Source organism: Lichenostomus cassidix, chromosome Z, assembly GCF_008360975.1.
Source record: "Lichenostomus cassidix isolate B80296 chromosome Z, HeHo_3.0, whole genome shotgun sequence".
NCBI classification, from domain to species: Eukaryota; Metazoa; Chordata; class Aves; order Passeriformes; family Meliphagidae; genus Lichenostomus; species Lichenostomus cassidix.
The window spans coordinates 34,479,508-34,551,596 of record NC_139511.1 but is presented as its reverse complement, the minus strand read 5'-3'; the positions used below and the strand labels follow the sequence as shown (position 1 = coordinate 34,551,596).

The 72,089-nt window shown below is 37.4% G+C and overlaps 1 protein-coding gene across 1 annotated transcript; it reads right to left on the bottom strand.

Annotated features, from left to right (window-relative positions):
• Positions 1-21,818: 21,818 nt before the first annotated feature.
• Positions 21,819-52,167, bottom strand: SLC71A2 (solute carrier family 71 member 2). Its single transcript, XM_085043419.1, has 12 exons — positions 51,902-52,167; positions 40,202-40,297; positions 37,020-37,082; positions 34,635-34,762; positions 33,647-33,761; positions 32,366-32,584; positions 31,145-31,258; positions 30,526-30,597; positions 27,850-27,962; positions 26,856-26,953; positions 24,933-25,090; positions 21,819-23,410 (listed from the first exon to the last, which is right to left on the bottom strand). The coding sequence occupies exons 1-12, from the start codon at positions 52,091-52,093 to the stop codon at positions 23,210-23,212; spliced, it is 1,569 nt and encodes a 522-aa protein (XP_084899545.1). The 5' UTR covers positions 52,094-52,167; the 3' UTR covers positions 21,819-23,209.
• Between the last annotated feature and the right edge of the window lie 19,922 nt (positions 52,168-72,089).

Sequence of the window (72,089 nt, the reverse complement as noted above, 5' to 3'; positions counted from 1 at the left end):
TTTGGAAGCCAGGAGAGGGAGCTTTAGCAGATGTCAAACAGCTAAAAGCAGACATGAGGAGCAAATGTGTGATTATACTGGAATTTACACTATGAATACAAGTGATAACCAAGTCCAAGAACACCTAAATGTCCCGAAAATGAAGAAAATTTTTCAAGGCACTATGAAAGGTATTGTCATAAAAGGCCAGAAAAGGTTCTTCATTCATTAGGGGTCCCTATACTTTTGTATTTTCCAATGAAACTGTGAAGTCCTGTTGACCAATATTTTTGTCAGAAAAGACACAAAAAATTAGTGCGTGGAAAATATTCTCCTATTTTTTTCTTTCTAATGGGAGATAAGTGCTGCCTGCTTTCCTTAAGTTCTTCCTTAGCTGCCAGAACTAGAACTCATGGAAAATATTCATACACACGTTACAGATAAGAAATCAGGCTCTGCCAACAAAGTCAATAGCTGCTTGGCCAGGTCTCTCCAGAGAGCTAAGGGATCATGATCTATCCTTTACATATACCTGGTTGCCACTGTGGCCCTAGAAGGCAGAGGTGGGGTAGATATTCTTGGAGAAACTGGACACTTACAATCAGTGAGGAAAGTATTTTATCTTGCAGATGCCAGTTGCTCCAGACGGATCAAGCTAGATCAAGCCCAAAAATTCAAGGTTTTTCTTAATCACTTCCAAAACTAGGTCCAACTCCTTTCCAAAGTCATGGGCCTCTAGAAAGAGCACGCTAGTCAAAAGTCACTTTTGGCTCCAATCTTTAGAAAGACAGGATTCTCATCTTCTGGAAAACAGGAAAGAAAAAAAAAAGGAACTCTCTGTCTAGATTTGTGTGTGTTCTCAGGAAAGTACCATTGAATTCACTCAAAGCAGAAAGGAAAACATAACAGTTTTGTTGTTTCTCTCAGCTACAGTAAAAGCGTATTCCTGTAGAAATCAGACACAAAATAATCAATTCAAAAAACCATTACAGTCTGGAAAATACTTGATAGTTTGGTGAGACATTTATTCACAGGTGTATTGTTATCTTGTTCAAGAATAAAACAGGCAGCAAAGAAGTACAGTTTGAAAAGCTTGCAAATTATTCATGTGCAGTGCATTGGTCACTTTGGAAGACAGTATGTTTGGGCCTGGAAAAGTCTCAAATTAAAAATCTCATCCCAATGTCATTCTTATTGTCAGTCAAATTATCCTTCTTTACGTGCAGACAGCAAGAATTATTTTCTCTGCTTTGTGTAATTGCGCAGTGAAGTTAATACCATAAAAAAACACCTTGTAGAAAAACATCTAACTTGAAAAACAGATGGAAAAATATTTATATGCCTTGTATTTGTAGTTTCTCTCAGCAGCTGACTGTTTCATGATTTTATGATAACATAGTTCTAGAAAATAATAACAATGATAAATGCAGTTATTATTATTAGCAGCACAAGAAAATTTCGATTCACTTTATTATTTTTTCAGTTAACTTGTCTCACATTATTTCAAGGATCCCAGGCTGAGCAGAAAAGTACAAAGAATAACTCAGTCTCCTAATCTCTGATGATGCTCAGGATGAACAAAGCAAACCTTAATGTAAATAAAAAGAGCTATTTTGCAGTTTCTGTGATCCTAAAGATTGACAAAAATATCTCACAAATATCATTAAAATACAACCAGAAAAACTACCCTGTGTGTTATTGATTCACAAGTACAACAAAAAATCATTCTTCAATAGAGGGAAGAAAAGGATGTTTTTCCTGTCTGAAAGAGAAAATTACAAGGGACAAAGGGTCAGGTTATTATCTATATTTTTTTCTAAAATTCACATCAATACTATCAAATTCATTTCTGATTTCACTGAAATCTCAGGAGGGATGAATGTGGTGACCATGACAGTTGTAAAAGCTACCTTCCAACAGAAATGTCAAAAAAATAGTGCACTACAGATAAAGAATTAATTTTCCCTCTAACTACCAAAAATATCTAAGACAAGATCAAAAGCAAAACAAGTATTACTTTTGGATTGCAAAATCAGAGAATTATTTATAGCTATAATAAAAGCCAAAATGCATCAATACTTACAAAGCCATGAAAAATTTTATTTCAAGATTAATTCCACCTTGCTCTCATTTTACTGCATCTCATGCATTGGAAGGAACAATATAAAACTTTCATCTGGAACAGATAAAGATGTATGCTGAAAGGCAGGAGTCCTAAAATGTTCATACCTTCACTTGAGTTAATGACTCTGCAAGTTTAGGAGTTCAATAAAATATTGTTTTCATGAAATTTGCTCTTAAGTAAATAATTAGGCACATAGGTGTGATCTCTGGCATTTGATTTCAACTGTGAATGCATGCCTGAATTTTCTCAGGCACAGTAAAGAGACAGCTTTCAGAAACAAGCCATGAAGTGTACTAGGTATTTTGTGAGCACCAATTTCATATTTTCCAGGGTTTCACAATAACAAATTTAACTGGGATTATGAAAAGTGCAGAATATCTCCTCAGCTGCTCCCAAATTAATCAGTGCTGTCAGCACCACTGACTTCCACAAAAAGAATATTAATTTAAAACAAATGCTTCTGGAAATTCGATTTCCCCAATAATCCTTAACTAACTACAGGAAATCCTTGGCAGAGCAATAGTGCAATCAAAATACAAGACAAACCAAAAAATAAATATCTATTTTACCAGTAACAACAATGACCTGTTTTCAGGCATAAATTAATTTACTTTTGATCATTTCAATATATATAAATACAGCAAATATATATAAATACAGGAAATATAGGTCCAAGCAACTAATAAATTTTAAATAAGCAAAGCTCTTCCAGGCCTTCAAAAAATTTTGCTGACAAAGTCAGCATTTCCAGAGGGAGAAAAAGGGGTTTTTTCCCTCCTTTTCAATGTATAATTGCATATTTACCCTACCTATATGAAAAAATTTTGAGACCTCCTCCCAATATTTGTTCTTTCACAATTTTACCTCAGGACTGTCAGGAAGCCCAGGTCCTCAGATATGGTTTGTCACGGAAAAGCTATGAATATACTAATGTTTTATTAACTTTGGGTTTGTGTTATACAAGGATATCAGCCCCTAAAATAGGATGCCTTTGCCACAGAATCCAACCCAGGAACCAGACTTCAATCAATGCAAAGGGTCTTATGAATTCAGCAATTTTCTACCCTTGAGGGCGGTCAGAGAAGAAAAACTCCTTCTCTTAGAAGCTGCTGTTGTCTCTCAGATAGGAGCCATCAGTCAAGCCAAAAAGTTACCTAAGGTAGAATACATTGCCTGGTACTTCTATTGTTCCCCCACACTCCAGGTGGACACAGCTTCAAAAGAAGCTTTTCCTGCACAGTGCAGGTCTGTACTCATTCCTTCATCATAACTCAGACATAATGACAGCAAAGGTGCTGAAAATCCTGACCCTTACATTTAATAATGAAATAGGTTCTCCTGGACTCATATAGTGTGCACTCCACACTCTCAATCTGCTGACACAGACTTTTTAATTAAGCTGTGCTGAAAAGATTACACAGCTCAGTAAAATACATCCTGTCCACACACAGCCCAGATGATAGGCTCACCTCTTTATCCTGTATATTACACTATGTGGAAATGTATTTTTTAAAGTGCAATCAATACCAGTCCCTTAAAATTTAGATCTAATAGAGAGTATTATAGCAAAAAAAATCAGAAGATAATGGCATATTAAATCTTATCTCAGAACAGTCGAGTAGTGGTTTTATTCATGAGAAATTTTAGACTAGAAGGGCAGAAGGAACTACTGACAAGCTACTGCTAAGCTCCTACCTTCTATACCACAGCACAGGCCATGAACCTAAGGGCTTGCTTTAATTAAAGAAATAAAAAAACCCTAAACCTCAAACAAATTGAACAGAAAATACACTGTACCACTCATTATGTTGTTCCAGGACTTTATTGCCATTGGTGACAATCTTCATTTTAAATCTGAATACATCTGTTTTCAACTTCCAGATCTTGGGTCTTCTTTTATAACTTCAATCTCTGCTGCTCACATATTTCTTAGATGACATCTGTCCCTTCTCAGATACCTGTAAAACAGAATTCCTTCTCTTCCCCTTTTACCAGCCAAATATTTTCTGGAGTCTCTTAACTTAGAGCAAAGTCCTCCCTCTCTTGACTCTTCTCTGAATTTTTTCAGACTTAGCAACTTCTACCTTGAATTTGGACAGTTAAAAATGATCCATGATTCTGAGAAAAGCTGCTCTAGAGCCAAACACAAAAGTAACCTATCTTTTGTTTTTCTTTTTTCTTATGTACTCTACAGTTTAGATCAAATAATTAGGGAAATACAATAAAAGTTGTCAGTACTAATAACATGCAGAATCGGGATAAAGTGTACTTCATGAGCAGTATTAAAATGATGGTTTACATTTTAACTGATAACTTGTTGATTTTCAAGTACCACATATAACAGTGAAAAAATAATTGGCCAAGAAAAAAAAATTAAAATTATTACAGTACTTTGGACGCCTGGTTTTTTGTGGGTTTGTGTTTTTTGAGGGGTTTTTTTTGAGCTTTTTAAGGTTTTTTGTGAAGTTACTCTTACTAAGAAAAGAATGAATCAGCTATTCTCAAAACATCTCTATTATTAACATGGTAACATTCACAATCTTTATAAGATTGTCTGATGTTTTGTAATAGTAATGAAGAAAAACCTGCCATACTGCATGCCTGTGTGCTCAGCTGTGAGAAACAAAACAATCCTTAGAAATGTAAAAGGATTGTAGAAAGTATTGTGTAATCTGAGATGTTGAACAGACTGAAAATATATAAAATAGTAATGCAGTAGTCATATCTGAAGACATAATTTAAAAATTCCAATAATTTATTAGCTGGTAAGTTTTCTGCCTCAAACCAAGAAAATTACATTTTCTAATTCTCCTATTTGCATGTTCAAAACAGAGAGAACAAGAAGAAAATTCTTATTTCTTTACCAGGTACAACAAACAGTTTAACTGCAGAGGAGATGCAAAGGAAGCTTTTTAAATAAGACTTATGTTACTAAAATCTACTCAGAAACTGATCAGGTGCAGTCAAGCAGAATATGGAAATGACATGACCATGTGAGCCAATTATATTTCACAAAAATGACAACCACTAACATAATTTTGTACCTTGGAACCGGTTTGCTTATATAACCTCTGCCTACTCTTGGGGCCTGTATTTCAATAAAACAAATGTGCAAATGGCATGGTTCCTGTTAGAAAAGAGTCTTCCATCAAGTTAAAAACTGCACAACACTCTAAAATCCAGATAGCTAGCATTCAACATCATTTTTGCATCTGTCTAAATTCTTGTTGCAGTAAACAAGATAAAAAGGTTCAGAAATGAGCAGCCTTTCTAGTTTTTATTCCATTTGCTGGCTTTTCCAGGACAATTTCTACAATGAAAATCATCATCATCATCAATAATAATAAATAATAACAGTAACAGTTAAAAAAACCCTGACTGAATTCAGAAATATCATAGAAATCAAACTATACTATAATGTGGGCTTCTTCGAGAACAGCATCAGTAGAGGACATCGTCTCTCTTCAATTTTGATTTTTTATTTAAAAGATCCCTATTGCCACTCTCTCATTGTTTTTTTCAAGAAATCCAGACAAACACTCACAGAAGAGTGGAGAAATACCATTGGTGTCAAAATGGTACTAGATATTTTTTATTAATAAATGCAAGAGCATTCAACATTTAATCACCATGTGATTTAATTTTGAATGCTCTTGCACTTATTAATAAAAACCCATCTTGTTTTGCCTGGTGGCTCAGCTCTTCACCAAATTTTAGCAAATCATCTTTGCTGAGCTACTTCTGGCAAACTCTTCCTTCTTTCAGCAACCTATCAAAACAAAATATTTTAAAAACCTCCTTGATTAGTTCCACGGCCACCATTTCAGAGAAGGTGCTGCATTAGGGAGATGGCAGAGGAGACAAAATATAAATCTAACATACTAATTTAGCATTAGTAATCTTTTTGCTGCTGCAGTGACCTGAAGAGAAACAAAATAGAAGGTATTGGGTATCAAAGGATGACTAGATTTGCCATTTTCTGATGATATAAAACTCTAGCTTGTAATAGCAATTTTTGCCCAGCACACTACTTTAAGAATGTAATTTAGCAATATGTTGTTTAGGCTGGATCTGTTTTGTGGTCTGTTCCATGAGATCAGACTGTTTTAACTTCAAAAAACCTGGAGTATGTGTCTCAGTTTTACGTGTTGATACAGTTTGAGATCATTAGCATAGATTTTTTAGACATAGTCAGAAAAAAACAAATCCCAGCATCTAGAAATGGATAAGATTTTTACCTCAGGTATTCTGGTGTCAGAAAACACTTTGCAATTGCTATAAATTAAGGCCATTTTTAATTTTTAAAAATATAGTTATATTTTATTTAAAAGTAAGCTTTCCTATCACTTCATTAAAAAGCTTCCCCCCTTAAGGAATGCTTATGTAGGCAGCAAAGGGTACTTTTCAAGATGGGATTTGAGCTCCATCTTGATCCATTTGTTTCTCAGAGAGCACCACCTGAAGATTTATCCAGCACAGAAAGACATCTACTGACTTAACAGTTTCCTGAAGTAAACACTTCATTAACCTTTCTAAAAGGAACAGTTTCTCCCAAGAGAGAAGGCATGCTTCAGATAAAAGATAAAAGAATAGAGAAACTCCATGATTGAAAGAGTTTTCATATTAAAGACTGTTTGGCACGCATCAATAGCATGAAAACCCAAGAAATAGAGAAGTAATTAAATACTACAATCTCAGCCTTCTTGCTAGCATCCCAATTGTAGCCAAATTCCACTAGGCCAATTGCTGACTGGAAGCCACTTTTTATTTTCAGATAAAAGCTTGCTATGTCTAATCTACAGCTGTGCTTTTCACATATCCATTCCCTCTAAAGGTAGCAATTTTCTCAAAGCAGGGGAATAGTCATGTAGAAGAGTCCTTTAGTAGCTGACTTCAATCACTGTGGCCCAGATTTCCCCCTGTATTTACAGGGTGCTGGGCCACCACCTTGGAGCAGCAAAGGATTGCTCTCTATGGAATGACTGGCTGTCTATGCTAAACTTATTCCATGCTGAAGCTGACTTCAAGACATTCTCCTTCTGCGCATCTTCCTTCTAAATGCCACTGCTTAAATTATTGTTTCTTTTCCTTGTAACAGTTTCATCTTCACCAGGGCCCTGTTCTTTACTTATTTCTGAAGTTACCAGATGATGGCATTTTCTAGATTAAGAAAAGAGAACACAAGGTTTGAATGTACATAAGACTATTTTCTAACTGAACAAATGTCAGACACCACACTTCCAAAAGTCTTACAGATATAAGAATCTCAAAACTCTTCACGTCATAACAGTACACAAAACCATTTCAGTCATGAGTATGATTTCTTTTCCATAGTCCTTTCAGAACTGAAAGCAGGGGTTTATGCCACCTCTCTGTTCCCAGTCTGGCCTTTTCCAGAATAAAATATATGACTTTACATACAAAACACTGAGAGCTTTTTTTAAAAACTCATTTGTCTAAGTGTTTAATTCACTTACATTTTTTTTCATATTAGGAAATAATAGGTTCTGACCACTGAGTTTCATACATGTGTGAGTCTCCACCTATGTGTAAGTAAGAGATCTGGTAGCAATAAAAGTGCAACACTGGATAATGGCAGTTGGGGTATCTGGTGCATGAGAATAAAAATGTAGTCAACCTGTTCTGCCGTTAGTAGCCATCCTCAGTACCCTGAATTTTGGAGTAGCTTTCATTGTCTGTCTGCCTTGATTAATCGTTGAAGGAGACATTAAATTATGCCTTAGGAAACAAAGGATAGTGGATAGGCAGGAAATAATATGGTTTTAAGACAGGTGAATGTGAGGGAAAGACACTTGAAGTGCATGCAATGAAGGACACCTGCGCTGGAGTTTCAAAGAGCTGATAGCACAGTCCAGGCTATTTGCAGATGATTATATAAGCTTCATTTTCAACACTCTGGATGGTCTGAGGTAAGTAAAAGACATTTAAAATCAAAATTAAAACTAAAAACACAGAAGTGGGGAAACAAAAGAAATCCTATAAGCAAAGGTTATTTCTTTAGAAACTATTTCTGTCCACTGCCCTTCCTATTTTCTTGCTAATCTGCACTGGAGCCTGAGTGGTGAAATATTCAGAAGTGCCTAGCCCCACTGAAATCCAATTTCTTTTTCTATTTTTAAAATTAAAGGTCTTGAGTCAAACCATGATGTATTATGCAATGAATCTGCTACAGGAAGAGCTGTATAACATTGCCAGCTAGTGGTCACTTGACTTCAGAACACAATAACTCACTTCTAGCACAGTTTAAATATTTTTGAAATGTAATAAAAGCTTTTATAGTTGTAGCTTAAGAAGATGACAAATAAATTGCAAACATATTTCAGTACCTTAGCTATCAGAACATAAAAATCTTCATGAAGGTAACATTTAGTTCATGAATATGCTAGTCCTTCATTTATGTTTAGTTTTCCCAGTGAAAAGTACATGAAAATTTTAAGTTCATACCTGATGAACTGATCAGAACTGATTCCAACGTTGCAGGTAATTAGGTTATAGCTTCATTAATTTGACTATGTCATCTCTGAGCCATATCTTCTAACACCTGGATAATGATTTTTTTTACAATTGTTGCTGCTAAAGACTATTTTATTCATTAGAAGTGAGCTCTCACAAGGCACAGACATCAGCAAAATGAGCATGGAATAGATAAAAAAGAGGAAAAGAAAATTCAGGCACCTGCATTTATAGTAAGGCCTGCATTTATAATTACAATGTTAATGATGCATCTTTCTGAATTCTCTCAGCAATCTGAGGTCTAGCTTCAAACAAGCTGTTTTGTGAAGATATAAGGGACATGAACAAGTAATGCAAAATACACAGTGAGAGAGAAAAGGAAGAGAGAAAGATCTTAACATAAATGTCATGTCCTGCAAAATCATATACACTTAACTGTTTCTATAGATAGCTTCACTAGCTATACTACCTTTGCAAAAATTAAATGAGTTGACATTTGTGTGTCAGCATGTAAAGGTCAAAGAGCAGAACACACTTTCTGGAAGCAGACATTTCCTTCAGACTAACATAAGAAAAAATGGAAGTTTTAGGAAATTATAGAAGAAATTAGGGGCAAGCCTATGACGGTGCAAACAGTTATCACCAAAGAGTTCTCATTAAGTAATTTTTGGTCTTAATATGTTAAAGGTTATATCTATGCCATAACTTGCAGGTAGTTTTAGAATTGCACTTTTCACACTTGGATAAGAATTGGGAGCAACCATCACCTTGTAACAAACTCATGTTAGTTCATCCTGCCCTGCAGACAGATCAATTGTGTGGATTTCATTTCTGAGCTGGCTGTGGTTATGGGGCCCACACTGCTCAGAATGAGAACACACCATGCTCATACTGGCAGTGTACACCTGCAGGATCAATCTGATTTTGCCTATAAAGGAAAGGGCAAGCATATCCTAGAATCAATCTGTTTAACACCCTTCCAGCCTCAGGACATCATTCTGCAAAGATTAACACGCTCATTTAATTTTACTCTTGACTTCAGCAGGAATACTCACAGATAAATACAAGCATAGTAGGCATCTTTGCAAACGATTCTGAGAACCAGGATAATTCTGAGGTGTGACCTGAGATACTGAGTCTGAGGGCCAAATCCACAGCTGTCTGGAAAATTGCTCTGCCATTAAAATTATATGAGGACTATGCCTAGAGGAACAGGTCTGTCAACAGAGGCAGAGAGGCCTTACTCAGAATCCTTTAAAATGTCCATTAACTATGATGGAAGACTTAATTTAGAAGATGTCTTTAAAAAAGGGGAGAGAAGGCAGATTTCACCTTTTAGTCTGAAAGAGGGGTTAAAAAAGGCAAAAGAAAATTTGTTCCCTTCAGGGTGAATCCACACCAGCTACTTAGTTCACAGCAGTTTTGTAGCCCTTCCCTTAACTGATGCTACTGAACAGTTTGCTTTCACAGGATGGTTTTCCTGTACCCTGGACAAATGTGTTGGGCACTGCAATAGGTCTCTCTTTCACAAGAAATTCCAGTAAGCCTTTAAACATTTCATCTTTAGGTACCTACAGATGACCTGTGTTTTGGAGACTTTTGGCATACGGGATCAAGCTAGATCTAATTCAGAGTAAATTCCCTGAACAACCAGCCTAAACAAAAACAGAAGTCCAGAATCAGCTTCCAAATACCAATCCCTTTCTGTGGTGCCATATGATCGACTATTACAGATATAAAAATAGGCGCTGAGTAAACAAAGCCAAGCTTCTGTTACTGTTAGTCATCATTGACAGAATGTAGGTCTTCAAACACACAGATAGCTTTTGCTAATAAACTATTGCAGCCTCAGTAGTGCCAGGTACTGTGCATCCCAAGTTTCTGACGGCACAAGCAGACTTCCCATCAAGCATTAGAGTTAGTAACTCCAGATGAGATGTTGTCATCCCCACAAGTGTCCAGGGATGGCTTAAGTTTTCGAGCCATCATACTACAGTGCAGAGCTCATTCAAGTTCTCACATTCTCCTTGAATACTTGCAAAAGTATCCAGTTGCTGGGAAATTACTATTTTTACATTACATTTTCAGACTCCTGTATCAGTAACTGACAAATGTCATCGTCCTCCAGGCAAAGGATGCTCTGCAGCTCCAGCTTCCCCTGAGTCAGACTTGGCAGCTTTGGTCTTGCTATGATCTAGCTCTATGCCTCAAGTTTTCTTCCCCCTATTCCAGTTAGAGGGAGTTTATGTTTTTCTTTTCTTGCTAAATATATGTTGGCAACACTTTTCCAACTAACTTGAGAGTTACTAACTTGTGCAGCTACAGGCAGCTTGTGTAGGAGCACTTTCAGGCTGACAGTCTCACAATTCCAATGCTGTCTATGACTGCAAGAGCACATTAGTCACCTTTTGGATCACTCTGTGCTGTGCCAACACTAGCCTATTTTTATAATGTTTTATATAATCCCCTCCACAGCCTTCAACTCTCTACAGCACAACAAGTTTGAACTGCCAAAGGCTCATTGATCTTGACTTCCAATTTTCATTCTCTGTCCCACATAAAGCATTACCTGACCATGTACTCATTCTCCTCCTTCCAGCAATAAGTACAATCAACACACATACATATACTTTTTTTTGTTATATACTTAGAATTTTTCTTGACGTAGGTTTCACTTCTGTATAGAAAGAAGCATTCCTAAATTTTCTGTAATGCAGCTGCACAGCTAGATCATCTGCCTGAGACAAAGACACTAAAACCAAACCATTTCAGAACAAGCATTGCCACCAAAGAAATTGTCTACTGACTGCCTTCCTTCTTAGTAGCACCACTTGCCTTTGTCCACACAAAGCAAAGTGCTCTCCAGCCACCACCCACTCTACTAAAATACCATCTGTCATGGCAAGGCTTTTAACTTACTCTTGTATTTATGGGAAGTTAGTGTAGCAAAATTCAGTGCAAGATGTGACAAAAGAGGGAGGTGATTTCATTTAACAAAATTATCTCCAATACACTGTGCATGCAGTTGCATTCTACAAAGTACCAAAGTATGATTTCCCTTTTTCTTTTACAGACTAAAGGATGAACAGATGGAGCACAGTCCTGCCCAGAAGGACTTGGAGGTGCTGGTGGAAGAGAGGCTGGACATGACCCAGCCATGTGCACTTCCAGCCCAGAAAGCCAAACGTGTCCTGGGCTGCATCCAAAGCAGCATGGGCAGCAGGGAAGGGAGGGGATTCTGCCCCTCTGCTCTGCTCTGGTGAGACCCATCTGGAACACTGCATCCAGCTCTGGGATTCCTGCACAGCAAGGACATGGACCTGCTGGGAGAAAGGTTCAGAGGAGGCCACAATGATCATCAGAGGGAAGGAGTACCTCTTCTATGAGGATAGGCTGAGAAAATTGGGATTGTTCAGCCTGGAAAATAGAAGGCTTTGGAGTGACCCAGATGCAGCCTTTCAGCACCTGAAGGGAACATACAAAAAAGATGGAAAGGGACTATTTGCAAGGTCATGCAGTGACAGGGAAAGGGGCTATGACTTCAAACTGAAAGAGAGTAGGTTTCAATCAGAAACTAGGAAAAAATTGTTTACTGTGGGGGTGGTGAGACACTAGAACAGATTGTTCACAGAAATTGTGGATGCCCCATCCTTGTAGTGTTCAAGGCAGGGTTGGTTGAAGCTCTGACCAACCTGGTCCAGTGAAATGTGTCCCTGCCCATGGCAGGCAGGTTGGAACTAGATGATCTTTAATGTCCCTTCCAACTCATTCTATGATTCTACAGTTCTATGACAACTAAGCAGTCTGGCCAGAATCACTTGGGCACCCCATGAAGGACAAATACTGCTGCCTATGCAACTCTCGCATATCTTGATTTTTTTTGGATTGACTACTGCACACTGACTGGGGCATGTGCTGAACATAATCCTTTAATGTGGACAGTGCTAGAGCAAAATGCCCAAGACTTGTGGTTCTTTTCATTGTCTCTGTGAATATTTTATGGCTCCAGATCTCTCACTTTGGCCGCATTAATATTTCAAGTTTTTCCTTCTTGCTACCTGCACTGGGTTTGTATGGCCTGGTTTTTAGTAGCAGGTAGGCCACAGAGGTGGCTTCTGTCAGAAGCTGATGGAATGTCCAGCAGAGCCAATACGTGGTGGCTCCAAAAATGGATGTGCCACTGGCCAAGGCTGGGCCAATTAGAAATTGTGGTAGTGCCTCTGTGATAATAGATTTAAGAAGAAATCAAAAGTGGTGAAGCAGTTTTAATTCCAGCCAGAAAAGAGCAGACTCAGAACATATGAGAGGAACAAGTCTGCAGACACCAAGGTTGGTGGAGAAGGAGGGGGAGGAGGTACTCCAGGCACCAGAGCTGAAATTACCCTGCAGCCCCTGGTGCAGCCCATGGTGAGGCAGCTGTGCCCTGCAGCCCATGGAGATCCATGGGGATGCCGAGATCTGCCTGGAGGAGCCCCACACAGGAGCAGGTGGATGCCTATAGAAGCTATGACCCTGTGAGAGATCCGTGGAGAAAGGGGCCCTGCTCCCATGCTGGAAGAGCCTGTCCTTGGAGGACTGCAGCCCTTGGAAGATTCACCCACACTGCAGCAGTTTGGGGAGCACTGTCAGCCCATGGGATGGACTTACATGGCAGCAGTTCACAGAGAGCTGCTGCTCATGAGCTGGAGCCACATCAGAGAAGTTCATGGAGAACTGTCCCCATGGGAGGGACCCCACAGTGCAGCAGGGGAATGACCCCTCTCCCTGAGCAGTGGGAGAAGCCATGGGTAATGGACTGACTGTAACCCCCATTACCCATGTCCTTGTGCCACTGGGGGAGGAGGTAGATCTGGGGAGGAGAGAGCGTTGGAGGGAATGTAGTTTTTAAGGTTTTATTTTACTTCTCATTATCCTTCTCTGATTTCATTAGTAATAAATTCAATTCATATCTCTAATTAGGGCCTGTTTTGCCCTTGATGGTATTTGATGAGTGATGTCTCCTGACTCTTATCTCAACTCACAAGCCATTCGTTAAATTTTCTCTCCTGTCCAGCTGCAGAGAGGAGTGAGCAGCTTTCGTGGGTGTCTGGCATCCAGCCAGCATCAACCCATGACACTATCAAGTCAAATGAGCGAAAAAACTATATAGGGCATTCTCTAGCATTTAAGACATACCATACCTTTGCTTGGCTGCTTCCAGGGCTTTAACACATTCTTCTGTTAACATTTCAGTCACACCAGTCTTAATATTTTTTGGTACAAACCTCTATACATTAATTATCATAGTTCGTTTCCATTTGTTTTTCAATAATTTAGCCATCTAACCTCACAGAGGCATAACTCCTCCTGTGTCTGACTACATTCAATTGCAAGTTTATTTAACACAAGAGCTGACTCTCTCCAAAGGTATCCTGCTGCTTTCCACCTTTAACTATAAAACAGGAGTGTGCTCTACTTTCCATCACCTGTTTCAGCAAACACATCTCTACTGCACAGAGCGTGACTATTTTTGGAAAATTATTAAAATAAATTCTTTTTCAGCTTAATGAAAGCCAGGTTAATCTGAACTCAAACAGAAGACAACTGTTCAAGCTTACTAAAATTTTTGCAAGGTTTGAACAACAGAGACTGTACAGGATTATGCATGAATAGGTGAGGATTTTTAGTCTATCCACAGAATTCATTAATGAAACTGATCTCGGATTTCACAACTGACACTTTCAAAGTGACAACAAGGACTTTTCACTTCCTCTATCTGTCTGTGCTGGGGGTTGTCTTATGTAGCATTAGAACCACAGTTTGCTTCCAGCTGGTAAAGCTCTTTGTGGTCCTGCAAGTTTAAGGGTGATGCCAGATATAATTCTATCAGATAGTTCAGTAGCTTTTTGACATAACACAGGTTTTGTATTTTCTAAAAGTGCTGACAAGATCTCAGACTAACATCCAAGAAATGTGTGAGATGTTTTACCCAGGCATTTGAAGCTTAGTGCCTTAAGGCACTTTCTAACTCAAAAACCACTCTGGGGTTTATGGATGGATGTACTGCTTCCCCAGCTAAGATTTTCTTCTATCATTAATTTCTCTTAGGATTAAAGCTGTACTACCTTTTTACAAAGACACCTGTACCTTACAGTACTTTTGAGACCATGATGGGAAAGCTATCACTGTGAAAAAAAACGTCACAATTTTCTGATATTTTTTACTACTAACAGCAGGCTTTCTGGACATCTGAAACTAGCAGTGGCAGACACTTTCAGTCCCTCCTGCCAATGGGATTAATCATCAGAACCTTAGGCAGTAAAGAAACAACATAGTCAAATCTTAAATGATCAGCACATACACAGCTCTAAATAAGACTGCTGTGTCACCCTTTCCGTAGACTTTTAGGTCTTTTTTTAAGCAGAACAAAAACCACACAAGAAAGCATCAAACTAGCATTCCTCTGATAACAAGCACCTGAATACTCCAATTAAACCATGGGCATTTGCTGCTGAGTACTGTCCTGTACCAGCTGCTACAAACCTCCTCAAAAGTCGCATGGGCAGAAAATAATTGTCATCTGAGGGGGAAAATAATACTGGAGCATGAATATATACAAGACATTTTTTGCAGGGCTATAGTTAGGGAAGTGTATCCTATTGGAATCAGTTGCAAAATAGACTTGCAAACTGAGACTTGTGGCAGTTGGAGTCTTCCAACTTTAAATAACAAGTTTTCTGAACGCTCTAAGTTTTCCTCTGTTTCCTGTAAGTTTGTGGCACACGGGATATGACAGGAAAATGGATACCTGAGATGGGGTTGAATTCTTTGAAGGCCAAGTTTCTCAGTTTTCAGAAATCAAGTTTGTTGTGCAGATTTTCTTATGGCTTTTGATTCACAGGTTTAAATTAAAAAATCTAGGTATATTTCAGATATAACCTTGGCCAAAATAATTGATCAATGCCATGTCAAAAAGACTTCATTTCAAAGCTAGGTCTTACTGCAAGGAAAACATTTTTTATCAAAACGATGTTAACAAAACTTTCTGCAAGCAGTACTAATCTTTCAATGTAGTTTTATCCAGATAAAGCTTGCTTATCAGGTTTGAAGATTCAGTTGGTGAAGAAAATCATGCCATCTTCTTTCCTTCTCTTTCTTCAGTAATACCACACAGTCTCAAATAGCATTTAATATATGCATTTTTAACACACTTACCCTCTTTACATTCTGCTCAAGGTAGGTCAGCATTTCTGGTAATTGTGTTAGAAATAGAATAACATAAGCTGAAACTCTTAGGTCGAGTCTGGAGTCTTTACAATTAGAGAGAAATACCTATTTTAAAAGAAAATTTTAAAAATTTATGTCAAAAGGTACCCATGGAATCTTTACCATTCCATTTTTATTGTTCTTTCTCCAAATATAACTACGTTCAACACTTAATAAAACCAAATAAATTCAAATATACTTACCATGGGCTCCTTCCACAAACTTAGACATAAGCTTTTACTTTTGTGTATTTCATAATAAAGTAAAAGACCAACACCTCAACCAATTGCTTGAGGCAACTGTGCAGAACTTTTTAATATTATTGCGACATGGTAGCTTGACAGATTTTTTCCCCCAGAGATGGAAGAAATAGGGCAAATGAGTTGTTTTTACTACCTTCAGTTATTACCTGGAGTCGTGAGTTGTTTTTCCTTTTGACAGACGCTGTAATGTCAAGGTGGCACCAGCCCACTCTTGGCGAGGCTCTGTCCTAGGAAAGTGTTTTGCTCATAATAGGCTGCCTGACAGTCTGACCTTTATCACATTTTTCTTTCCTGTCACCTTCAGGAAGGGCAGCTGTGGTGCTGTCGATGTATTTCATACACAGACAAATAATTTGAGAATTATTCTGAAACACTAAAAATTAAGTTCGTCTCTTGATCTTGCAACACCTTCTGGTTTTTGCAATTTGTACTAAAAATAAAAAAATAAAAAAACCTGAATTTGTTTTTGATTACTTGGTTTCAGGATCATTAAGAGTTTCTAGCACTCTCTATTTCCCAAGGTGCTTTCCCAAACATGCCTTCATGTTTGAAAAATGAAAGCTAACTCATTGGTAGGGGAAGCTTACTTCTTGAGGCAAAATGGAAATCTATTGTCCAAGAAGATTAAATCCTTAACTATTCAGTTAAAGTCACAAATTATCATCTCTGCAAACAGCTTTTTCCTCTAAGGACTGCACAGAGGCATGCAACCTCTTTCTGAGGTCAAAATGTGTGCCTGACAAGGAAATGCAGAATGCAATTGGTTTTAGGTGGCATAGTTTAGTGAATATTTGTATTTCTCTCTTTCAGTGTTAACAAAAATATAAAATGTACACCTTTTGAAGGTATCTTTAAATATTGTATTTAAAATATGCTACTATTCTACTTAAATACATGTTTCAAACTTTCTGGAACCACTAGCTGCATTGAATTAAAACTCCCAATGCATTTAACTATGAGCACAAAGCATATGGACTAGGTAGCTGGGCAAGCCTACAGAGTGTTTCAGCTATTTATAAGCCAGTTACAGATGATGCCAATGATGAAAAAATATGTATTATTCATTATGCAGACATAAAGAAGACAGCAAGGAAAAAACTGCTTTTGGCCTTTAAGCAATGTGATGGATGTTTAGACCTGTTTTTTTCAGTGCTTAACACTTCAGTTTGCTACTAGAACAACTTTGTCATGTTTTGGGTTTTTTTCCCCTTCACTGCTTTTCAGAGGATGTTTGAATCACTGCACTGAGAAAAGGCATCAAGTTGTCAAAAATGATATCTGCATATCATAAAGCAGACACCTCCACATGCGATTAAGTTTCTCTAACAAAAGAACTCACCAGAACTTTCAGAAAATACTGTAGTATTTTGCTGGAAAAGTGTAAAATATGCTTTAAAATACTCTTCATCAAAACTGGGAGGAGATGAAGGGGAAAAAAATAGTTGCCTGTAAAAGAAAAACTGCCTATAGAACAGATTTTCTGGACAAAACAATACAGTCACAGCAAAGTTTTCAAGATCAATATTTTCCACATGTAGAAAAGCCATTTGTCATGGCTGATGATGCTTGCCTGTTGTTTATCACCAGTTCTTATTGCATCATCATTTAATAAGGTCCTGCTGAGCAGATTTTTGCCTACATTCAGACGAGCAGAGCTAGCAGCACGGTTTTCTTTACAGCCTGTTTCTTACAGAAATATATTGATACATAAGCATTAAGGCACATATCAGACATCAATTAAGGGACAAGCAATTTTCTGAAATCCGTAAGTTTAAATTCTCATTGGGGTAAGCAATCAGAAGTGGACAGCATGCCATTAAACAGAGGACTAGAAGTCATGCTTAATTTCCTCAATCATATAAACAAGAGGCCATTCTGCTTATCTACTCATCCTGGTTGACAAACTTTTTCAATTTGACCAGGAAGTGTCTCAGCTTAGCCAACTGAGCTTGGAAGATCCTGTAAGTGAAAGCTTTTGGACCACTACAGAAAGGTATGACCAGAATTTTTTAACAACTTTTTAAATCAAATTGTCTTCTTGTTAGGAGACATACTGATACCAGTATATACAAGATTGCTTAGCATGCTTGTTAAAACAATCTAAGTCATAGGTTTATTTATCACAGGTTTTATTATAATGTCCTAGTATATTATAATCAAAGTACAGTAGCATCATATTTTCATGATAAATGCATGTAAACAGCAGACCAAAATCTCTGAGGACAGAGGAAAAAGAAACAATTTTCCCAAGTATGGTTTTTCAAATCTTTGTACTGTTATCCCTTATGTCTTTCCCTGCTTTTTCTGGGGGGCAAGACTGTGTTTGATTTCTTCTGATAAAACAAAATTAAAAAAAAAAAACCAAAACCAAGAAAGGTTAATTGCATCAGAACAACTAGACCTGTTTCTCTGGATCAGAAGCAGACACAAATGAAGCACAACACAAATGAAGACCAGCAGCTGCCCCAAAGAAACATGCCCATTGCCACCCTGAGGAAGTGAGGCACTGTCTTACTCTTACTGCATGTTCTTACACTACAACGTGCTCTGGAACAATGATCTCCTACCTGGAGGTTGAGGAACGCAGGAGGTACACAGTGCAAGGAAGTATTATTATTTTTTATCTAAAAATATTAAGAATTAAAAATTTATTCCTACTTATCTTGGCACTGCACTCTCCTGTGGTCTGTAGGCCAGATGGTCACACTTAACACAAACAGTACACAAGGTGTCTTTGAGGAAGATCAGTTGCTTCACAATGCAGAAGGGGGTTGACAGAGACACCCTCACTCATTTTTTCATTTTCAGTGTATTGACATACTGAAATTTACATGTGCCTAGTTAAATGGATCTACGGATTATATTACCTATTTGCAACTAAACTAACCCTCACAAAATGAGCCAGTATCTCAAAAAGATTCTGGAAGAACACACCTGCAGATTGAAGGTAACACAAATAATACAAACACAGACAAGAAAGTTGCAGAGCCGATACTTCTGCTCCTAGTGCAAGTCCTTCAACCACTTTGCATGGTAGTATCACTGACAATGTAGTCAGATTTGACAAAATGTTGGTCAAAAAAAATTGAAAATGATCACGGTATTTGAAATACAAATTTACAAGTATTATGGCTAATAATGAACCTATGTTTGAGTGCATATTGTACCTTTAGGTATTAGTTAACAATAGTATGGAGAATTAACAGGGCATTTATAAACTAGCCATCCAGGACATGAAGAACAATCTTAGGAAAATTTTTAAGCAATGTTTAAAGTCCTGTGATATTCAATCCAGTACTTCACAAAGTTTCACAGAAAAACATTGCTGAAAGTTTGAAGAAACAAATATTAAAACAAGTTATGGGTGATGGGATGTTTGAAACTACAAGTGTGCCTAACCTGTCTGTTTATGGTATTTGCTAGATTTTTACATGACAGAGTACATAAAGAGCAACTTTTTTGTCAATCACTAGTAAAAAGCTCTCATGGAAAAGGTAGCTGCTCAACAGTATACAGTTTATTAAAAATGCTGTTTTATGAAAAAACTGTACAAGTGTAACCACTGATCAAATGGCTGCTTTGAATAGAATAAAAAAGGGATCTCAGGACAAGGTTACAGCAAAAGTAAAATTCATTCACTGGATCTCTCATGGGCAAGCTAGTGCAGCAAATAAACTGGACACAAAAGTACACGAAGTCCTACATTGTCATCAATGTGCCTAGTTTTATAAAACCAAGACCTTCCAATTTTAGAATCTTTACAATACTTTGGAAACAGACGGGGAGTTATCATCAAAGTCTTTTGTACTACAGCAGTTCACTGGTTATCCCATGGCAAAGTGCTCAAAAGAGCTGTCAAACTTTGATTTTTCTTTCACAGAAGGAAAAGCAATTGTTTTATATGTCCTGACCTTTTCTGCGATGAAAAGGGCCTGCCAGTAGTATGCTAATATTTTTGAAAAATGAAATAATTTAATGTGTCTCTTCACAATAAAGACATTGTTTCAACAATGAGCAAGAAAACGTTTTAAAATAAAGTTATTGTAGGAGGGAGCATTTTGAAAACATTTCCATCATCCTGCAATCTTATTGCAAAACAAAGGGTAAAAGTGTTACTCCTAAAAACCTCTAATATCTGTACACTTGTACTAGGAAGTAACTTTTTAACACCTTTTAAAAAAATCTTCCAAGGGAAGGGTTTTCAATCCTCTTGGTAACAACACAAAAATTCAAGACCTTTCAATTAGTTTGCAAGTCCAAACAAACTACTTCAGGGAAAATGGAAATTTACTAGCTGAATATTAATACACCTTTGCATGGTGGACAGGACTGAAAAATGAGCATCATGATTTAGCAAGCATAACCAGTAACACTCCATCTGAATCAATATCTTTGTGAGGTATCTTTTTCAGTAATGACAGATATTAAAAATATATATTAAATAGATATTAAAGATTAAAATCAAGATAAATTTAACTTAGAACCAAATCTTTGAATCTCTGTACCACAGTGCTGAATCAAAATTTCTAAAAATAATGAGGCATCAGGTATTTCTGAGCATCACCTATTAATTTTCTCCTGGCAACAGAAAAATACTTTGTACCACTAATAAAATATTTGAAAATTGTTTGTCTAATCTAGAGCTCACCTTTTTACATTTTTATCATGTACTTAATTAGCACAGCAGTACATATACATAATTTTATACAGTAAGGGTGCATGCTTAAAGTTGGGGTTTTTTTTTTGCATTCAGCTCTGGACTCCCCAGCACAGGAAACCATAGAACTGTTGGAGTGAGGAGGCCACAAAGATGATTGGAGGACTGAAGCACCTCTCCTGCAAAGCTGAGATAGTTGGGGTTGCTCAGCCAGGAGAAAAGAAGGCTCTGGGGTGAGCTCTTCATTATATAAAAAAGGCTTGTAGGGAAGGAGGAGGCATTTCACCAGCACATGTAGTGACAGCACAAAAGGTAACAGTTTTAAAATGAATAGGGTTAAGTTTAGATTGGACATAGCGAAGAAAATGTCTGCAATAAGGGTGGTGAGGCACTGTAGCAGGTTGCCCAGAGAAGCTGTGGATACTCCATTCCTGAAGTCCTGGAAGTGTTCAAGATTGGACAGGGTGGCTCTGAGCAACCTGCTCTAGTGAAAGATGTCCCTGTCCCATGATCATTAAAGGTCCCTTCCAACCATTCTGTGATTCTGAGATTCTACTTTAAAAATCTGATCCATTGCTGTAATACTATTAGCAGTACTAAATTTCACAATTGCTACTTTTAACACTAACATATGTATTTAGTTCCATATATCAATTTTAAGACATTCTACCCTGGGATCACACAAAACCTACTCAACTGCAGTCTGGCCTGCAGCATAAAAGAATACCCAGCATAAAAGCCCAGGCTTGAATTCCAAGAAATTCAAAGAAAAAAACCCACCTACGCCTTGTCAGAAAAAGCATCTTAATTCTGTAGTACTGTTCAGATCAGAAACTAATCTCGGGGGTTTTTTGTGCTTGCATTTTCCACTTCTCTATCCCAGTGGACACCATGTCAGACACCAAAGGAATTTCTAAGCAAAGCAGACTTTTCACCATGCTTGATGACACAGACACAACACAACAGAACAGGAATTCAGGTACTGTTATCCAGCACTAGGATTAAGCCACTTCCGTTCTGAAGCAGCGAAGGCAAAACAGTGAACTTGGAAGAACACACACTTACTCATGAAACCTAGAAAGCTTAATATTTATATTTATTATGCATTAGGAAGCTTATTAACTTAAAAACCAGACTGCATAGTACAAAAGGTTTCTTATCTGTGTTCAATGTGGAACAAGTTTCAAAATATATATTTTTAAAATTTGTTCAGTCAATACACAATCCTTTTAAAAAACTGTATAACTGTCTGTACCCTCATTACATTTATAAATACATGATTTACACAGCATTCCATCTGGAAAAATTAGAACTCCTTACAAATATCTACATATATTGCATACATATAAAACATTCATAGGAGTACCTCAAAGTTGGGTTTAATAGTCCATTTACATTGCAGCAAAATACATATAAATCTGTGTATTCTTCATAAAATGTCTCTAAAAATTAGCACATTTGTAATCATTCATAACTTCTTTGAATCTTCTAGAAAGAAAATTTGATATGAATATACCCATGATTTTTAGCAGGTAAGACAGTGATATGAAGGCTAAATATGATTAATAACTGAACACTAAGAAGCAGTTAAGGCAGGGATGAAAGGAATTAACAGGAAAAACCAGTTTATATGGCAGATAAAGTGACAAAATGCAGTACATACATATATTTCATGATGTAAACTACTCTGCCACACACTCAGAAGTCAGAAGTGTCTGTATTTCTGACACTACTCATCTTAAAATTAATTTTTTTTTATAAGCAAAACATTAATGAGACATAGCTCTCATCTGACCTGATGCCATCTGGATTTCATTCAACTGCACAAAACTGATTATTCCAGAATGTGGGTTTAGGGTTTCTGTATGACCTTCACTTATGGATAACTACTGTCATGTGTGATCACACACACTCAAAATTCTGCCATCTCAGTTTAATTACTGCTTTCTGGTAAATACTGGACTTCTTGTTAGTAAATAGTATTTGAATATTTCATTGGTAACCATTATTTCAGTTACCTGAACTATGCAGAGATCAGTGCCTCCCATACCACGAAGACTACATGTGGCATATATGCAGACAAAAGGCGTAAGAAATGCAAAACAACCTATAATAGTAATGGCTGAAATTGTTCTGGCTCAAACCTATTTATTTTGCATTATCTTGTAATATTGGGAACTGAACATTCAAACTTTAAAAAAAATTGTCTGTACATTCAGCTGTCTATCCGATATTGGAATTTGACACAGCATTTGCAGTCCAGTATTGGGTAGAATCACACCAACTTGTGACCTGCTGTCCTAAAACACCACTCCTGCAAGTATATCAACCTCAAGTATAATACAAGTGACCTTCTGTCACAGCTGCCTTCCTCTCAAAGGCAAGATACTCTGTACCTCCCACCAAGCTTCCAGAGCCACAATTCAGTGCATGAATTTGTTCCATAGTCCCCTCAGAATTTAGCCTTCATACACTGCTATCGCGCAGCAATGGTTCAATGTCCTCTTCATTACTGTGGTCTGGGTTGTTACTCAGACTACTGCTGATGCTGTTGCTGTGTTTTTTGGTGCTGCTGGCTTTGCTTTCAGGAATACATAAGGCGACTAGAAAAGCCAGAAGAACAATGCACGCTCCAACCAGGAAAGGTGGACCAGGAACAATCGTTCTCTAGAGGAAAACAAGCATAATAAAGAATTCATGAAGTTTCAGACATTGACTTTTGCATTATGAACTACAGCACTAAGGCAGGAGATCATGAGAGATATTTATGATGGTTATACAATTTTTGCCAACAGGTTCATATGTGCACTGCAAAGTGAATTTTCTCAATCTACAATCCCCATGAATTCTGTACCTGATCTCCACACTGATCTAAAAACCAGAAACATAAAATTGTCAATTGACAATAGGATTGCCTAGCAAATGAAACAGATGTTGACTGATGCTTTTTTGTTTGTATTTTTTTTTTTGCTTTAGGGAACATGCCTGTTAAATCAACAAGACTCCTCTGAAGAGTAATAGAATAAGGTTTCAACATCCAGAAGTACAAATGCTCAATAAATCCCAGTTTCACTTTTCCATGGCTGAGACACCCTAGAATAAAGTCAGCCGAATAAACAAGCATCCCAAACAACAATATATGAGTGAGCAAAGTAACAGCAGACTATGTAGTACATACCATTCTCATTGCAGAGACACGTTGTTGATAACTTAGTATTTGGAGTTATTCTCTCTTCCTTCTAAGCAGTTTATTTTAAAATTTAAAAACACAATTTACCCACATTTCATAGCGCCAATAAAAAACCAACACCAGAAAAGTTTTAGGATCAATTTTAAATCAGCCATATTTGATGACAAACCTCTACAAAAGAAAAATGTCAGGAAACCAGCTTTTAAAGAAAATTTTAACAACTTTTCTGTATCTGTGTAAACTAAAATTAGAAAAAAAAAAATCAGAAGATGAAAATTGTCAGTCCAGTGTTTTTATTATCAAATTAAATGCAGGAAGCAGGAAAGTAGCTGACATTAAGTATAAAGTAACAGGATATTTCCCTTGCCTCAATTCTTGTTACAATCAGAGGCTTAAATTTTCAGCTGATGGTCTGTACATATAAAGCATATAAACAGATTAAAAATGTATCTTAGTGATAAATCTTCAAGAGGTGCTACACACACAAGTACTTAAAGAAGTAATGAACTTCCACAAACTAACACATCCAATTTTAGTATAACAGCTAATTCATCTGAGCAGCTATTATTTATGAGTATTACACTACTGTGGTTTCACTGAAGGGAGTAAAAATCTTTCAAAAGCTGTCCTTGCTCATGGCATTGCCAAGTGTTATTATTATTCTCCAACACTGCCTATGACTGCACTGTTTACTGTAAGGGCTTCCTGGGGATAATTATAGCGATGCAACCTCACTCAAACTTTAGTTCCAGTAAATTTACATCAAAAGAAGTTACCTGGTACTGTTACAATACTGAAACCAATGCTGCTACTAGCGCAAATCTAAATATTTACTATCACATTTAAATTATGAGCTATCTTAATAATTTAAGAGAACTGAAAAGTAAGAATTATGTAGTTAAACAATAAGATATAAAGATTTTATATCAGCCAAAAAGAAGATGATTTCTGGCCTTACAAGTTCTACACTGCAAACTGCACACCAAATTTTGAACTTACCTCACCACTGGGATTTTGATTGGCTTTTTTTTCGGAAGTGTTATCAGGTAGCAATTCATTGAGTTCCACATGGAAGAGAAAGAAAATAAAGCCGTACAGTGCTGGTCCCAGGCCATTGCACAGCCCTCTTACTCCGGTTATTATTCCTTGGACAACACCTAATGAGAAAAAAAAAAACCAATAAGAGTAGGATTTTTTCTTTTTGAGCAAGAAAGAAATGCTTGGAAACCAAGAGTTCTGAGTGTACTCTAACAACAATCCCAAAATAGATAATTTCACAATTATTTTTACATTCCAAGATGTAAGAAATACATTGAAGACCAATGTGTCAGATTAACATAATCCTCTGCATTGTCACAGTTCTGTCACTATACCTGCAGATTGCTGGAATCATTATGTTTGTGAATATGACACATGAAATTTATGTGCAGTTTTAATGTTTTATATTAAGAGTTCTTTCAGTCTCACCCAAAGTCTACAATGAAGATAGCAAACACAGCAGACCTTAAGTGTGGTACCCATTTAATTTATTTTCAAGTGAAATTTAGAGTAATGTATCTAAGCGTTAAGGACTGTGATTGGGAAAATAGGCACAAACTGTGACCAGGATTTATTTAAATACCAAGTAACTTGCTCAGGGCAGCAAATTAAGTGTACAGCAGTAAATTCACAATACTTGACTGTCTGCAGTTTTACACTGGATTCTTCTAAAAGCTCCATTAATCAAAGCACTATAGGTATATTTCTGTTTCAATTTCATTAAGTGATTATGACAAACAGTGCAAAAAGTTTTGATGAATTAACTCTACATATTGAGTCTAAAAAATACTATTTTACAATATTAATAGTCTGTTTCCTTCTTAAGGCAGTAACCTGTAAAATGGGAGGAAAGAAAACCCGCAAAAAGATAGCTGTCCAAGTTTTTACATCATAGGTTGATGACATGAAAGTTTAAAATCTTTGTGCCACTAGGTGGCAAAATCTCAGTCTTGAAACCCTCAGCTATTAACACCAGTTTCCTCTACGTAAAATCAAAGTCCAGTGGCTTCTGTCACCTTAACGAAGCTATTCATTTTCTGATAGAAAACAAGTCTTTAAAAATCTTTTAAATGCTGTCTCTTAAAAAAATGGGGGAGAGGGGAATAATTTAAAAAACCCATGCAAAATATTGTCTTTTGCACCTTTCAAACTCAACAGAAATCTACCTCCTGGAACACCACCTCCCTTGTACTTCTCAGATTAACTGCACTTCCCTAACTTCATGTGATACAATGCCAAAGTATTACTGATACTTACAGTTTACATGTATAGCATTTTTTAAAAGAGAACACTGAATTCTGTACTTATATACCAGTGTTTTAATTTGTGGTGACTTCTCATTTCACTTTAAAGGAGGTGTAATTTCTGACTTTATATTGCTCTTCACATCAAAACCAGTAGATTTGCTGTCTTCTCAGATCAACTGGTTACTTTGGCTTCCTTTTCTATTCCTTGAAAATCTGAAGTATTGTATCAAATAGGGCCAATTTTTCTACAAAAAATAAAGCTTCTTGTACACATTTATTTCCACCTGGTAAAATGTGCAATTAAAAAGGTAGTATTGTTACATTGATCCTCACTGTCTACTTAAGAGAATATTGCATATAATAAAAGAGGGCAAAAAGCAAGTTTTTGTTGCTTTTATAGTACTTTTACAGACATAAGAAAATAAGTAGCTCATCAGAAATTATGTATTTTACAGCACAAATATGATGAATTTGTGCAGTTTCTTGCTCCTCTACATAGACTGGCAGACTTAGACAGTACAGATACTGCCAAGTGAAAACTCACCAAGGTAACTTGAAAAATGCACTTAGATAACGCTTCTACTTTCTAAACAACAAAGCAGTCTGATGTATAAACAGCAATTCATCCAATACTCACCTTGCTGATCTGCCTCTGCATTTCGTGAAACCAGAGCACTAATTGCTGGGAATGTAATGCTTGACATTGCTGCAACAGCTCCTGCTGCCCACATCATCCTGTGTTAAATACATAATTCAAATTAAAAATGAGACTGCTCTTACAATTATTCCCCACCCTCCCAAAAGGGCTGCAAGGGCACCCTTATTTAACACATAATGTCCATTCAAAATACTCTAATTAAAATAACCAGATAATTTCCAGTTTCTAGGTATCTTCCTACTCCCCTCCTACATATTATTCTGAACTTGTTGCAACAGAAGCACAATTGATTTGACTCTATCCTAGCAGAGAGAAAGAGAGGAAAAGGAGTGAGGTGGGCTTTCCTCTCCAAACGCTGTACAAAGGAACAATTCCCCAGGGTGTCCCAGTAAGGTAACTCTCCAGCCTCTCCAACTGACTAGAAAGTGCTCTGATAAACAAGTGCTCTGTCCTCTCAGTAGGACAAACTTGATAAAGTTGTTCTAGTTTATGGTTCTAGTTTTCTCTACATACAGTTTTTCCAACAGAAGAAACTCTAGGTAGTTTTTAAGACCAAATACAGTTAGAGTAAGGGAGTATGTTAGAAAAACAAAAACCAGTATAGGTCCAGTACCTAACCGATAAAATGGATCTAGTGGAATTACCAGAGAGAACATACTACTTATTAGCTTGTGAGTTTAAGAAAAAGTTTTAACCACATTCACAGACTTAACACTCAGGGGACCAAAATGCTGCGAAGACTCCCTCTTCAAATAGGCTGTTAGTCTGTAACTTACACTGTATGTACAGAAAATTCTATCATATCTATCTATATGCAAAATACAGAGCACATTTTGGTAGTGTAATGAAAATGGGAATGCTTAATTCACAGAACACTTAAATACTCAAGACAACAGAATTCAATAGTAGAATTTCTTGGAAAAAAACCTTTCCATGCCTTAACAGGTATGTACATACCAAAATGTATGCTTACCAAGACTGAGAGCCAAAACCATACCACGCCAGCTGAAAGATTTGAAAGCCAAGGCCAAGGAGCACAGTGTTTTTGCTCCCTATAGATCTCATCAAGATACTGAGAAACACAGTCTGCAAGAGAAATTGGTTCAACCAAAACTTGTTTTAAAAAGTCAGATTGTTAAAGTAATTTCTTCTGAATTGCAAAGTAATTCAGAAGATTTTTCAAATTACGAGGAAATTCATACAATTTGTCCTTTACTTCCCCTGTATTATGTCCAAAATACTGATGAGTCATTTCAACATTTAATGTACAGAGTTAAGATATTCTTAACTCTTAAAGGGTTACTACTTCAGGACATAGAGAAGCAATACATATGCTTCTCGATGTACATTAGATGACTGCATCTATTTCCAATGTATACAGGCTTTCGTTTTCACCTCTACAAACTTATTTTATTATACACTAGAGAGTTCCACAAAACAAAAACTGGTACCAAGCTAAGACAGTACAGGCTGCACATGACTTGAATTTTCCAATATCTGTATGTACTATAGAAAAGAAGACTGTTAGCTCAGAAAAAAGTAAACTCTTTAAGTCAGCTGAATTATTATGCAAATTTACATTTAAAACTAAAAAGTAAATCCTGCTACTTTGTCACCTTCATCACGTACAGTAAAATTTGGCCAAGGCAAATGCCATTAATTACATTTTCTACTGACTCTTTACACCAGTGATATGCCCTTTTCATTTGCACATTAAGGTAACCCTAACCAAAGATCAGTATTTTTATTTGCTAGAAGTGTTACCGCTGAGGGGGAAGGATATCCCAATTCAGACATAACAGCAAGACACCCATGGCAAGAAGCAGACACTTTCTCGTAAAGCAAAGACCACATGGACCACTTGACTCAGTTAACAGAGCACACGTTTTTGCTTAAAAGGAGAAACTCAGCAATGCTTCAGTAGAAATACAGAGAAAAGGAACCAGGACTACAGAGCAGAATACACTTCCTCTCTCGTCTTGTCTCTCTTCCTGATTGTATTGGGTCTGGCTGAGATGGAGTTAATTTCCCCACAGCAGCCCTCACAGGTCTGTAGCTGGAAAGGTGTTGATAGCACAGCAGTGCTTTGGCTACTGCTGAGCAGCACTGGCAGAGCACCAGTGCTGTCTCTCAATATTCCCCCCACATCAGTACACTGGGAATGAGCAGAATTATGGGAAAGGACACAATTCAGCCAGCTGACCCAAACTGACCAACCGGATAATTCATTCCATATGACATCAGCTCAGATATAAAAGCTAAGGAAAGGAGGAGGAATGGGGCATTTGTTATTTCTGGTGTTTGCCTTCCAGGGCAATCGCTACGTGTGCTGAAGCCCTGCTTCCTGGGAAGTGGCTCAACACTGCTTGCTGATCAGAAGCAGAGAATAAATCTTTTTTTTTTTTTTTTCCCCCTCTTTGCTTGCGCACACCTAAACTTTTGCCTTTGCTTTAGTAAACTGCCTTATCCACCCAAGAGTGGCTTTTACCTTAATATCTCTTCTCTGGCTGGGAAGGGGAGTGCTGCAGCAGCTTGGTGGGCACTTGGCATCCAGCCATGGTCAACCCCCCACCCTAGCTTTCTCATTTCTCTTTTTTAGTTTGAATGCTAAGTAGAAAAAAATACAGTAATTCTACCTTCATGTGATCAGTTCTTATCTGGCATGAGATATCCAACATGCCAACACAAATCAGTATTTATTAAGCAGAGATTATGTCAATAAGCAAAGATTATTTCAGTAAGCTGTACTCTTCACAGAGCTCAAAAATCAGTAGAGCTTCCTTATTTTAACACTGAAAATTATAAAACAGAAGGGAAGCCATCTTAGAGAGTTCTAGCAAAAATACTGGCCTGTATAAAGTATGACTGGCAAATATGAGTGCACACAACAGCCTCAGAACAAGCCACAGAGCAAGGATTAAAATAATGACTTGAATTGATAATGAAGGTCACAACTGACGCCAGCAAAACAGGTAAACATTGAAGAATGCATTGTTTACATCAAAACAGAAAGACCTTCATTCTGCTATGACTAGCAACAAGGTTACAACATACTCTATATGCCATTCCTCTTCTTGTTATCGAAATAGGAAGACAAGCTATACCTATGAAGATACCAAAGATCACAACATAAAAACTCTTTGATTTACAACAGACAAAGGATCCACTGAAAAATCAGCTCATTGTTGCAAATTAATACACATGACAATAAGATACCAAGGCCTCACAGGTTCCCAGCCTCCAAGCCGAGCCTAAGTAATCCTGGAAAGACCAGGTCAATACAAGCATTGCTTGTATGAGAGTTTGATAGCACAAGCCAATTGAATAGGTGCAAGTGGTATGATTTTTATTTAAAATAAAGCATTTCCCTTTCAGAAGGCTTTGCATTAAGTAACGAATTCCCTGCATCATTTTAAGAATTTTAAGTCAGAGTTCCAGTGAATTTAGTGATCCAGGTTTTGCAAATTTTAGTTTAGTTTTCTGATGTCCAGATCCAATACTTCTAAGGTAAGCTGATACAAAGCAAGACATTTAGGCAGACTGTATCATAAATACAGCCTTTAGTGAATGCAAGATACACTGGCATATTAGAGCATGTAAAAAATTTTTAAACAAGCTTAAATGAAGCATTATAAAGAAAAAAGCTTACCTGAGCTATGATAGACAGAATGCCCACTACAGCTATAAATGCTGCAATGCTAGCAGATCCAAAGCCTATAACCTGTAGAGAAGCATAAATTGCATAAAACAAATGCCAAACACAATCCAGGACAATTAGCAGCAGTGCGGTATCTTCTTAAAGAAAACACTCATCCCTGTTTATACTCCAGATCCACATAGGACCCATAGAGGAAGTGTTCACTTTCAAGAATAATCCTTAACTTGACTTTTGACAAGGAAACTACAAAGAAAAAATAAAAAAACTGCCTTTACAAAAAGGAGGCAGAGGAAGTCATGGATCTGGAAACTGAAGTTCTCTGTCCCTCCCTAACACAACAGATCTTCAACAGGCAAGATCCCATCTCCAAGACAGACCCAGAAACTGCTCTACTGAATTAGAACGCAGGTCTGCTTCGGGTTAACACGTCCTTAAGATATTACAGGGTTTATGCATCAGGAGTCAAATGTTAGCAAAGCACCCTGCCTTTAATTTTAAAGCTTTACTTCACCAGAAAGCAGGTCTCTGAGCAAAGTCTATAACAAGAAAGAGGTCACAGGGAATACTTATTTAAATATTCTTAGTAAGATATGAAGACATCAACATTTACCTGTCTCAAGTAGAGAAAGAAACTAGAATACTGGCCAGCCTCAGGCAGGTATGAGAGAAACACTGTAACACAGATCGGAAGAACTGTAGGATCTTTTCTAACCTTCTTCAGAGACTGTAAAACAAAGCAAGTGTTGAAACATTTGCTCAAAAAAGAAAAAAGAAGGTAGACTGCCTTCTTTAAAATCCATTTTTGCCCATGCATACACATCAAAACAATTACATACAGAAACTGTTAAACTGTACCTTAGGTCACAAACAATCTCATTATATACAGTTTTGGGGATCCAATTCTTCTACAAAGCTTCCATTAAGATTTTTGAAATTACTGTTCAATGCCAAATCACACCTATTCCCCGAAAACAGTGTTACATAATAGTAAGGGAAATGAGTAATATCTTCTAATGGATCTCCATAATAGTAATTTGTTTTGAAAGATGCTAGCAAATAATATACATTTCTTACACATATTCATTGATGATATTCATTACTTTAAGGAACAAATAAATTGTGGAAAACAAATTCTGTAACTGCAGTCTTTCAAGCATGACATTCATCTCTCAGTGTTCACAACCAGTTCCCAGAAGGATGGATCTTATGAAGAACAATCACTCTTTCCTTTCTTAAGATACCAAGGTGTAACAGAAACATAAATTAACTGAAAAAGTGTGAGTAAGTGAACAAGTTACTACAAAGACTGTACAGCATGTTTTAGGTCTTCCTATATATGCCTGTAAAAAAATCAGGCTTTACAGATATGTTCTCTATTAGAAAGAAATCATACATAACCAAAAGTGGAAATCAAGAACGTGGAGAGATACTGCCAAAAGTACAATTACAAACGGAACAGGTAAAACCTTAAAATATTGGCTTTTGTGGTGTAAGAATTCAGCATTTCCCTTTGCAATAAAATAGAGCATGTAAGTTAGAAAAGTGCAGTACTGAAACTTTGGATTACACACCAAACATTACATTATTTGGATTACACACCAAACATTATTTTCAAATCAAGAATTATTTAATCCACAAAGTTGGGTTTGATTTTGTTTTTTAAAATGTAGTTAGATCTTTTTGTACAAAAGTAGAGAACAGGGACTATAGTATACTGAACAGTCAAGCCAACAATAAGGCTAAAGACTTCTCAAGCTCACAAACTGCAGCTAGTAATTATTACTTATTAATCATAAAATATATAACAATTACTTATTGAAGTGCATCTTACTGCAAAAGGGTCTGCCTGTTCCCACGATATAGAAGATCCCCACGAAGCAGGTCTTATCTTTTCCGGCAGAGATTCTGGTACAGCTAACAGGATGAAGCAGATGTCCACAACAGCCACTAATGTGGCCACCAGCACAACCACACTGTCTCCATAGCTGGCAGACAGGTATGCTCCAATGGCAGGACTAGTTACCAAACTTGCTGCAAAGGTGGCAGATACCTATGCACAACAACAGTTTACAAACTCATCAGAGTGGCTATTCTGCCATTTCAGAAAAATGAAGTAACTTGCTTACCACCACCACCCCTCCCCAGAAGTGTGGTTTAAAAAACACACAAGTAAAAAATTCAAGTAAAAAAACCCAAACCAACCAACCAAAAAAAAAAAAAAAAAAAAAACCACACACAAAAAATAAAAAAAGAAAAACAAAAAAACCATCAAAAAACCCCACAAATCAAGAAAAATAAAACCACCCACCATTTATGGCAGTAAACATGGGTCCCAAATAAAGTTTCTACAGCCTTCTCAACAGCACAGCACACCACACTAGACAGGATTTGCAGTCAAAGATCATGTTTGGCTTGAAGGAAATAGGCTCTTACTTTTAAATAGACTAAAATCTTTATTTTGTTTTCTAATTATGAATTTTAAGTGATTTGACTGAGAAAGTTCTCAGTACATTGAAACGCCTGCCTAAAAGAAGTTCAAAGGCTAAGGACATCTAACAATAGACCTCCAAAACCTAAACTAATATAGATATTAGTAAAGCAAACTAAGCAGGAATTACACTACCACTGAAAGGACTAGTTTGTACTAACTAAAGCATTTTCCTCGTCTTTTGATAATTAAGAAGGGTCATAACTAAGTTACTAATACTGCTTTATGTATTTTCATCCTTCCTCACCGCTCCAACTTTAGCAAAAGCCACTCTATACTATAAAGAAGTCACATGAACTAGAAGTGCAACTTACAGGTGATAGAAAACTATTGGCAGATTCAATTACTTTGAATTTGCATTGTTTTTAACAACATTTAATGCTTTGTCTGCAAAACTTAAAAGACATTCTTTCTTACACATGCTCTCTACACAAGTTGTCACGCATCTATGCTGTTCCCATGAGCAACATAGCACTTTGTTCACTGCCTGAATTCTAACACTGTCTTGAGCCATGGTTTATTCCTTTACCAACCTCTTTAATCAGGAAACAATCTGTAAATCAAAGCACAGGTTCAGTCTGAAGACCATAATCTATCCTTTTTCCCGAGCTGAGCAGATCTTACCAGTCCATAGGCAGTAGTTCTTTCATGTTCCTGCGTTACATCAGCGACATAGGCAAATATTACAGAAAAGGTAACAGAAAAGACTCCAGACACTGATATCATAGCGAAGTACCACCTAATAATTTAAAGGCAACAATTAGAAAGTTTTAGCTAAGATGCCATGCTTTTTGTCTTACTAATAAGCAAGTTGGTGTTTAAGTCTAAGAGGAGTGCTTCTCAAGAACTAACAGAACTTTACTGGAGACGAATGATTGTGCAGTCTCACTTAAATACTGGAAAACAGAATTTTAATGTTTTATATTCTTCTGTTTATTTTATACTAGCCTAAAAGAAGTGTCCCCTTGATGACATGGTACCTATACATTTTTACACTCTTGAGTTAAAGTCATGAAAAATTAACTATCTTAGAAGTCATCATCTCAGCCAGTTAAGGAATACACTATCATATATATAATGCTGTGGAAGATTAACTCTGAGTTCATTCAGTGTACACAAAGTTATTATGTAATTCTTCCAAGTTTCACAATTAACGTAAATGAAACTGAAATTAAACTGACCATAACTGAGCAGTACTGACTTGGTTTCAAAGTCCTAATCAAAGAGTTAAAAGATATCAGTTGAAACAATTATACTTTTCTGTGGCAAATAAATGTTGAGGTTCATTTAGCTTCAAAAACACATTTATTACTGTCAGTCATCAACAGAAAAAATTAACAGCTGAGCTGAAAACAGAGTTAGACAGGATTATCAAATTCTTCAAGTACTGTTTTACTCATATGAATGTAGTTCACATTCCATTATTTCTACTTTTAGGACACACAATCTGAACACATCCTGAACAGAGAAGATCCAGAATAATGCAATCACGTCTTGAAAGGAAAGCTGTTTTGCTCTTGTCTTACTGTTCCTCTCCCACTTCCCCAAACTACTCATCAGACTGAATATCTGCTCTCCTGACAAGCTCTATACTGCAGTTTGTACCACTTACCATGGGCTTATTCGCATTAATGGAATTGGGACACAGGTGAAGAAAACTGTAAGAAGAAGAAAAGATTTTCTTCCCCAAGCATCTGAGAGAGCACCTATTAGTGGAGCACTGAGAAAGGACAAAAAACCCTGTGACAGAAGAAAAACAATTAATATGTCTGTATCTACCTTTCCAAGGCTCACTTTAACTACAATATAAGAAAGGAATAGAATTGAAAATGTATTTGAAATTAAACACAGAAGTTGTAGATAACTGAAAATGTACACAATTTGCCCGACAGTCTAGTTTTCTATGGTTCTGACATTTTATTTCAAATCTATTAAACCCCAGTGAATATTAAAAAAAAAAAAAGACAGTATACCTTTTTTCAAGATGCATTTGATTGAATATAGAAGTAAAACAGACTGCAAAATCTTCTTTAAAATCATCAAAATACAGTCTAGCTCCACATAGGAACAATATTTTAGCCTCTATCAAGTGACTTAGAGCTAGTATTCAAGCCCAAGTTGCCCTCTAATTTGGACTGTCCTAAGAGAGAGTTTTGGGTAACATAACTGCTCTCTGAAATAGATTTAATAGAACACTTATTGCTTTATAGAATATATTCATCATGTACAGGACATATGTACACTGCAGTAACTACAAAGACCATTTGAGCAAGCCCGACGACTTGAGATCATGGGACAGCATAATGAGATTCCCATGGTGAAGGTCAGACTTTCACGGAGTGCAAAAAGAGAAAAAATTGACTAAGGATCAAACACTAGACTTTCCAGAATTTTGTGAAGTCCTGGAATCTAGGCCTCAAATACATTATATTAGACAGAAGAATTAAAATAAGTAAAGGATTTCACAGGTTTGTTGACTGGGGAATAGTTCCTCCTAATTAGTAAATTCTTCACTCGTCAATCCAACTCTGGCATAAGTCCAGACATTAGTAAATGCATGGTTCTGTAAGCACCCTAATTAATACACTGGAAGTGTACTGTGGCTAACTTTAGCTTACCTCTCTTATTCAACTATAGTCACTTACAAGTTTAACATATGCGTACAGACTGCTGTACTAAATACCTGCTCTGCCAAATTCTTACAAACAAACCTGATTTCAATGTTTTCAGTAAGCAGACTGAAAGCAAAAGCTGTAAAGCGAGATTACCAGATCCTGGGAAAGTTAGATGTCTTATCCATTCAAAATTAATGTTTCTGCTCCTTAGAATCATATTTCAATGCCATATGATTTAACATGTTTTGCTGTTACCAAAAACACTTCCGATGTTTCATAAAAAGAATTTTGAAGAAAAAAGAAAAGGAAGTACAAGCTCACTCTAGTCTTTGATCCTGTTTATTAGACCTGTTAGAGCAATCTAAACATTCATGACATTAATGCACTTTTCTACAGACATGCTCTGTACAAAACCTATGGGAAACCCTCCATTTACTACTTTTAAATGAAATACACAGTTACACTGCACTATGAGTGAAAAAACTTGAAACAAAACAGGAAGAGGAACACGAACTTTGTTTTTGTATGAGAACAATGAGAAGATAACTTCCTTGTTCAGTCTGAGACAAACCAACACCCCAAGTGCATAATGTTCTGCCAATCCACCGTGAAAGATAGCAAGACAGCAAGTCGATCCTAAAGATGTCATGTTCTTACAACTAAAAGCAATGCTTTAGATTTGTTACAGGACATAAATAATTTCTGGGTGCTATAGATTACCTCAGTCATAAGTTGCAGCAAGCACTTTTCAGCCTTTGCTTTGCAGCAAAGAAGAGACTTTACAACAGTTATGCTAGAAAAATTTTGCAAGCTTGTTTATGGCCATAGTCCAGCATAACCACTGTGTGAATGCACTGGTATAAGTAACCTATAAACTGCCCTGAATATTTTGACCATTACAGTATGTTCAAGAGTTGATTAAAAAGGATCAGGAAATAAAATCAACCTGATGAAAATTAGCTCTTATGCCACATTTTAAGACAAAAATCACAGTATTTAAGTGCTTCATTTTCTATCTCAATGGTATCATCACAATTGCATTAATCTGCTTCTGATATAAATCTTTGAACATTAGGAAGCAGACCATAAAAACCTAGCTCCATTCTTAGAAAGATCCTTATCAAGATTACAATAGCTACAAGTGGTACCTATTCCAATAAGAGGAATTGAAGCTTCTGAGAAACATTCCACTTGTTTCAAGATCCTCCCACTTAGCAGTAAAACTTGAATTGAACCCAAGAAACAACCAGTACAGCGAAAAAATGGTTTAAGAATTAACTACACGCTCAGTGTTTTGATGTTCTCACAGAGAATGCAAGTGAGACAAGTTAAAATATAAGAACATGAAGAAAATTTAGGTCAGAGGTTTAAAAAAATCTTACCTTAACACCTTGAATAAGACCATTCATTAAAAATGTATGATGGGGAAATGTTTCATGTAAGACCTGACAGAAGGGAAAAAAAAGCATTACTTGAAACAAGATAGGATGAAGTTGATGCCAAGTTTAATTTTGATTTGTAAAACAGGATAGCTATAGAACAAAAAAAAAAAGGATAGCATGACAATTTGCTAAAAAAAGCATCTTACCCCAAAATAAAAACTAAAAAACCAAAAAAAAACCCCAAAAAAACCAAACCCAAAACCCCCAGAATAACCAGGAAAAAAAGTATCTTCTACATCCCATTTGTCTCAAGAAAACGTAAACAGGATTTGATATCAATTTATCAGCATAAATTCCTCTGCTGAGAGACTGTAATGCAGAGATAGTTGGTTTGGGACATTCAAATGCTCAAAATGAGGGTCAGTGTAGGCAAAAACCATCTCTGTGTGGTACAAATTACAAAATTTTATGTGGTTAATTCCTTCAGAAGGTTGACTCAAATATTGCCAATATTAGGAGTAAAAACGAGATTCAGCTAACTTACTATGAACAAGGAAAAAACAGCACTATATTCAGAACTGAACAAACAGCAGCTATTAAATAGCCATAGAGTTAGAAACACTTCTGATTAACAAAAAAGTGCTTATAAATACTAGCAAGAGTTCTGAGTATTTAAATACAGCTACGAATTCAAGTAAGGTGCTTTACCAGCAGTCTTAATTCAAGGGCAAGAATCTTAATCTATGCTAAACAGATTTACCATAAATATGCAAGAGAGTTAAGGGGCCTCACAGGTGCTACCATGTCGATTAAAAAAAGTTATTGTGATGTTCAAAGCATGTATGCACAAAAATTCACATTGAAACAAAATTCACATTCATTTGCTCCAATTATTTATAAGTGTCACTAATTACAAAAATTACTTATATGAGAAAGCTATTAGCCAGAAGAAATAGAATACTTTAATGTCACTGAAAACTATAGCATTATTTTTCTAGGAAGACTCAAATTCTCAAATCATAGGTTTAATAAAAGTGGCAGTTCTCATATTAAGTACTGGGCAGATAATTCTCCTTATCTATAGCCCTTTTTGCTTCTGGTATCATCCTTTGGTTAGAAATTTAGAACAATTTTTCACTTGTTAGAACATGGATACTATGACACTAATTGAGGAGAAAAAAGTCAGGGTTCATATTAGAGATTTAAAAGCAAATGTCTTCTAAGAGAAGAACAAAACCAAAAAAAATGAGAATGGGAAACTCAGAGAGTAAAATCTAATTACCTATGAACTGTTTTCTAGAATTTTTTGCTGAGAGGCAACTACTGCTGGTATTAAGTTCAAGTTTTTGAGATTAAGTTGTTACTTCATAGACAAGAGAAATGCAAGCTGACAAACTGGTAGAGGCAACTGCTTTACTGAAATTCTACCAATAGATACGTATTCAAAAATATATATATATTGAATACAGAATGTGCCATTAAGTAATTAATATTGCTTATGGTAATTTACTAACATTGGCTTACAAGTCCATAAATAAAATTAATGTCCATAAGCTTTGGGCAGTCTTTGACCAGCATAGCATTTGTGTACTTTATAAACACTTTAAATCTTTTCTTCTCCAAGTATAGCATCATGTTACAAACACTTCAGCTTTGCTGACACATGTCAAAAGAAGTGAAAAAGCAATTTAAAAAATGAACTTTAAATAATCTCAGCTATCAGAAACACACACCATTTATTTTCGTAGTCCACAAAATTTTAATCAGATTGAATGTTGACAATGACCTGCAGAATCATGAAAAAACCGCCACAAAAAATTGAGTAACCACAAGCTTTGATCAACAGGCTAGACACTTTCATTTCTGCCCTTCTAACCTGACAAACCTGCTTGAGCAGAAGAGGGCAGCTGGCAGTTCAAAGGCTGAACCTAGCTCATAAGAAATCTTTACATGACTTCTAGTACTGCTGACTGATAAGCAGGTCAATGTAAGCTACCACAAGTACATCACAAGAGAAGGGTGCAAAGTATCAGATAAGACTTGAAATTATATAAACCCAATAGCAGCCTTTCAGGGCTTGCAAAGCTGATTACAAATAAAGATGATCACACTCAACTACGGAACTATTCCCATTGGAGTACATACTTGCGGAGTTATTGAAGAATCCACCTAACATATAGTTTTATTAAATTGGTGGCATTTTGCAGATGTGTCAGAACTGTGATCTGCACACCTATCCTTTTAAATGAGAAGTGTCAAGCGTGGGCAAGTTGAAATTGAGCACTTTGGTTAAGAAAAAAAGCAAAGAAAAAAGAGATAAGAAAGACCACCCAGTAAGCTTCCCCATATTTTGACATCAGCAAGACAGGATAACAGGACAGTCATTTTGTGAAACACCTGCTTTAACTCAGCTATCTAAAAAGTTCAGTGATTGTCTTTAGACAGGATAAACAAACACATTTCAGGAGTTATATAGACTATTTTATGTGGTGTTTGGAGAAGTAATTAACTCTTTTGATCCCAAAAAACTGCCTGACATGCATTCAAAGTGCTCTCAGATATTAATGATGAAAACCTGGACTAATAGACCTCTTGCAACTGCTCACAGGCAGGCCCCATTACAATGAATGCAATCCATGTCTTCAAATTAAATGCTTCATATCCTATTACCAAATACTCAAATTACCTCTCCATCTGGCAAATAACCAGAACAGATTAAATACTTATGAAATCCATTTCTTACATGAATGCCTTTACATTTTACAGTAAGTTACATGGCTGGCAAAACAATCAGCCCACAGGAATGTACATAGTTAATGAAGTGTTGCATAATTTAGTCAATTGTTCCAACTGGAAGATGATTTAACTACAAAGTCTTAAAAGAGCCAGGATTTCCAGAGACACTTCAATCAATGGACTAAACTGGTGTTACTCCAAAAGGCAAGTAAGAGTTAAAGAGTAGTACAGCAGAGTTAATCTATTTTTCCTTATCTTCTAATCTTTCAGCAGTCCAAATCTAGGTCCAAGTCTTTCAGCAGTCCAAGTCTAGCTGCTAGGATTTCTGGAACTCAGGTTATGAGATACACAGTAAATGTAAAACAAATTGAAATCCAAATCCCTAGGAAATAGCAAATTAACATTTATCACTATCCCCAAGATAATGGCTGATGAATGATACTTACCGTGAGCATTGGAGTTGTCAAGAGACCCCAGGCAAAGAATTCTAGAAATATGACCACCACCGCATGGTATACACTTGGCCGACCAATACCTTGTTGCTAAGAAAGAAAAACACATGCAGTGGTTGTACCCATCCAGTTCATTACATGTGCAAAAATCTCTTGCAAACATGTTTTGAGCATAACTAGTTTTCAGCACAACCTACTAACCAAAGCCCTTGATATAACAATAAGCCAAACAAGGGAAGAGAAATTGTTTTGTATTACAAAAAGATTAGAGATCTTTAGGGAACTTAAATTTTGTTCCCTTGAACACTTCCTGACTGAAGAGAATTTCACAACAATGTGACAAACGTTATACCTCTCCCTGCTACCTCCACAAGTGACAAGACGGACCCACTTTATTAATATCACAGGACTGTTTCAACGAAACTATGACAATGTACATGATCAGAAAAGCAACAATTTTTGTATTAGAAAATGCCAAATTATGAGAAAATACAGAAAATATGTCATCTGTACAACCATTTTCTGTTGATTGCTGATAAACTGATTCTATGCTTGTGTCTGCAAACACAGACTAGAGACTGACGAACTATTCTACTAGTCAACAAGTAATTCCAGAAAGAATTAGCAAACTATCAAAGTACTCATGATTCTGTGAAACTGCTGCTATTCAAGATCAAAGGACTTAATCCCAGATGAGAATAACAAAATCTTTTTACTTAGATGAAATAGGCAGAACCCTTGGGTAAGTCATATCTAATCAGAACTGCTACTACTACTACTATTTCTTTCCTTCTTCCCAAGAGATTTAGGCAGAAGTGCTGAACCATCTAGTGGCCTTCAGTGCAGTGACAGCAATGGTTGACAAGGGGAGACTGATAGATGTCATTTACCTAGACTTCTGTAAAGCCTTCAATCAGTTCCACATGACACCCTTGTCTCCAAAGAGGAGATGCATGGATTTGAAGTGTGAACTATTTGGTAGATAAGGAACTGCTGGATGGATGCAGCCAGAAGTGGTCCATGGCTCTGTGTCCAGGTAGGGGCTGGCAGCAAGTAGTGTCCCTCAGGGCTCTACTTAGGGACCAGTGCTCCTCAATATCTTCACTGATGACACAGATAGGAGGATTGAGTGCACCCTCAGCAAGTCTGCAGATGACACAAAGCAGAGCAGTACAGCTGACACAATGGAAGGACAGGATGCCATCCAGAGAGAGAGACAAACTTGAGAAGTGGTCCTACAAGAACCTCATGAAGTCTAACATGTCTGGGTGCAAGGTACTGCACCTGGGTCAGGGCAATCCCAGACACGAGCCCAGACTGGGAGAAGTCAAAAAGCAACTCTGAGGAGAGTTTGGGTTGCTTGTGGATGACAAGCTGGACATAAGCCAGCAATGTGCAGTCACAGCCTAGAAGGCCAACCACATCCTGGACTGCATTAAAAGAGGCGTGGCCAGCAAGTGAAGGGGGGGCATTTTTGACCCTCCACTCTGCCCTCATGAGATCCCACCTGTAGTACTGTGTCCAGCTCTGGAGCCATCAGCACAGGAAGGACACAGACCTATTACAGTGGGTCCAGAGGAGGCCATGATGAGGGCTGGAGCACCTGTCCTATGAAGACAGGCTGGAAGCACTGGGGTTGCTCAGCCTCCAAGAAGAGGAGGCTGCGGGGAGACCTCATTGTGGCCTCTCACTGCTTGAAGGAAAAGACTCTCACTGTCTTTTAGAAAAGGGAGTGACATTTTACATAAGGAGAATGTGATAGGAGAAGGGGGAATGGTTTTAAATGAAAAGAGGAGAGATTTAGATTAGATATTAGGAAGAAATTTTCTTCTCAACAAGTAGTGAAGCACTGGAGCAAGCTGCCCAGAGAAGCTGAGGATGTCTCATACTTGGAAGTGTTAAAGGTCAGATGGATGGGGCCCTAAGTAACTTATCTAGTGGCTGGAATCTTCTCCACTGCTGGAAGGGCTGGAATTAGATGCTCTTAGAGGTTCCTTCCAATCAAAAGCATTCCATAATTTTTTCATTTCTAACTACCCCTTGGCACAGTAACTGTTTTACATTGGTTTTGTGCTCTAAAATTAATCTTTGCCTTTACCCTAACAAATATCCTGCAAAAGACTGTTTTTCAGTGTTTCCAGCCAATTACACTCCAACAGCCATTACATTCCAAAGCCATTACACTCCAACAGAAGCGTGCAATTTAATAATGTAGGATTCAGCTGAAGGAACACTACCCAGTGACAAATATCAACCTGACTCCTTCCAGCAAGTGGAGTGCAGGGCAAGCATGAAACTCAGGATCTCCCACTGAGCCCAGAAAACATCAAAATAACCTATGATGGAGGTAGAGAACAGATACCTTTGCCGTTTCTCCCCCGCTCAGTAACTTTGATACAACTTGGTAGAAATCACACGTCTAGAAAATGCTTGCCATTAAAAGATTCATTTAAGCTATCTATAGTAAAAGCTTTAAAAAAATTCCTATTGTCTAAACAGCAAATGCACATATATCTAAGAATTTTTAGATCTGTCAGCTTATCAAAACCTGTAGTAAAAATGTATTCTACCTCGTATGAATCAATTTATTTTCTACATTGCAGCTTGCTTCAAAGCATGAAGATTTGAAGAAAACAGTTCTCTTTTTCCTGGCAAACAATATAATATCATAGATCAAAGATTATCTCTACGGCTGATAACTTGCAAGCATTATTAACATTTCTCTATAGGTTACCATGCGATTTTTAATCTCGAAATAGCAAAGATTCTGAAGACTATGGGGGGAAAAAAATCTTCCACATGAAAGAAGTCTGTGAGTATTTCTGCGGAAGACAAGAGGATAATAATTTTATGAATATTTGTCAATCAGACAAGCACTTAACACTGACTACCCTGAAGTCTGAAGACCCCTTCTATAGCAATTTCCTCTGGAAAAAGCAAATTTTGTAGTAGAGAATAAGTAAGGGACTCCCCACACCTTCTCCTACCTCCGCTTTACTTCCCTCACACCTTTGTATCATTAAGCATGTTGCTGCACCATAAACATCTGGTCTGCATTTACTAAACATTTCTAATGCCACTAAAAATGAAGTTTTGGAGTGTTTGGTGTTTTTTAACACAGTTTTTATTACATGCAAATTTGACCTGAGATTTATATGGTTTAGCAGAAAGATGATGTACATACATACTCAAAGACATGTGGAGATTAAAACAGTCTGAAAATTATTTCTAGCAGTATCATGCAGCTTACAGTTAGCTGCACTGACCTACTAAAAGAACCCAGAAAACACCACAGCCTTTTGGATTCAAGGCATGACCTGGAAAAGTAAAATTCAGATGGCAAAAATAACATGTATGTGTCAAAACTAAGACAAACATTTTATGTCAAATATACTAGCATTACCAATCTATGAGCCACAAAGACTGTAACTGATGATTTCCAGTTTTCTTCAGTGACCTAAACACCTAAAATAATTTAAAAAAACACTTCTGCAGAGGCTGCAATGGAAAACTAGATCATGAAACCAGGAAAATTCACCGACATTATCAAATCGACTGATGCAGAGAGTTACTCCTGAATGCTCACCTTTTCTGTAGCTCCCAAAAACTCTATCACAAAAGTTTTCAATTTTTAATCAAGCATCAACTTATTTTTTAAGAAAAGAAAATAGTTTATGATTGATCATGCACATAGCCTGGTTCACAGATTTAAAAAGGCAACAAAAACTCTTTACTTGTTTCAAAATCAAAGAGCTTTGTAAAAACACTTCAGCTGTATCAGAAGTACTGGGTGTAGTTTGTTTCTGCATTGAGAAAACACCCTGTAACAAAACTCCATGGAATTTACATAAACAACTTTAAGTATGCAAAAAATGGTTATAAACCTTGAAACACAAGGACCTTTAGGCTTCTTGAACTAAACAAAATGAGGACAACCTACTGAATTCCTTATGATTAAGAAGATTTTAAAAGTATTTCAGATATAGTTAACATACAAGTTGCTTGCCTCATTCCCTGCCCTCAGAATTGGAAGTGTTATGTCAAAAATTAAGTACCCTCAGGAAAGCCTTAAAATTGTTATGGACTTATTTTCTATTCACATGGATCATCTTCATGTGACAGATTTGTGTGTGGGCTGAGAAACTGTGTATGAACATTGTAATTGCCTTCAAATGCAGCCCTTTGTCAAGGTTTTATACTTGCACAATCATTAATGAGGAAAACATTACTTAATCTCAAATGCTTAACATTACAAGTTTGAGGTCATCATTGTAAACCTGAAGTCCTAAAAGTTCTAACAAAAGATCTGCTATTTCTCCAGTTTTACACTTTTGCTCTTTTCAATGCCTCTTTTTCACTACCCAATACTAAAAAAACCTTTTTTTTTTTCTGCCTTTTGGGAGTCAGAATAAACCCAAAAGTTAATTTGAAGGAAACTGGGAAAACTACTGGGAGGCAGTACAAACTTTTTTTTCAAAGTGAAACAGCTGTTGAACACCAATAAATCCATGAAAGAATGTCAAAATCATAAATCCAGCTGGTAATAATTGCTCATAGAAGAGGGGGAAAATGCAAAATAGTAAGAATACCTCATCTTAGACATTCTGAAAAACAGCTAGCACAATTCACCCTAACATACTTCACAGAAAGATGAAATTTTATAGCCAGTCCCAGATCTGCAGAGCAAAGCTAGAATGGACAGTATTTATTTCTTATTCATATAGTTTTTAGGTAACTATTTATCTGTTAATTCAAATCTATAATGTAATAATTAAAATTATTTGAATTACTACAAAAGCATCTTAACATCAACATCAAGCATGCCTGTTTATTTCTCTGAAGAAATATGCTTGTTAGAGAACAAAATTACTTCTCAGTGCTCAAATCCTGAAGTCCTCTGGAGCACCTTTTAAAATTTTTCATATTTTGTTGAGGGTCACACAGGCTATACAAATTAAGCAAAAGTTTCAATTGTGTAAATACCAGCAGGTTTTTTTCTCCCGTAAGTGTGAAGCAGTAGCACTAGATTTGAGTTTTCTATCCTTGAAGGGTTTGTTTCAATATCCAACTGGAAAAGCCCTAGGCAACCTGCTCAGGCCTCACAGCTGATCCTGTCCTGAAGAGGAAGGTATCTCCCTACAGTACCTTTCCATTTGCATAATCCTATTATCTCTGAGGTAGATAACAACCAAACTGAAGCTGAACTTCTGAACTGACAAAACACAGGAACTTGCCTTTGTCTCCTACACCTATGGGAAATTCCTTCCCATCAGGCAGTTAGGCCTCTCAGGAGAGCCTGCTAGCTGCTCATTTGACTTGCAGTACAGGCATACCTTTGCTAAGAGCACTCACTGTCCTATAATACATAAACCAACATTAAAATGCATTAATATGAGTTTTATTATTTTTTTTTAAGTGCCTACAGAAACATTTTCCCCTACAAAAATTAACTGGTTCAAATACTCACTTTTATACTACCACCTGCACTCTTTGCCAACTGATATTTTGAAGAAAACAAAGAACTGAACTAACAGAATCAATAAAACACTTCAATAAATGTGCTTTCACGTATGAATCATTCAGATCTTGAAGTTCACGACAAATTATAAAATTCATTACCTTTACACATTTATCTTCACTACTATTTCATTAGTTTCCCACAAAATTTCCCAAAAACCATTTCAAATGCAAACTTTTCCTGGCATGCCTCACTACAATCTATTTAATTAATTTAATTAATTAATTAACTCTACTATTTAATCATTTCAGCTTATTCTTGCGCAAATATTATGCCGACCCATCTCACTACATGATGGATTCTCTTTCTTCCACACATATTACCCAGGTAGGTTTCTAGGGATACTGCAGGGATACTCTAGTGACTACTCTCTTTAATTTTCAAACTGAAGTATTTTGGATCCACCTGAACAATTCCAACTGTTCACCAAAAATGCTCTATTTGGTGGAACTGGAAAGAATTCAGTGCAAAAATACAGAGAACACAAGTGAAAATGCTTTCCAATCAAGTACAGCATTTTAGGTATGCCTTGTGAACTGCAATAAAAATCATAACTAATTCAGATTATACATTGTCCAAACTTGTATTTCAGTTGCGAAACAAACGCCTTATGCAGATCTGTATCTGGACTGGAAGATCATTATGCTCTTTCTCAACAAAAAGCTATGCTAAATCATATTGCACAGGTCTAGAGTATCAGAACCACAACTCATTCAAAATGGAAATGCCTGTGGAGATTTTGCAAAGGGAAATTGTGCCTTAAAAAGTTACTGGAGTTCTCAAAACAAAATATATAGATAAGGCAGATCACATAAATAAGCCTTCTGAAAATTCAGTAAACATACTCAAAGATGCTCATCAAAGGCTATTAAAGCAAGCAAACTCTTCACAGGGATTAAAAAGAAAAAATACAGTCAACAAACACAAAAATCCAACCCACACAAAAAGAACACCCACACAAAAAAACCCCAAAAACATACCAAAAAAAAAAGGACAATTTAAAAAATAAACCCACTGCAATCTGTTCATACAGCACAGCAAGGTTACCAGATGACTCCTATCGCTCTGTCCTAGCACCTATGCTGTTCAACACATTCAGAAGTGAGCTGTAAGAAAGGATGAAAGCAAAGTGACAAAGTTCACTGATGACAAAACATAGATTACTTTCAAAGAGTTATAGGGCAATGGTAAAGAACAATGACATGGAATCAGTAGAACAAATTAAATGGCAGATTGAAATTAATGTATATTAATTTAAGCACTGCAAACAAGAAGAAATTCTTTTAATTCCACATATATAACTATGACTATGACATAGGAGTGTGATCCCAGAAAAAAAGACTCCATTGAAAGAAATGCATCTAGCATTCAGCAGTGGTTAACTATATATGTGTGTTCAAAGGATATACCCTGTTAGGAAAAAGATCATCACTATATTACTGCATTAACCTGTGATGTGTCTGCCTTGCTAACCCTCTGCTTCTGGTGTTTTGACCATTTTTATTAGATCAACATCAAGATCCTCCTCTAATCCCATGACTGTTTTATTAGAAGCTTTAAGCAATATGCACTGTTGAATAGTCTATTTGACAGAAGCACAAGAGGCCCACAGTAAGGGGTCCACTACCAAAGGTTTGGAGGAATGCTGAAGCAGCTTCCTCCAAACTGCAGGCAAAATATCTGCAGAAAGATACAAATGGGATTCGTTGAATTGGGAGTGACACGAAGAGTGTTAAGAAAAAATTGCCATTGCCTTACGCTAAAATACAAGAAAATAAGTGGCACTTCATACAATTTATTCCTGAGGTCTAAAATATCTTGCCATATTCTATTTCCTGCTGGGAACACGTTCATTTTTAAGTTTAGACTGGACAAGGTTAAGAAACACAAATCTTCTAAGGCACGTAAAATAAGACCACCATTTCTGGTTCAGTCTTCATGGCTAAGGCCACTGATAGGAAGACCAGCCAAGAAAACAATTACCATACACCCTGCCACATTCTGAAAGCTCAGCTTCAGACATTACCGCATTGTGTAATTGAACTACTTTTTACAGAAGCAACATATAACCAGCATATTACACTACAGCAAGTTGGAAGCCAAATTACCCATTTAAGTTTTCTTCATGAAACAGAAAGATGTACAACACCGGGAAATTCCTCTAAAAAGCACTGGCTGCTTAGTTAATACACATCCTTCTCCATTGCGCAGGTAGTTACTCAAACTTATTGTCCAGTAGCCTAGGTTTGGATCTTCGTAACTAATTCTACAACTATGACTTGATAATTTAAGTTTTAATTTCTCTAGCCTACAGTACTTCTCTTAGAATGCAAAACCATCCACACTGACAGAACCTGAAGCATCAGTAACAGGAGACTTGTAACAGGAGAAGTGCCCCCTCAGTATAAATATAAACCAGAGTGATTTGTTTTCAAACAGAACAGCTAAACATTCTGTCAGGCCTAGTGTCAATTTAACATGATGGGAAGATTCAGAATGACGTTGGCAATCTTGAGAAGGCAATATTGTTATCTCTAATTAGTCTGATTTAACAGGAAAAATATCTTGCGTGGGACAAAACAGTGCCCCACAAAGGACTAAATACCCAAACTGACAACTGCACAATGTGTTTACTACTAGCAATACAATTTAAATTCTACAAGCAAGAAATTTAAGAAACCAGCTTACTGAATTCAGAGCTGTTTCAGTAAAGTCCCGTAACACTAAATCATACTGCCTTAGTTTTATGGTGCTGCATTTTTTATGAAGTATAAAAAAGAAAAATGCTAATACTAAGGATAAGAACATGAAATTCTTTGGGTACATACAGCTGTGCTTCATTGTGTTAAATAGTTTAAATAATAAAGGCCAGCAAACTTCTGAGACGTACAGTTCAGAATGTTTATATCACGTTTCCAAAATACATAAAGGTCTTGGGCTTCACAATAGTTGAGGCATTTTATAATGTCCAAGAACATGAAACTAAAGTGTGATTAATTCTCAAAAAGGTACAGAGATGTGACTTTTCTTTTGATTCCCTATTTGGAACTTCTACCATAAAAGCACTTTATTTAGACAGTATGACTGTATTTTGCTGAAAAAAGTCCTTACTGAGGCATTATTTTACCTACAATAGTTTGCAGAGAAATGAAGTCCGTGGTGTGAATATTCTGAATGCCACGCTAAGTTTTACACTACTAGTGTTCATAATTCAGATGTAACAAGATTGCACAACAGCTAACAAGATGTCCCACGACATCATTTACTTCAATTTCTGAGGCTCGCTGAAGTCATGGTAATATAGCCAACAAAAAATTACTTAATGCCACTGGAATTTACTTAAACATACTACAGTTCTTATTAATTTTGAGGCAGTAACTCAATTCATAAGAACTCATTTGTTCAGCATTTATATTTCAGCTGTTCAATTCAGTGAAGCCAATGCATTCAACAAGGTGAAGTTAGTTACAGCTAGATCTAAAACCAGAAGCTTCTTATTCCCAAGCTGGAGGGGTAAAAGGAGAGAGCCTTGCGCAACCTGACAGCCTTGGTCATATTTGTCCACTTTGTCCTACTGATCTGATGTGACAAAACACTAAAATGAGAAATGGAAAATTAACACATTCAGCACAGATAAAAGAAGCAGCTCACAAAAACTTCACTTCTGCATTTATTTCTTCAGCAGCAGTCCAAGCAGCAAGCTGTCCCTTCTAAATGCCAGGGATGCACTCCTAGCGGTATCAAACAGATCTCCACAACTACATCTAAAGCCATGACCCGGCACCTCATATTATTTTGTGAATAAGCTCTTTCAATAAAATCTAGGCAGAGAGAGCTGTAGCAGCTGTATGACAGCCATGTGAGAATCACAGGGAGGTACAGGAACTGCGATAACAAAACAGACTGTTCAGTCAGGAACAGACAGAGACCCTAATACCATTTAACTGCACTACTGCTATGCCAGTGAACAGAACATAAGGCTAGAGCCCTATACTCTTCTGTCTTGTATGAGATGTTTTAGAGGAGTATATGTTTTAGAGGAACACAAAGTCCTCCAAGGGCACAGCTTGGAGGCAAGGGACAAAAAATACACTCAGGAAACAAAATCTGAGATGTTTTCATAAAACTAAGAATTTATATCATTTTGAAGCTAAATTTTCAAACTTATGGAAGAGCATGTATTAAGTACTCAAAAGTGTTTTTAACACTGAATCCAACTTTACCAAACATTCCATCAATTAAAAAAAAAAAACCTGACAAAGCACCTTTGTCAGTTACGGATTTAATTGCCACTTGAGCTTTACATTTCAAAGTTAGAGAAAGAAATCAGTTCTTCAATTTTTTTTTTAATTTCCCTAACTATACCCTCCATTTCCTAACCTTTGTTCATACATTACACAATTCAAGTGTTTTTCTTCCACACAGTGAGACAAATCCTCTGTTTCTTTCACCTTCATCATCTGAGCTAATAAAACTGACCACTTCTGTTTCTTAACTAAAACATTAGCTCTTCAAGACTCTTCTAGAGACATTTTTGTAGTCTGACTACAGATTTGGTTACTGTATTTTATATACACAGGATTCTTTAACGGGGGCTGCTGTACACAAACCTGGAACAGCAAATCTACCACAGTAGACATCCGCTGCACTTCTTGAAGAGTCCAACCTACTTTTTGAAAAGTACTACCATTTCTAAAAGACAACTGAAAGACTCAAATATTGAAGTGATGCATTACAAGACGTGAAGCAGTCATTTTAGAATTAACTTACATAAAATGAATTACTTCACTAGTGAATTCCATACAACAACATTTTTCTACATCTTCTCTGAGTTAATCATCTACTAAAAGTACCTTATAATCTTCATCAAATACAAGTAAGGTAAAAAGAACATATGTGCGTCAAACAGATGATTTCAAGATTTTTATGTTTTTACATTTTTCAGCTCTATCCATGATATCACATTAATGTTACACTATTAATGCTTGGCTAAAAATACTTCTTCATATTCACATAAACCAGCACACTACTCCCTCTCTGACAGCAGAGATGCTTATATGTGGGAGCACAGGTAACACACAAAGGAGATGCTGGCTCCCTCACACAAACCTACCATTGTTTCACAACTTTCTGATAAGCAGTGCTTTCAGCATACCAAACTTTGTGAGTAAACTAATACTAAATTATTCAGGTACTGAACATAAATGTACCCCAAGAAAAGTTATCAATAGCTAGTAATTCAGACTGCAAAAAAAAATTTAAGTTATTTCAACTTGCTGAAAAAAATGCAGCATGATAAGACATTGGCTTTTTTTGCACCTGTACCCCTTCAAAAACTGTCAGTGCCAGGATTATCTGTTTTATTACTTCGTGTCTTCCCCTGGGCTCTTCGACTCCACCTTGACCTCTGGGCAGACAGTAAAGCAGGACAGGTTATATCGCCTCAGCCAGTGCCATTCTGCCTGAAACAAGTCACCTGTGCCCACCTACTACAGAAAGCTCACGGGGCGTGATCTCTGATCTGGTTTTAAGTGAGCACACTGACGTACTGACGGTAAGGCTTAAGCCTTTTTCTTCGGGAAGCAATTATGCACCGCTACCACATTTACAAACTCAACTTTGCAGCGACTGCACGGATCACTCATTTCCTGCTCCTTTTTTTGCACAACGAAAGTGCGAAGAGACGAAACAGAAAGCATAGCAACTTACGACGACTGCATGTGGTAACTCCGTGGGTTCGGTTCACCAAGCAGCATCACCATGAGCTGCAAAGGCACGCTTAAGTGTTACCTTCCTGGCAGTTCGGATTCATATATTTTAAAAGAAAACTTATTTACAGCCACCTGCTCACAGGTGCGGCTACTCAGGTTACTCCGCCCGGGATAAACTCTTAGCGAATGCATCAGGGCTGTCAGGGACGGGCAGGGCATGGCAGGGCCGGGCCGGCCCGAGAAACCCGCCGCACCTCAACTTCCACACGGCATCCAGGGCCAGGACGCTCCGAGAAGCGTCTCGGGGGGCGGCTGAGGGGAGCCGGCTCCTCACGGGCGGGGCGGGCGCTGATCCCCACGGCCCGCCCGGCCCGCAACGCAACGCACGGCCACCCTCAGGGCCGGCAGGGTCCGCACGCAGCCGCCGCCACCTTCGCGGAGCCCCCGCTCCCACCCTGCACTCACCGCGCCACAGCCGCCCGCCGTCAGGCCGACCCTCTTTACCAGCATGATGCAGCCGCCCCACCTGGCGGTGCCGCCGCCGCCCTCCCACGACGGCGGCGGCGGCAGTGGCAGCGGCGGCTCTCCCTCCTCCTCTTCCTCCTGTGCCGCCAGGGCCCGGGCAGGCGGCGGCTCCGGCTCCGGCTCGGGGTTCATGTCGCTCCCACCATGGTCCCTCCGGCAGCGGCCGAGCCGGGCCGGGGGTGGCTGCAGCGGCCGCCTCCGCCGGGCTCACGTGACCGCCGGGCCCCGCCCCCCGCGCCGAGCCCTCCCGCCCCTGAGGCGGGTTCGAACGGCGGCGCGGGGCCGCAGCTTCCCGCCGGGAATCGCGGGGCTGCTGAGGCTGAAAGCACCTCTGGGATCATCGAGTCCAGCCTACGACCCAACACCACCTTGTCAACTAGGCCATGGCACTAAACGCCGTATACAATCTTCTTAACGTCCAACTTAAACTTCCTGCAGCACAGCTTAAGACTGTGTGCTCTTGTCCTGTCACTGGTTTCCTAGGAAAGAGGCCGCCCCGCACCTGGTACACCCTCCTTTCAGGTGGTTGTACAGTCAAGGTCATCCCTGAGCCTCCTTTTCTCCAGGCTAAAGAACCCCAGCTCCCTCAGACCTTACTTATAGAACTTGTGCTACAGACTCTTCACCAGCTCTGTTGCCCTTCTCTGAACTTGCTCCAGCACCTCAATGTCCTTCAACTGATGCACCCAGAACTGGACACAGTATTCGAGTTGTGGCCATCCCAGTGCTGAGTACAGGGGAACAATCATTTCCGTGGTCCTGCTGGACACACTGTTGCAGCTACACAAGGTGAACCTCCTACAAACTAGCATTCTATATGGCTCAGTTAAACCTCTCTGGAGCCCTTGGTCCTTTGTCACCAATGGCACTAATGGCAAACACAGTTTTCTCTCACTGGAGTACTGCACGGCCAGCTGGTTGTTGTTAGGAGTGCCCCAGGTTCATCACTAGAAGCAGAACTGTGCAGTGCACCAAATGTGCACAAACGAGGTGTTTTGAGGCACCATAGTGATGCCTTAAATTGCTAGAAAAATTTTTAGACGCAGACACACAGTATAGGAAAGGGGTTTTACCTTGGTTTAATAGGGTCCTAGATGCGCACCAACAAACAAGCAAGCCCCAAAAAGCAAGCCCCGACGATATCTCCCGTATACAATTTATGGACAGCTTAGACTAGAATACCTATCTAAAAGACTCTAATAAGAAGTCTAACAAATGAAGTAATTGCCCCCTTATTAAAATTGCCCCCCCCCAAAAGATTGCTACTTAGTTTACAAAAAACATGTCTCAGTGATGGGGGCTCTGTTCAAGGTTGTGCGTCATGCTTTTGAGATTATGGGTATGTTTTGTCTTCCCCATAGGATTCTGAGCAGGGCAAGGGGTACTAGGGTGATACAATGCAGGGTTAAGATACAGGGAGTAAAAAGTACAGGAACGGAGAAGGGTAAAAAGTTATATATAAAGGATATATATATAAAATGAGTATAAAAGTAAAATAAAAAATACAAAAACCCATCAGGCATCAATGGTGCTGACAGTAAAGATCATAACTACTGACAGACCCTGGAAAATCAATACAGCTGACCAGTTGCCTATACGGAATAAGCTCTGCGCCAGAGACCTCAAAACATCTCCCCATGGCCAGCACTGAGAGGCTTTCACATCCTGCAGAAGGGTATACAGTAACACATCCTTCCATCTGGATATGCTACTGCAGTCAAGCTGCTGCTTTTCCTGCTTCCTCAGCTGTTCTCTGCTAAGCACCAGGCTGGTTATAGGATCAGAACTTCTCAGTTTGCTAGAACAGTAAAGGTTAATTTAAAATGCTGTTTGTTGTGTATCTGTTTTGTCAGTGTATAACAAGCTATATACCTCCTAAATATAGTGCATTGTGAAATTTATCTTCTATGGCTCATTATGCATTAATTTAACACACATTCTTTTTTATCAAAGTAGTATACATTGACTTAAAAGCATTTCTTTATATGAACTTCTTTTAAAGCTCTATTTTGTTTAGACATCACCACCACTGTGAACTAAATGGATACACCAAATTATCTTTCTTAATGTATACGGATTAGTAAATCAATACATATTCTTTGCATTTCCTTTCCAGCCCAAACCAATTGTGTGTAGAATTTCATGCTTGCTTTCCATATTTCTTTTTGTTGTTGTTTTGTTCTGATAGCCTAGAAGCTCTTACAAAATGTTTCATTTCTTCAAAAATAGTCACCATGAAATATAGTAATGTTTTTGCTCTTTTCAAGGCTTAACTATTTTTCTACTGACTTGAAAGCCCAGGGGCTTCATCCTATATAGTTTTCAGTGTTATTTTTGTTGGTTTGTTGGTTTTGGGTTTTTGTTTTTTTAATTAACAGATTTCCAAATAATGAGAATTTTTTAAATTCAAACAGATTCCTTAGTCAGAAAGGTATGAATTTATAAGCTTGATAAATGTATCAGCCAGAAACCCATCTACCACATGAGATACATGAAAGATGTATTGCTTTAATTCATCATTATATTTTGAAAATTTCACCAGTAAAATATTTACATATATCACTGAAGTATTTAATCCACTTCATATACAAACCAATACTAGATGAACAGCTGTAATGGCTATTGATTTGGGCTCAATAGACCACTACTTTGTCATTATGTCCTTGTCCATACAGAATTTAAAGTTAGAAAGATTTTATTCACATGCTGAGCTACATATACAATCCTTATTAGGAACTGGTTATCCAAATAAGTGGAAGGAAAGGAATAAATAGACAGTTTATGAAGAGTTGTTATTAGTACAGTTCCTCTCAGTTCTTTGCTCCCTGCTTTTTAGAGTATTCTAAGCAATATTTTTAAGCTATCTGGCAGGATCATTAATAGTGAAGATATAGAGTTTATTAGAGAATGCTATTCAGCTTGATCAAAACTACTAAGAGTTGTAAAAATACAATGAACTTGACTGACTGTTAGAATGTAAGCTGAAAATATTGTTGAATGAAAATAGGTCATCTTGGGGAAAAGAATTCTAATTAGTTATTGGAATTGCAGATCTCTAGCTATTTCTACTTTAAAAAGATACTAGAAACTGTATAGATAATTTTCTGAGATAGTTCTTATACATGGCAGTAGCTAGTCACCTGCTTAAAGGTAATAAAAATATCATCTGAATTTAAAACTGTACTTTATCTCAGTGTAGGTACTTGCAAGGTTTTTGTATTTTCATCCATTTTTTTGTAGTTAATGGAGTTAAATTGCCTGTTTTATTGAAGAAAAAGTATAAAACATTGACAAAACAGTAATGGTAAAAATATGAACGATATCTAATATTTTTTTGCATTTTTAGGGGGTTTTCTTAAGTGTGAGCCACCTGCAACACTGAACAAAATATTTCTAGGCACAAGAATGAAGTCCAGAATTAACAAAATTTTCTGAAGGTGAATCATATGCTGGTATCAATAAACCAAGAGTATCTCAAGGAGATGCCCTTGGCACAGCAGGATGCCTGAGGTGCTGTGCCTGCATCCATCGTTCCCATCCCGCCCTATGCCGCTCTCTCAGATGAATGCTGCTGATGTTCAGAGCAGTCATCCCCAGGCCCCAGCACAGCACTGAGAGCCAGGCACTGCTGCTCTTGTGGACCACAGGTGCCACAAACGCCCTGCACACAGGGCCCTGAGTGCCCTCTTGAGCAGGGAGGGTTACTGCTGTTATGGCCAGGCGTTAATGCCAAGGGGCTGGATGGCACTGAGGGCTCTTACCAGGGAGTGGTAGATAGTGCATGGCCAGTGTTGGTGTGCATGGTGCTGCTGGCCTGGCCTAGATGGTGGGGCAACACTCGACTCTTGGATGTGTCTGGGTCATCCTTGGTGTTACTGTGACCTCCCAGGGCAGGACGGTTGTTGCCCTGAGGGTTGTTGATTGCCTTGCTGTGGGAGACGGAGCTATACTGAGGCCACTGGATAATGATGCAGAACATTCCCTACTTGTGGAGACATTCAAAACATTCTCCATTTGTGGAGACATTCCTGGTTTGAGAGTGCTTTATTGAAGCCCAGCTTGAAGATGGAGGAATTGAGCTTTTGAGTGTGTAATGGCTAACCTCTGATCTGATACGACAAATAGTGAATGATAGGCTATAAGTGAAAGAGGAGATAATCCTGCAGAGACAGGATGGTGCCTCTTGTCATGCTAAGTTGTCCTCCCTTGCACAAACCCCCATCCCTACCATCTCCCCCCTCTAATCCACCCCAAAGGATCTATTAATAAGAACCTGGGTTGCCTTTGCCTTCTGCAGTGGCTCATAATGCTCTCCTGATGCTGCTGTGCACTCAGCATCTCCATCAGATTAACCTCTCAGCTGGTGATAAGGAGAGCATTTTACTCACTTGATAAGAATAGTAGAACAGAACAACATTTACTCTTACAAAGAACCATAGAATACAACTGCACAGCTTTGGAGAAATAAATAAAAGATGTAACTTAGGGAAACAGAAGTCATGCAAAATGCAAGCAAGATGCCAGCTCAGCTCTATAAGGCTGACAAAGTAGAAGTTATGCAAAACAATGATATTGTGATTACTCAAAAGCAGAGGTCTAGGAACAGCCACCTTAAAAAGACACTGGATGTTGCAGATAGACCCCAAAGAATCATATAAAGACTTCCAATAACAGATGTGACTATGTCAAATAAAGGAAGTGAGGATAGCTGATGAATATGTAATCAGAGTGTATGATAAAATCTCTGTTCATCCAACACTCATCACACTCAAATGGAGGAAGGATCCCCCAAGTGACCAACATTCTGTAATAAAGAATTCTGGCTCTAATACTCAAGGCTGTATTAAAAATTTTTATCTGGCTGGTTTTGGTATCACTTAGAAACTCCTTGCGGGTGAATAAGGCGATGGTGCCAAGGCAGTTGAGTGAGCTGTACCACTTCAAAGCTGCTGATCTATCCCATCCCATCCCATCCCACCCCAGGAGGCTGTACATGGCTCTTACTGCCATTTGCAGCACCCTGTGTAAGAAGAGCTTATAGCCAGCATGAGCATGGCAAATGAACTGTTACAGGCTGGAAGCTGACATGGCTGGGTGGTTTGCTCTCAGGTTAGATTTTTCAGTTTTGTTTTTGTTTTTGGTTTTTTTTTTTAATATTGCAGAATAGTCATAAATATACAGATTCACAGTTATTAGGAACCTAAGAACTGCATGGATTCACTAAGGGGAAATAATGTTTCACTGATCTGATAGCTTTCAATGCTGACATGGCAGATGTATTGATGAGGGGAGAGCAGTGGGTGTTGTCTGCCTTGAGTTTAGCAAAGCTTTTGGCACTGTCTCCCATAACACCCATAATGAAACTGAGGGAGTGGCCGCTTCATGGTGCTGGGTACCTACCCCGTTTCACACCATGAGTCATTTTTATACAGTACCTTATTTGCACAAAAAGCAAACATAGGAATGGCTTTCAGTTCCTCATTCATAGGAGTAATTCTCAGTTCCTCATTAACATGAGAGGGAGAGTAGGAATGGCTTTAGCTATCACACATGCTCAAGTCTTAGTTCGATTGTCATTGTGGTCTACTCTGGCAGTTACATAACCCGCAGAAATAGAATGTTGCAGTGAAAAGTATCAGTTTCTGTTCTGCGTAGGGAAAGACAGAACCGAAACATTATCTCCTTTGCTGTTTGTGCTTGGGGACCCCTGATGTTTTCTGCAACAAGTTTTACAACCCAGTGTTTAAGGCATATACTACCAATGTCATTAACTCTTTCCTTACTGCAAGTCAAGGGAGGTGATCCTGGCCCTCTACTCGGCCCTGGTGAGACACACCATCTGGAGTGCTGTGTCCGGTTCTGGGCTTCCCAGTATAAGAGAGTCAAGGAGTTATTGGAGAGGGTCCAGTGGAGGCCACAAGGATGGTTTGGGGTCTGGAACATGTATCTTACGGGAAGGGACTGGAGGAGCAGGGCTATTTTAGTATTCAGAAAACTGAGAGGGCATCTTATATTAATGCATATAAGTATCTCAAAGTCAGGTGTCAAGAGGATGGTGCCAGAATTTTTAGTGGTCTCCCGTGACAGGACACAGAGCAATGGTCTTAAACAAAATCACAAGAAGTTTTACCTCAACATGAGGAAGAAATTCTTTGCAAAGAGGCTGGCTTGACTTGGAACAAGCTGACCAAGAGGTCATGGAGTCTCTCTCTCTGACAACATTCAAAATCCACTTGGATTCATTCCTCTGTAACCTCCTCTAGGTGACCCTGTCTTTGCACAAGGGTTGGACAAGATGACCTCCAAAGGTCCCTTCCAATCCTAACAATTCTGTGATTCTGAATGCTCAAAAGTGTTTCAAAATGAAAATAGACATTTTGAATATATTAGGAATTAACTAGATGAGAAAGAAGTTGAAAATACTGACAATATATCATGAATCCATGAAGTCTTTATGCAGTTGTCATCCCCATCTCAAAATGGAAGTAATTAACAAAAGAGTCAGGGAATAGGTTTCGTATATGAGAGATAACAGAGAGAAAGGAATGATACAATAACAGCTACAATATCCTTACTGGTATAGAGAAGGTGTCTGATATAATTTCTTGATATTTCATTAGACAGGAAAAGGAGGCATTAAATGGGATTATCAAGAAACAAGTTTAAAACCAACAGAAGCAAGTGTTTTTACAGTCAAATTGTCACTAAATCATGAAACTAACTTATACAGGATATTTTCATTTTGAAAGTACAAGTGGTTTAAAAAACAATTACACAGATTTGTGGAATAAAATTCTATTAAGAGCTATCAACCAGTACAAACTCTCCCACACAGTTGACTGAACAAAGGTGGGGGAGTATGTCAGGAGTTCCTCTGCTGTTGCTTGTGTTTTCTGCTATTTGTATAAGTAGACACTAATGTCTCAGAACCAGGATAGGTCTGAGTTTGGTGTAGCTTTACATATCTGCTCTTCAATTTTAAGTCTCAAGTCTCTGCCGTCTTACCGACTCAGAGCCTTTGAAACAGAAACCACAACTGCAACATCTGACCAACTTTCCAAGTATGCAGTGGCTGGTCTGATAGAAGTATAAGTGCCCTATTTGCTTCACTGGATGTACTCTTTTGAAAACTGATGATGAATTGTATGCCAGTGCTGATAACCATTATTAGTGTTCAAACAAATACCAAAGATTACAGAATAATTTGAATGCAGAAGATTATGTTGGTTGGGTCAACAGAGTTTGTGAAAGTGATCCCTGCAGCTTGTGAGAGTGCTCCATCTTGGTAGGGTCCTGATGAAGATAGCCATAGTCAGTGAGCTGTCAATACAAAAACTGGAGGGCTTCTATCAATGATGCAATAGTGTGAGCAAGAGGTGGGTGAGCTTATTCTGCAGGACAGACACTTGCCATGATTTCTGCCTTGAGTCTGAGCTATGTGTTGAAATAAGATGATGAGCTACAAGTGCTAAGGTCCAGAACACCCTCCAATCTCTTTCTCCCTGCATTGTAATTTCCAGTGAGAAGAATTTAGAATCAATGAGCCATCTTTCCTCTTCAATTTCCTTGTGTTTTTAAAGACAAGGAACAAAACCAATGGAATGTCTTCGTACTGCAATTTAGCTGTGAACACTGCAAGAATTCATTACTTTTCTGCACAAATTCATTATAGCCTAGTCCTCAACATTCACTACAGTACAAATACATTCTTTTATGCTCTTGGGTTCCCTTGTAATTTATGGTGCTAGTTTGAAAACAAACAGCGGAGGAATTAACCCCACACAAATATATGGCAAGATACTCCAAATCAGAATTACAATTTAATAGGAAAAACTAAAGTAAAGGCAATAATACAGAAACACCAGCTTAAACTGACAGAGTCAGAACACAACCTGCCACCATGTTGGTCAGGGTGGTGATAGCAGTTCAATTATATGGTGGTTGCAGTCTCCTTGGAGTGATGGATGTGGTCTGGTTGAAGTGGTGATCCTGAAGAAAGATCTGGTGTGTCTGGAGGTCCAGTGGTGACTCTCGAGCTCTCCTCCTCTGGGAATCCAGTGGAAGTGGTGGTCCAGTGTTCCAAAGACTCAGTTGATATGCAGGTAGGAATGTTCAGTTCCTCCCCTCTGGGCAGGGCATCTCACAATGGGATGATGTAATCTCGAGAGTCACTCCTAGAGACCTTGATGGCCCATTGGCAGAGATAGTCACCCAAATGGTGTTATCAGGGCTGGGTCATGCTGAAGATAAAAGTCACTGACCCACCTGTTCTTAACAGCTTATGGAGATGGTAATAGAATACAAACTTTTTGGTTACACCTTCCATGTAACCTAAGACATTTATTCATTTCTATGAGGGCTGACAACTTTGAAGGAAATTCGTGCAGGTTAAGTACTCCAGGAGCCATTGACCACCAGTACTTCCACACTGTACTTACCTACTTATGATCAATTACATCTCATAAACTATATTTTTTCCACAGTGTTGTACTAAGTTTGTTTTAGTGCTCATCCAGGTAATGCAGTAGATAGCTTCCTGCATGTGTCAACCATTTGTAATTGATGAGGTAATCATAACAGTAGCAAAGATAGACTCCTTTAAGGAGAGATCTGATGTAGACAAAACCCGAGAATCTCCCACTTTTATTTGATGGTCTTTACTAATGGAAAATACTCAGAGTACTGAAAAGATCTAATTCTATCAGCCATTAAAAAGAAGCCCCACTAGATGGAGATATAGTTTCAAAGGAAGAGTATTTTCTCACCTGGTTTAAGGAGGAGCATTTTTTTTCTTCATATTTTGTTTAAATTGCCAACATAATTCTATGAAATTAGAATATATTCTCTTTTTGTTTTCAGTTCACCAGTAGAATTTTTGACCATTTCTACATTCAGCACAAGCTATTGTAGCTTTATCTGAATAAATTATTGATGTGTTTGGGGCAATGTTGCCACTGTTCAGAGATTTCAGTGGATGAAATTTGTGTTTTTCTTTGCTGTCCCTATCACTACTTCAGCACTACTATTTTATATGCTGCCATATAGCAGTTACAGAAGAAAAAAACTGGCACAAATCATCTTAATTTGGCATTAGTAACATCATTGGTGCCATAATCTGTGAACTGTTTGGAACAGAGCTTTTGTTTATTTATTTATTTTTGTGAAAGAAAACTGGTTAGCACAGGGATGCTGGGTATAACTGGGTTTGAATTCTCCTGAAGGCAATACTAAATAATTACATTGAATGTAAGTAATAATTTTGTTCTCAGATCCTTGTTACTCTTCAGTTCTAACAGAAGTTTCTCAAATGAGAATTAATCAAATATAGTAACAACCAAAAGAAAAAAATGCACACACAAAAATCCAGTGAACACAAAAGAGTAAAAGACAAAATTAATTTTTGACATTGTCAGGTTTGTGATTATTTAAAAACTTCTGTTAATATTCTTGTACCATATTTGTTTTTGTAATGCTTAGCACACTTAAATTCCTACATCAGCTTAATTAATATTTATAGGAATGCCTTGCATTTTACACTCTAAGAATGATGATAGGAATCTCAAGGGTCATCCTTGTTCTAATGAATTTAATTGAATTGGATTAGTACTAAATCATTTCTATCCACAATTTTTGCTACAAAAGATGACAAATGAAATTTAGCTTTTACAGCCACTAGAAGGAGAAAAAGGAGGGGGAACCAGACAAGGACAGGAATGCAGGGAAATTAAAAGTAACCCAGTGCTAATATTTAATGTTGTGAATTCCAGTAAGAGGTATCAGAAAATCAACCATCTCTAAAAATTATCTAAAATTTATCAAAACTCTATTTTTGGAAGTGATTTAACATCTCCCTTCCCTAGCCATAGTATGAGATTTAATTTAGTTCAAATTCTGAGAGTGGAATTTCTGACTTTATACTGAACCTAGAGTCAGTCATTATACTACAAGTGTAAAAAACAGGAGCAACAAATGAGAAGACTACAAGATAAAGGAAAAGAAAAAAATGACAAAGTAGGGGGTCTTCACTTTTGTCTCACTGATTCTCAATATTTGAATGTTATCCTTTTTCCAGCAAAAGAATATTCCTAGCTTGGGGCCTGTCAGGAGTACTGTCATTTACTGCATGAAACAAAAAAACCCCACAATGAATATACAATGGCAATTTGTTTTCTTCCAAAGTCTTTAGGTGAAAAAATCGAGTTCATTAATATAATTCTGAACATTCTTATTGAACTTAAAAATACTTTCCTCCCCGCATTGTTCAGAAATGGCGTTAGTAAGTAGAAACTGGATTACAGACTATCAGAGATTGATGAATACTGAGATCCATTATGTTAATTTGTACAGTGCTTGGCAGATGTTTTCCAATTTCATGTGTGCATTACACTATAATTGAGCTCTGAGGAAACCTTTGTTTGTGATGCTAATTTACTTAAATCATGAATAAGAAATTCAGCTTTTGCTTATACATAACATTTTAATTTCTTCTTTGTGCTTGACTCTTAGAATTAAATAAAAGTCACTTTTGCAGGTTTTTTTAGATCATACATCTAGTACAGATGTAGCACAATTAAGGATTTTAGCATTATGGTTTGTTCAAAATTTAGTTTTGTTTCCAAGAATTTACCTGCTCTTACTGTTACTCAATTTCTCTTGAATCATGAAATAACGTATGTACACACATCCAGAAAAAATGCATAAAGTGTTTGCATAGTGGTTTCAATCTTTTTTGAATGATGAATCCCATAGCCACATATTATTTTACTTCATTGGTTGCAGCAGAATAGTCCTTGTGATACCAATACTGCACTGTCATTGTCACCAAATGCTGCCGCCGCTGTTCTGCATACTATGGCACCTCCACTTCACCTCCAGGGCTGGGCCCAGAAGATGGAGGCTGCCTTCTGAGACACCAGAGGTGGCACACTGACCTAGCTCTGCAGAACTCTGACATGGCTATTACCTTCTACCTGTCAAGATAGAAGGAAAAATTAAACAATTGCTATTTTAAGAAATGGTAATGCTGGAGATGGAAAATAATTAGCTGTAGTGGCAATTTGAAGAGCAGCGCCTTCAACAAGGTATAAAAGAGAATTAAAAGCTTTGGGTCCTACTCACTGTAATATGTTAAATATTTGTGATATCTGATATTGAGACTTTTGAAGGCTAAATTTTGGAAGATAAATGCTTTTTGTTTTAACTGAAGGCATTATTTCACACCTTTGGAATTAAAGACAGGTAAAATGACAACCTCTTCATCAAGAGTGTTTGACACTACTGATATTTTTTCTGCATGAATTGGAAGATTCATGTCTTTCTTTTTCTGAGAAGAATCACATATTTTTTCCAGGAGTTCTCCTCATCTACATATATCAGTTGGACACTACAAATAAGTAGACATAACAGCCTCCATCTATTTGGTTTTCTGCAGATTATTATATCCTCTTTAATGTACAGGGCAAGAGACAGTGGAGTGAAATCTGAGAGGTTGCTCCTGAAGATCAGGAAATATTTTTTCATTCTGAAGGTGACTGAGATAGCAAAAGGTTGTCCAGAGATGTTGTGCAGCCTCCCTCCTTGAAGATATCCAAGAGCCATGTGGACATGGTCCTGGGCCAGCTTGATTACAGAGTTTGGACAAGACAACCTCCATAGGTCCCAGCCTCAACCCTTCTGTGATTCTGAGTTTATTTAGAAATATTTAACAGTTATTACTTGCTAATCTGCTGTGTTCAAATCTGCTTGTAGAAATATTCTGTATAGTCAGAACCATTTGCTCTTGCTGCCAGGTATAGAAAATATACAGTTTCTTCTTCATGATCTCTTTTAAAATATAAAATTGAGTTTTGGATTTTTCTGTAATGATGCTGCAGAGAAACTTGACATTTTTCAGCAAGGTTGGGGAAGGATAATGAGCTGGAAACTCAAGAACATTTTCTTTTTATATTATAGGTAATTCATACCTCACTGGAAGCATCTATGGCAGAAGATGTTACATGCTGTTTTCAAAATAAAAAAAAATGTTAAATTATTATTAAAATATACCATGGAAATTAGTTAATTAACATACTTATTTTTCAACAGTCTCTCACACTAGATTCCCTATCCCCGTCCATCTGCAGCTTTGGGGAAGAAGAATGTATTGCTTTTGTCTGAAGAGGACATACACTTTGGTTAGACCATCTCCTTAATTATATGGACAAAAGGTGAAAATTATTACATTATGCAGCATAGACTACTGTTATGGATAAGATGTGTAAGATATTCACACATACAGCAAAAATTAGTGACAAAAATTGAATGGTTAGTTCATGAGATCGTCTGTAGCTGCGTCTGTGTAAATGTCTATGAGTGGTAACTTGCAACTATTCCGGTTAACATGCTTAAAGGTAATTTTGTGTAATTTTGTCACCCACAGCTGCAGGATATTGGTAATTTCTTGCTTTTTGCCAGGAGTTTTTGTAAACAAATTTCAATTTCATTTGTGTTTAGTTTGTGTACAGCCATAAAAGAGTGGTATACATGAGTATTCAAAAGGTTTGTAATGAGTTTGCTTCAGATTTATCAGTGCAATGAAGAAGATGTAGTTTCCATCATTTCTATTAATACTTTTCAAGTAGATTATATGAAAATATGATAGCCAGTTCTCATTCAAGATCAAGGTTTTATTCTTTGTGAACTGAAGGTGATATGCACATTTTACTAGGTTTTTTTGGGGGGGTTTTTGTTTGTTTTGTTTTGTTTTTAATAGCAATAGATCAAGGAGTAGACATTAATTTAGGTTTTCTGCTCAAAGTGGTCTTGGGGCACTTCTTTACATGGTTCTTTATTGTTAAGTAAATGAAAATGTTTGAGCTCATTTTATCAAATTTAGGTAAACTTCACATTGCTGGGTCATGTCCAGCCTCTCACCCACCAGCACGCCCAAGTCCTTCTCCCCAGGGCTGCTCTCCATCTGTTCATCCCAAGCCTGTGCTGATACCAGGGGTTGCCCTGACCCAGGTGCAGCACCTTGCCCTTGGTCTTGTTGAATCTCATGAGATCCTCATGGACCCACTTCTCAAGCTTGTCCAGGTCTCTCTGGATGGCATCCCATTCCTCAGGTGTGGCAACTGCACCACACAGCTCAGTGTCATCTGCAAATTTGCTGAAGGTGCACTTGATCTTTCTATGTCACTGATGGAGACATTATTCTATTAAAAGATTATTAATTCTAACCATCCTTTTATTGACTTAATTAAAATAGTATTTACATTCTGCAAAGTCACAAATAATTTATTTAATTATAAAATGCAAGGATTAGCCAAATATTCCTATTATTAATGAACAGATTGATTCAGACCATAACATAAGTCTGCTAAATCTGTTGGACAATATTGGACATTAGCCCATTATAATAGTATCAGAATAATCTGTTAGAAGGATTAAGGCCACCAGGAATTTGCATGTCAAAATGGTATATGCTTTCAGTCTGAAGAGGGATGTAAGCATCAAGGAGAATGCATACATGGGCCACGTGGGAAATCTTGCTGGCTCGCAGCAGTACTTAAAAAAACATTGAGCCATTCTAGTGGTTCAGAAGGTCATTTAACTGATTTCTGGTGGGAAATTAATTAGATGAACGTTTCTCTAGGTTCTTGTTTTTCTGCTTACTCTACAAGGGAATAACAAATTCAGTGATGCTGTGGGCATGCAGTGAGGTTGACATTGATGCCATATTTTGAAGACATACATACATCAGTGTGCTACACCTTTGCATGTATTTAGATCTTGGGATCAGTTGGTAATCAAAGGACAAGAATTGTGAAAATTACAACATTATGAAAATACAGCTTTATCAATTCAGTTTGCATCAAATAAGGAACATTTTTTATTTTCATTGTTCTCTATTTTAAAACTATCTCTACTAAATACATATATGCCTTTCTCCTGTGTTGTTTATGAGGTTTAGTAGTAGAAATAAATGCTTAAAAAAATGCCACCAGGTTAAAATGCTAAAGCATTCTTGTCAGCAGAAAATAGCAGGTTAGTTATGTTGCCAGTACTATAATCTAAAATGCAAGACTTTAAACTTAAACAGAAGAAGAGGGAGGTGGTGGTTGACCCTTACCAACTCAGATCCTGCTTCATTTAAGCTGAGTTCAATCATTTAAGATGAATTTACTGGCTGCATGTGGGGAGTGGAAATCAAAGCTCAACCATAACTGTAGTGGGTGTTGCTTACTCACTTTATATTATAACAATCATTCAACCACAAATAGCTGCAGTTTAACAGTTGGCAGTAGCTTGTACAATTTAGTAGATAAAATAAAGAATATAGGAGAGTCAATTTGAAATAAATGAAAACTGCTAAGGTAGCAGAACATACTTAAGCCAGAATTTGTTCAAGAAACAGAAAATGTGAATATTAAAAATTCCAGTGTATACAGCTACATACCAGATATTTCCTCTGTTGAAATTTCAGCTGGCATTAACCTTAGCCACTTAACAAGTCTTTTGATTGTGCTACTCTTCCTCTGCTTCTCTAGTTTGAAGCAAAAGTTTATTCTACTCTTACTAAGTAGTAGAAAATCCATCCTCAATGTTTTGACTGGTCTATATCCCTGACCTTACATATCGCATATGTCACCAATTAATAAGAAGAATTAAGTTCCCACTTTTTATACTTTTTCTAAAATAATGGAATATTAACAATAACATTTAACTTCTTTGAAAAGGCCTAGATTTTGAAGCATTTACAGTATTTCCCTTTGAATGACAGATTCATATACCCCCAGGCACTGTAGAGCAGTGTTTGGTAGCTTCCCACAACATGAAAGGTCATAGCAGCTATTGCTGCTCATCACTTGACTCCGATTTCCCTGGCAGTGTCCCACTCAGAAAATAACTGCCTCCAGTGTTTAGTTCCTAGTGCCTGATCATATAAATAACTTGCAATAGTATATCTTCAGCTTTTTTTTTACTGGAATTTTAATACCAGTCTTTAAATTACTGATTATTTTGAAATCCCTCTTTCACTGTGAAGAAAATGGCTCTCAAAATACTTACCAGACAAAAACAATCACTAGTAGCTAGTGATTAACAAAGTAGCATTTTAAAGAATCAATGCAATTAATGAAAATTAATGGGTAAACTCACAGCATACTTTGTAAGTATAGCTATATAAGTTCCAGGTACAGGGAAATTGTGAATTCTAGTGATATAACCTATTACAGTGCCTCTTGAGAAACTTAGGAGTTAAGAACATGTTCCTCCAGTACAGAAAATGTAATGTTTTAGTGGAGTCAGTTATGTCTCTTGCAGCTGTATTTACACCTGTATCAGATTTCAGAATTCCCCCTTGGATGAATATTTGTTCTCTTTCACATTCTTTTGCAGATTTTTGTTTATTTTTAATATGCAGCCTTGGACTTTGCCTTCTGAGCTTCAGAAGGGATTAAAAAAAAAAAAAACCCAGTCATAGACCTGCTTAAGTATGTGTATATTTTAGAATCAGTTCAGAAGCATTTTTCCTTCTGCACAGAATTTGAGTTCTCTCTACTTTTGCACAGGTATAGTGGAAGAGAAAGGAAAAGCAGATATTTTGCACAACATGTTCTCATTTCCTGCTTGCAGTTCACAGAGAGTCATGTAACAAATGCTACAGCAGCATCAGCTTTGCTCCATGCTACTTCCTCTTCAAATAATGAATGTATAATGGTAGAGCTTTTTTCCAGGAATAAAACTGCTGTTTCAAGAGTTCAGTTCAAAGTATTCTGCTTCACAGTTCCCCACAGCAAGAAATGCAGGGGAGCAAACAAAACCAGGCAATTATAACCCTTTTCAAGCAAATGAAGAAGTACTCTGTACTCAAAGTGACACTACTCGTGACTTCTTTCTTTCCTGGGCAAAAAGGGAACAAAATTACAGTAGCTGCTTTTATAAACAGAAGCAGGGAGTCTGGTGACTCCTGGTGAAAATTGCAAATTACTCTCTTTTCCCACAGAAATATCAAACACATGGTCTCTCTGCTAAGAGTGTACATGTGACATATACACTGTATGTCACAATGTACACTCTACATCACAGCAGACGTGATTTGCCTCCAAGGGCCCCAAGCATCCCAAGAACTGAACCTGGAATTTAATACAAACTAATATGATTTATAGACTGCAGCCTCAGGAATTCCCCTGAGGACACTAACTCTTCCTCTTGGTGGAAGAACAAGCCAACGTCCTGAAAACTATAGAGGCATAATGCTGTCAGCTGAGCCTCACAATGACTGCAAGAAGACACCAGCATGGACCTCCCTTAAGAGAACACATATTGTTTATAATTGTCCCCATTGCCCCATCCCTCCAACAGGCTTAAAGCCCTCTCCCCACTACCTAATTCCAGAAGCTATCTGTATTTTCTTTCTCTCAGTTGAAGCTCATTAGGACATCTGCACTGTTATTTATCCGATTTCCATAAATCAAAAGTTAATAATAAGACAGGAGAAGGTATCCCATAAAAAATATCACAATCTGAGAAACAGCAAGGGCCTTAAAGGAAAGTTGGGAGGTAATGATTGCTCAGGGTATCCTCTGACATCCTAGACGAACTGTCACATTTTTTTTGTTTGTTTCTTTCTTTCTTTTGTTGTTGTTGAATTATACACTAAGTTGTTTTTAATTTTGAGATAAAACACACTTTAATTCAGTAATAACCTTTTGTTTACATGCATGATATAAGGCAGTGCTCACATCTCTTGCCTTCTACTTAAGAGCAGAGACACACAGTTGTGAGTGTGTATTTCAGAAAGGTTAAGTGATCCATCAATTAAAAACATTGAAAAACAATGGTGTAAGGAAATAAAATTTAGATGACGTGGTGTGAGCTTTCAGCTATGAAGAAATTAGAGACTGTTGTTCTTGTACAATTATGTTGATATACTCATGAGCAAGTTTCTAGCACAATGTACTGCACAAGGTGAAGCAGAGCATTTGCTGGTGCAACTGTCTCTAACCCAAAAAAAGCTCTGCTTTCAGCATCAGGCTTCTTAGGAAATGCTCATCAAGAGAACTGCATGTGTCTGGGTGTAGCACACAATCTGAGTGCTAAGTGGAAACACACCACGGAAAACATCCCACAGCCAAAGATCACATTTCTTAACAATTTTGGAATGATTTGTAAAGGTCCTTAACATTACCCTTGATTTATGCCATTGTCTTCAGTGCCTCTTGCACAGGCTTTTCCCATATGGAGCCAATTAGTCCACTGGAGACACATACATTCTCAAAGAAAAAATTTAATTCTTAATCTTAAAAGAAATAACAACATTTCGTCACTTCTAAGAACACTAAATCTCTTTAGAGTATCAGGTAACCAAAACTTGCAGCAGTCCTATGAAACTGCTTAGTATTACTTCCTTTTAAAAGATGAGAAGAGTGAGAAACAAAACTGGTTCAGTGTTTTTGCAAGTTTATGGTTATATAAGGCCCAGAAGCTCTGACCCTCGATTCTCAGAACTCCCTTCTAGACTCTGCATTTATTTGTCATTGTAATATATTTTCTTGTAAATATCAAAGTTGTAATAAGAACATAAAACTCATTACTGTTTTCTGCTTTCAGAAATATTTTATTTTGTTACTTGGAATTGATTTCATGTGGTGCAGCCACAAAAACAAATTAAAAACATGAGAGCCAAACAGTTCCATGGCAGGGAATCCTTAACCATGAGAGACAGACGGAAGCAGTCAAGAAGACAGTTCACATCATTCTATTTTGAAATTATCTCTTTCTGAAGCATATACTTATAATGCATATAGTCACTATACCAGAGACCCACTTGGCCTGTAGTAGTAGTAGTCTTTAAGAATTCAATTTCTTGCAAAAGCTTCAAATTTCTATCAGATACAGAAAGGACATATGAGATGACTCTCACAGATCACTCTTTCTATTGTCAAACGAAGTAACTATCTAGATTTTTCTCTCTCTGCTAGTGCATCATTATTTTACAGATAGGTGCATTAGTCAGAAAACTGTATCAATTATATCTAACATTTTCAAAAGCAATATAAGGGATGTTCATATTAGTATATTAAAAAGGCATATGCAACTCTTAAACTATATACCTTTATGAAAGTCCGTAATATTTTTTAATCAGGAAAAAACTATCCAATGCTTAGATATGTGTAATGCATAACATAAAAAAGTAGCAGAAACTTCCAAAGCAAGAAAAGCTTACCAAAAGCCTCTATGAATGTACTTAAACATATCAGTTGCTCCAAAGCACCAAATAGAAAATCTTGATGCCAGGAAGATGGTGTAAAACATTCAAATAGATATCCACTGAAAATGAAAAATGTTGAAATCAATATAAAAATTAAACTAGAGCACAATCTGGGGAAATACATCTAGAATTGAAATATCCACATTAGTTAAAATGAAGGAAAAATAACACAGTTGCATTTCAACAGCAGTGATGAATTACAGGTAAAGAAGCTTGCATCAATGTACTTTTGCTTTCCAGGTTTCTTATCTATACTAATTTTCTTTTAAAACACTGACACATGTACAGTGTTTGAGATAAGAGGCACCACTTCTACTTTCCTTGATTTAGAAATACTTATTATTTTTTGTCATGCTTTTTTGGAAACTTGAGAAGAAGATGCACTTCATCTGCACTTCATCTGTACATCCCATGTGTACACTGGGGATGCACACTGCTTAAAGAAGTGTCAAAACAAGACTTCCTTTTTAGTTACTCAATAATTACTTGAAATGTATTTCAATTCTAAAAAATCAAACTGAAAGTTTTTCCATAATACTTCCGAAGTTTGAAAAAATATTTGAGGTCCTTTTAATACAACAAAGAGTAAACTGAAGCTTTAGATGCAAGCAATGTTAGGGTGCAAATTTTCATTGGATTATTACAGCTTAATCTACTATATGTTCTATGTATTTCACTTGCTATAAAGAAGAAATGTGAAAGCATGCTGGATTTCAGAGATATTCTACTTATTAACTCGGGTAATGCATCATTCTACTTATTAACTCAGGAACTGCATCGTTATTCAGTCATTTCAGCCTCCCATCCACCTCTCTCCCACTCCCCCTATTCAACAGGACAGGTGAAAAAATACCAAGAAAAAACCCATGCTTTGAGATAAGGAAAGGGAGATCAGTCACCAATTACCAGCACAACCAAAACTGAATTAACTTGGGGAAACTTTATTTAATTTATTGCCAATTAAGAGTAGAAAGAAATAAAAACAAAACTAAAACCACTTCCCCCCACTCCCTCTTCTTTTGGGGCTCCTCTTCATTCCTTCATTCCTGACTCCTCTACTCCTACTCCTACACACACACGCACACACGCACAAGAGCCTTGTAGAGAATGGGAACAGAGGCTATGGTCTGCTCATTACACTTTGTCTCTGCCACTTCTTCTCCACCATGCTCTTTTCTTGCTACAACAAGGGGTCCCTTCTGTGGGGGAAGTCCTTCACAAACTTCTTCAAGGTGGGTCAAACACTGGTGAAAGGGGTATTGCACATCATAAAACATCATGCCCAGTACATAAGCTGGGGGGAGTTGGGTGGAGTTACTCAATCCTTATTTTACATTTCAGTGGAGTAGGAAAAAAGTTACATTTATTTGTGGGTTGTCCAGTGCAGGATGCTGAAGGTTGTCAGGAATCCACAGCTACGATCATAGCAAAGAAAAGTTCAAAGAGAACACTATTTGCCATTTAACAAAGGTAATGTCATATGAAATGGGTGGGCTTTTTTTTGCCCTTACAAAGACAATGATTTTTCAGTGCTAATTTTGTAATGTAAGCTGGTGATGAAGACTTTAATCTATTCAGTTTTTTCCCTAATAGAACTTCATTATATCCTTATCACCTCCACACTCAAAAAAAGTTATATTATGAATATTATATTGGTACATATTAGAATATCCTGTATAGAATAAATTATTAAATACTTACCATGCATTTTATACTGCATGGCAAAAAAGTCTACCAGTTGTCTTAGAATATCATTGCTTTACAAATAGGCAAACCTAACAATATCCATTGTGGGTTCTGAAAGTACAGCAATTGCAGCAATGTTTTTCCATAAAAAGAATGCTTTCATGCAAGTTAACGATCAGATTTTAGACA

Coding starts and splice junctions, on each gene's coding strand:
- SLC71A2 (XM_085043419.1), bottom strand. CDS start 52,093: ATGAACCCCGAGCCGGAGCCGGAGCCGCCGCCTGCCCGGGCCCTGGCG. Junction 34,763..37,019: donor GTCTTATTCAAGGTGTTAAG/GTAAGATTTTTT, acceptor CTTCTGTCACAG/GGTTTTTTGTCCTTTCTCAG. Junction 23,411..24,932: donor ATCAAAATCCCAGTGGTGAG/GTAAGTTCAAAA, acceptor GTTTTCCTCTAG/AGAACGATTGTTCCTGGTCC.